Raw genomic sequence first — 60,948 nt, 5'->3', positions numbered from 1 at the left:
TATGGCTGTTTTTAGTGATGATGTCAGAGAAGTAGGACCTCCTTGCATTCCTCAGTTGTAAATTATAATTGTGAAGTTTCTCTTTATAAATGTCATAATGAACCTGGAGGTTTGTTTTTCTCCATCTGCGCTCAGCTTTCCTACACTCTCTTTTTTCTTTTTTCACCAGTGTGGAGTTTCTCCATGGAGACTTTTTCCTTCCAGAGATAACCTTCACCTTAATGGGAGCAATAGTGTCCATTACATTTAACATGTTAGCATTGAAGCTATTGACGAGCTCATTGACTGACCCTCTGGGCAGGTCAGGTGTTAATGGGAAGACCTGGTTAAAAATTGCACTACTGTGTTCAGTTATACACCGTTTTGTGATCACTGTTGTTGATATATTTGTGTGGGCTGAGATTTTACAGAACAGGGGGAAGAAATGGTAAAAACGTCATTTTATAAAGAAAACGTTATAAAGCACTCTCCGCCTGTGAGCAAAGACAAAACCAAAACACCCCACCCTTTCCCATTGGTCAAAAAATGTACCATGCCGACCAATCAAAACATGGCATTTGGTTGTTAAGAAACGGAAGTTGTTAAGAAGAGGAAAATTTAGGAGTGACGGCAGTGTTTTGAGATGTGAGAGATTTGCAACGTTTAGCGCAAATCTTGTATAGTTAGTGTGTAGTGTAGTCAATAGTTTTGTTGTGTGTGTCAGAACAATGAGGCGGCTGCTAAATGTTACAGGAGTGATACATCTCCTGTTGTCAGGCCTGCAGGTATCAGGCTTTTGATGTTCTCCTTTATCTCATAGTGGACAGAAATTATTTTTTGGAGAGGCACAAATAATTTGTGTGGCATCAGATTTGATGCAGAACACCTGATTGTTCTGTAAATAGTTTGAAATGTTTGTTTAAAAAAAATCCCTTAGCAGCATTTTTAGGTAAACAGCTGCAAAAATCTTTGTTGTTTGCAATACTCAGTAACTTTTTTGAAGAAGTAACTATATAATTAATTGCCCAGCATTGGTCTTTATATATTGTATTTTGCAGAGAGAGTTACAAAGTTTCAAAGTGGTGCTCCATGAGAGTCCTGTAGACGAGCAGCAGCACGATCCTGCATTGCAACTGCAAACCGCTGTTGCAATGCAGGAACATCTGCTTTATTGGAATGTGTGAGATGTTAACCACAATGACTCTTAAAAACACTGTCTCAAAGCTTCATGCCAACAGCATGTTTTTAAGAAAATTCAAACATATTTTCTTTCAAGATCATTTTAGAGTTTTTAATGAGCTGCAGGATCCTTCTTCAGTGTGAGTTGAGAACAGCCAAGTCGCCTCCTGTGATAAACCTCCACATGTACCACTGAAAACAGTTAAATTAGTTTGAATCGGAAATAATGGGTCAAACTACTTGTTCTGAGACCATTTCTTTATTTTTCACACCAAACTGTTTAATAAGATAAACTCTACACAGACTTCATCAAATATAACTAACACTTTAACATTAACAGGATTTCATAATACAAACTTAAAATCAACAAGAAAACAGCTGCAGAACATGTGGAAACCAGTTCAGCTTGAGTTTCTTTTTTTCTGGACATAAAGTCACAGCAGGTGTTGTTTCAAAGCTGGTGGACAGATTTAGTTCATTTTGGAGGTTTTAAGAGCAACTGCTGTGAAAATATTTGTAGTTTTGGGAGAAAATGATTTAAGAGAAGATTTTACAACAGCAAAAGGTTAAATATGAATGAAGAATTGAAATTTAACAGAGGTAACACATTAAATGAATACATTAAAAAAAAGTTAATTTTGGAAACACTAAGAAAGTTCAAATGAAAGAAATTGAAATATATATCCATATCTGCAATTCTGATACATTATTAGTTTGGTAAAAAAGACATTCCTATAACTTTAATAATACAGTAACAAGTACAACTACTAAACACTACTGTGTCCTAAGGGAACAAAGATTAAAATGTAACAGAGATAACATTTTAGAGAATTAAAATCCCTCAAAGGAAAAAAAAGGAACTTGATATGCATATCTAGATATGCAGCTTCCTAAATGTAACATTCAGGATTATTCACTGCAGCTCCAGAAATCAGAGCTACCTCATCAGATCCAAGTGTGGCATCAGCTGACACTCTTTACAGGAGATTCCATCTGAACTCTGTGGAGCCTGATCTCAAGGTTTTTAAGTCTGACCCTGAAACCAGAAGAGGATCTTTCTCTCTCTTCAGATTCATTGTGATCCAGTGATTTCAGTCCTGCATGATCAGGCTGATGTTGGTAACAGTGAAACAGTTTATTTACAGTGTGGGATCGTTTGTGTTCGGAGTATGAACTGAGATTCCTGAAGCTCTTGTCACACTGGTCACAGCTGAAGTTCACTTCCATGTGTGTACGTTCATGTTTGTTACGATGACCTGATTGTGAGAAGCTGTTGTCACAGTGTCTGCACTTGTATGGTGTCCCTCCTGCAGTGGTGAAGGATGACCCACACTGGTCACAGATGTGCTTTTTGACCACACTGTGGAAGAGGTCATGTATTTTTAATGTACTTGGTGTGTGGAAGCCTCTCCCACATTCTTTGCAGTAGTTCATTTTGTCTCCAGTGTGGCTACGTTGATGTGGTTTTAGGTCCCGTTCGTGATTGGAGGTTTTTCCACAAAGGTTAAAGAGAAACGCTTTCCCACCACCACAGTGACGACAGGGTTGAGAAATGGATCAGTGTGCTTCACTCCACTCCTGACATTGTATGTCAGGGAATTCCTTCAATGTTTTTATGCTGAACGTCGCCTGAAATAAAAAGCATCTCTGCCAACGTCCAATTACATTTTACTGTTTACACTATAAAACTCAGGTTAATTCTTCATTTTTCCAAACAGTTCATTCAGTATAACTCCATAAGTTTACTGATCAGACTTTTTCCAAACAATCAGGTTAAAATTACAAGATAAAAAATCAATACATCCTCACAGTAACTGCACTTCTAGAGTTACTTTCTGGAGTGGATCTGTTGGTGTTTTTTCAGCTGATTTGGAGCTTTAAAAGTCTTCTCACACAGGTAACATTTATAAGGTCTCTCCTCAGTGTGTTGTTGTAACTGTGCATCTGTTGCAAACAGTTTCCCACACTGATCACAGCAGGAAACATCAATTCCAGTGTGAATCCGTAGGTGAATATTTCGATACCGTTTGTCACTGAAACCTTTTCCAAAAAAAACGCAGCTCTACGCCTTAATTCCAGAGTGGGAAACTAGATGCCTGTGTAAGTCGCTATTTAGAGCAAAAGCCTTACCACACAACTCACAGTTGTGTGCTTTAAGTCCACTGTGGATGAGTTGGTGTTTTTTTAAGGTTCCAGCCTGGGTAAAAGACTTTCCACACAAGTCACAGCTGTAAGGTTTAACTCCACTGTGGATGAGTTGGTGTTTTTTTAAGGTTCCAGACTGGGTAAAAGACTTTCCACACAAGTCACAGCTGTAAGGTTTAACTCCACTGTGGATGAGTTGGTGTTTTTTCAAGTGTCCAGCCTGGGTAAAAGACTTTCCACACAAGTCACAGCTGTAAGGTTTAACTCCACTGTGGATGAGTTGGTGTTTTTTCAAGTGTCCAGCCAGGGTAAAAGACTTTCCACACAAGTCACAGCTGTAAGGTTTAAATCCACTGTGGATGAGTTGGTGTTTTTTCAAGTGTCCAGCCAGGGTAAAAGACTTTCCACACAAGTCACAGCTGTAAGGTTTAAATCCACTGTGGATGAGTTGGTGTCTTTTTAAGGTTCCAGCCTGGGTAAAAGACTTTCCACACAAGTTACAGCTGTAAGGTTTAACTCCACTGTGGATGAGTTGGTGTTTTTTCAAGTGTCCAGCCTGGGTAAAAGACTTTCCACACAAGTCACAGCTGTAAGGTTTAACTCCACTGTGGATGAGTTGGTGTTTTTTCAAGTCTCCAGCCTGGGTAAAAGACTTTCCACACAAGTCACAGCTGTAAGGTTTAACTCCACTGTGGATGACTTGGTGTTTTTTCAAGTCTCGAGCCTCGGTAAAAGACTTTCCACACAAGTCACAGCTGTAAGGTTTAACTCCACTGTGGATGAGTTGGTGTTTTTTCAAGCTTCCAGCCTCGGTAAAAGACTTTCCACACAAGTCACAGCTGTAAGGTTTAACTCCACTGTGGATGAGTTGGTGTGTTTTTAGGTTTCCAGCCAGGGTAAAAGACTTTCCACACAAGTCACAGCTGTAAGGTTTAAATCCACTGTGGATGAGTTGGTGTGTTTTTAGGCTTCCAGCCAGGGTAAAAGACTTTCCACACAAGTCACAGCTGTAAGGTTTAACTCCACTGTGGATGAGTTGGTGTGTTTTTAGGCTTCCAGCCAGGGTAAAAGACTTTCCACACAAGTCACAGCTGTAAGGTTTAACTCCACTGTGGATGACTTGGTGTGTTTTTAGGTGTCCAGCCTGGGTAAAAGACTTTCCACACAAGTCACAGCTGTAAGGTTTAACTCCACTGTGGATGACTTGGTGTCTTTTTAAGTATCCAGCCCAGGTAAAAGACTTTCCACACTCATCACAGCTGTAGGTTTTCTCTCCTTTTCTTCTGTGAGGTTTGTCGGCCTCCTGAGAGCGCTGACTTTTCGCTCCATGTTGGTCCTGCAGTGACAGAGATACAAACAGAGGCAATGAGTGAAATGCAGTCGTGGAACAAACTGAAACTCCCTCCATTGGTTGAATCAAACATGTCAACAAACACATTGTTGGTGTGTTTCCACCACCTTCTGGTGGCAGTATCACATTACAATGATGTGCTACAATGAGAGTTGTAATGAAAATGACATTATTGAAGAAATATTGATCAGCAGAGAAAATCTTTTACGCATAAGAAATTTCAAGTTCAACTGATGATATTGTTGTTTCAATGTGTGCTTATAAAATATGATCTTTGTATTTTCTTGTAACTTCTGTTACAAGAAATTAGAACTCTGAACAATATTTAAACTCCATTCTGAGTTACATACCATAAAATAATACTTTATGATTAACATAAATGTTTGATTGCTCTAATTACCTGTATTTACCTTGTGACATATTACAGGGCAAATTACATTCTGGGTACAGTTACATCACATAACATCAACTGTGAACACCTTATGTTACCGTGGCGTTTAAGTCCATGGGAATTATGAGTATCTACTCCCAAATTCCCATCCGGGCTACATTATTATCGGTTCATGGTATCGCTTAACTTTTACGAGTATGAGTACACACACATTTTACAGTATCGGCCCGATACCCGATACCAGTATCGGTATCGGTGCATCCCTAATTGTAACTGTGATATTTTTCTCACCTTTTGTGTTGAAGTCATTGATTGTTTCCTCTGTAGTGGCTGAGCTGAGTCCAAATGGATGAAATTGTTCCTCCGTTGCACCACCAGACTCTTCTCCTCCTGTTAATCACCTGGGGGACACACACACAGCAGGATTTGTAAAAAGAGATTTGATAAACACAATGCTGGACAGCAATGCTGTCATGTACACAAATACAGTGGGGCAAAAAAGTATTTAGTCAGCCACCGATTGTGCAAGTTCCCCCACTTAAAATGATGGCAGAGGTCAGTAATTTTCACCAGAGGTACACTTCAACTGTGAGAGACAGAATGTGAAAAATAAATCCATGAATTCACATGGTAGGATTTGTAAAGAATTTATTCGTAAATCAGGGTGGAAAATAAGTATTTGGTCACCTCAAACATGGAAAATCTCTGGCTCTCACAGACCTGTAACGTCTTCTGTAAGACGCTTTTCTGTCCCCCACTCGTTACCTGTATGAATGGCACCTGTTTGAACTCATCATCTGTATAAAAGACACCTGTCCACAGCCTCAAACAGTCAGACTCCAAACTCCGCCATGGCCAAGACCAAAGAGCTTTCGAAGGACACCAGGAAAAGTATTGTAGACCTGCACCAGACTGGGAAGAGTGAATCTACAATAGGCAAGCAGCTTGGTGTGAAAAAATCAACTGTGGGAGCAATCATCAGAAAATGGAAGACATACAAGACCACTGATAATCTCCCACGATCTGGGGCTCCACGCAAGATCTCATCCCGTGGGGTCAAAATGATCATGAGAACGGTGAGCAAAGATCCCAGAACCACACGGGGGGACCTGGTGAATGACCTGCAGAGAGCTGGGACCAAAGTAACAAAGGTCACCATCAGTAACACACTACAACGGCAGGGAATCAAATCCCGCAGTGCCAGACGTGTTCCGCTGCTGAAGCCAGTGCATGTCCAGGCCTGTCTGAAGTTTGCCAGAGAGCACATGGATGATACAGCAGAGGATTGGGAGAATGTCATGTGGTCAGATGGAACCAAAGTAGAACTTTTTGGTATAAACTCAACTCGTCGTGTTTGGAGGACAAAGAATACTGAGTTGCATCCCAAGAACACCATACCTACTGTGAAGCATGGGAGTGGAAACATCATGCTATGGGGCTGTTTTTCTGCCAAGGGGACAGGACGACTGATCCGTGTTAAGGACAGAATGAATGGGGCCATGTATAGTGAGATTTTGAGCCAAAACCTCCTTCCATCAGTGAGAACTTTGAAGATGAAACAAGGCTGGGTCTTCCAACATGACAATGATCCAAAACACACCGCCCGGGCAACAAAGGAGTGGCTCCGTAAGAAGCATTTGAAAGTCCTGGAGTGGCCTAGCCAGTCTCCAGACCTCAACCCCATAGAAAATCTGTGGCGGGAGTTGAAAGTCCGTGTTGCTCGGCGACAGCCCCAAAACATCACTGCTCTCGAGAAGATCTGCATGGAGGAATGGGCCAAAATACCAGCTACTGTGTGTGCAAACCTGGTAAAGACCTATAGTAAACGTTTGACCTCTGTTATTGCCAACAAAGGTTATGTTACAAAGTATTGAGTTGTAGTTTTGTTATTGACCAAATACTTTCCACCCTGATTTACGAATAAATTCTTTACAAATCCTACCATGTGAATTCATGGATTTTTTTTTTCACATTCTGTCTCTCACAGTTGAAGTTAGAGCTGGGCGATATGAGATTTTTTCACATCACGATATGTTTTTTTCATTTTAGGCAATAACGATATATATCACGATATAAGCCAAATAACTATATTTGTAAGATTTAATTGGAGTCCCAGGCTTCTACCTTTCTACCTTTAAAACCCGGAGAGCAGCTAAATGGCTTTTAGCTAGGCTTTAGCTTCAGCCAAGTGGAAGCTAAATTGGCTAGTCATCCATATGTATATTAGGTTGTTGCCAGTTGCCGTGTTTTATAACATGATTGACATGGCAGCACTGAATGCACATGTGCTGTATCAAGCATGCACCGGGATGAAGGAAAGACGGGTGGACTTCCTGGTGGAGCTTGCAAGAGAGTTGGCTCACTCTCATGTAGCTGCGAAGAAGGCAAGAAAAGAACAGTTGCTTTGGACACAACCCTCCACACCTAGCCCTGGAAAAAGAGTCATATGTCAGGTCAAACACAAATGCAAGAACAATCATGCCACTGTGCGATGTGTTCACTGCAACAGATACACATGTGGTAAATGCAGACTACAGATACCATGGCAGTGCCAAGATTGTGAGTGATTGCTGAAAATGTTGAAATGTACTCACTCACTTTTTATTATTATTTGTAAATATGTGTACAAATGGTTGGTTTTTTGTACTGTTTTTATCAATAAATCTCAGCAACAAAGGACGATGAAACACAAAAGGAAGTTCACAGCTTTTAGCAGCTCCCCCACCCCCTCATTCACACACACCCACTCCCCTCCCTCCAGAATTCCCAGGTAACAACCTAATATACATATGGATGACTAGCCAATTTAGCTTCCACTTGGCTGAAGCTAAAGCCTAGCTAAAAGCCATTTGGCTGCTCTCCGGGTTTTAAAGGTAGAAAAGCCAAATGGCTGCTCTCCGGGGGTTTAAGTGTTTTAAATGTGCCTTTGCTCACAAGTAAAATGTGAAATAATCAGCAGCTTGTTTTGATTTAAATATTTATTTCCCACAATAAGTTCAACAGGGTAGATGTACTTAAGGAACATGAGACTTTCTCAGATAAATAAAGGCAAATATTGCAAACTACACAAAAGGCAGCCGCTAAAGCATTTAAGTTTCAAAATAGAACAAACGAAACAGACTACTAAACTGTCAATTCCACTTAGAAACAAAATATTAATTCTAAAAATAAATCTTAGTTTGTTTTACAGAAGAACAGACAAAATTGACTAACTTTTGTCAATATCAAATAAACTGAGAGCTAAAAGGAAATTCTCAATCTCTCCTTGTTGTATAGCTTAGCTTTTCAAACAGTTTTAACAGTTACTTTAGTCTGACAAAAGCCGAATGACGAATTAGCGCTTCCAGTCAGAGACTGAGGCTACGTCAACACGTACACGGGTGTTTTTGAAAACGGAGATTTTCAAAAAAAACGAGGGAGAGGAGGTAAGTGACGGAAGTGACGAGTAAGGTAAGCGACCCATGTTGTAGGTGACGTCAGACGCCGGAGAGTTGGCGGAATTTAAAAAAAAGCAAAAGCAAATGGTAGCTTAGACTTTAACAAAGGTTTTTCAAGCTTCAATATTACCAAATATACTAATCGATTGTCATATAACTAACAACATCTGTTCTGTCATCTCTAACACCCTGGAGGACAACGGGGAGAGTTTAGACGCTCTCCAAGATTACATCGACCGCTGTTTTCAAGATTTAGTAATGAGGAAGGCCCAGAGTACATCCTCCCCGACCAAAATTGAGACGCCGTCATCGAAGAGATGTCGCCCGGCAGAATCCCCCGGTACAACATCGCCTGCCGGCAAAGACATCGCAGACATCCTGGAGTCAATCGACAAGCGATTGTCCAGTTTCGATGCGAGGCTGGCCCTGGTGGAGATTTTACACCGGGAATTTAAATCTCTGAGAGAATCCCTGGAATTCAGCCAGCAGCAGGTGGAAACGCTTGCCGCTGAAAATGCCACGCTACGGGAGTCGGTCAAATCTCTCACCGATAACGTGACCCAGCTAAACATTGAAAATAAAAAAATAAAAGAGTCCGTTATCGATCTACAAGCCCGTAGCATGAGAGATAATCTTGTGTTTTCTGGTATTCCAGAATCTACCGGAGAGGACGCGGAGGCAACGGTGAAAAGCTTCATCAAAATCCACCTGAAGCTGCCGGAGGACACCGTAAAGAACATCGACTTCGATAGAGTACATCGCTTGGGGGGCGTTCGGTCGCGGACTGGGAGACCACGGCCTATCGTGGCCAAATTCGGGCAATTCAAGCAAAAGGAACAGGTGAAGAGTCGCGGCAGAGAGCTGAAAGGAACGGACTTCAGCGTGAACGACCAGTTCCCCAAAGAGATCCTGGAACGACGCAAGGTCCTGTTCCCAGTTCGACGTAGCTTTATCCAGAAAGGCTCCCGTGCTGTCATCGCTGTGGACGGACAGCTGTACTGCGACCCCGGCACCACACCGTGGTTATACTGACTGCACTCCAGATAAGAAACCGCTACACTCTTTTCTTATTCACTCACACTTTTTCCTTTAACATTTGTTTAACCTAGTAATATCAATATGATATCATAGCAGATATAACACCGTCACCCTCCGTCATTACTTTAATTGGAATGTTTCCGTTTCGTTTCTTTTTTTTTGTTGTTGCTCACAGTTCATGTGGTTTCTTTCTTTTTCTTGTCTTTCACTGCTGTGATCACCTACTTCCCCACTCACCTACAAACAAACACCCTCTATTTCTCCATATTTTCACACCACGATCACGCAAACACATCCGCTCAACGCCAGCACATTCACAACAGCCTCACAGCACGCACAGACTTGCAGGACACATAAGCAAGCCACGCTTGTTCATATTAGTGAATATTCACACATAGTCAGACTTATGGAGCCTCTCACCACACTTTTTTTCCCTCTCCCTCTCTTTCTATTTGCAAACAAGGGATGTTTCCACACTCTCTCCACCTATCTAAACGAAACACCCAGCGTACATCATTAGACATACACACACAATTATGGGCATTCTGAGGCATTCCCGGACGAGCCCCCAATTATGTTATGGCCCGTCTAGGCGCAGCCAGACCACAACATAAAGGGTGATCCATCCCCGTCCAACCCCAAGCAGCACGTCACACACTTAATTTTTAGTGACAGTGATTTATTTACAATAAGTGCAGTTAAACAAAGGAAGGGAGCATATCATAACTTCAGGGTGAACCCAAGGCCAAAACAACAAACAAAAGTAGCCTATCTCAGGAATAAACGAAACTTACCTACTCAAAGGAACTAAACAAAACGACAATCACTTTCCTCCCTACCTAACAAAAACAGGAGAAAACTGATCAACCAAAAAGGCGGTCCACCCTTACATGCTCTTACATTACATAAGACTTTGACACAGTGACCGGTCTGCCGGCTGGGTTGGGCCGAGGATGAATGACTGGGCAGTCCCTGGCGGTCTCTTCTTATCCGCTGCCTCCCAGTCCTCAGCCAATCGGTGTGAGCCATCCACCCTGGATGCACCAATCCTGGAGGAGCACCTGGACACTCAAATCCACACACAATTACGGTCACAGTCATAACACATGGAATGTAAATGGAGCTGGCACCAGAGGAAAGAGGTTAAAGATATTTAACCAGCTTAAAAAACTACAGGCAGATGTTGTTTTATTACAAGAAACTCACAGACCTGTCACAGGTTTAAACGAGCTTAAAACACCTGAGTTTCCTAACGTGTTTGCAGCCTGTTATAATTCTAGACAACGGGGAGTAGCAATTTTAATACATAAAAATGTTAATTTTACAGTACTCGATACAGTTATAGATCCAGAGGGTAGATTTCTAATTATTAAACTATCAATATTGAACAAAAAACTATGTATTGTAAGTATATATGGTCCAAATGTTGATGAACCCTCATTCTTCCACGGATTTTTTAGTGCACTCTATGAACACCTCGATTGCGCACTCATTCTTGGCGGTGACCTCAACCTTGGACTAAATGAAGAAATGGATAGGCTCAACACAACAGGAACTCAGCGCAATTGGCAATCCACAAATATAATCAAACAGTATATGAGCGACTTTGGCCTTCGCGATGCATGGCGCTCCCTTCACCCCAACAGTAAGGAATATACTTTTTTCTCGCATGTTCATCACTCTTACTCTCGTCTGGATTATTTTTTGGTCAGCAGCTCACTGCTGAGTGACATTTCAGACACTGAGATTCATCCTATAGCTATCAGTGATCATGCTCCTGTATCTTTAAAACTAATGCACAAGAATAATACTACGCCAAGTAAAAACTGGAGATTTAATACATCACTGCTTAAAGATGAAGACTTTATTAAATATTTTAAAAAGGAATGGACTTCATACTTAGACTTTAATGACACCCCCGGAATATCTGCGTCTGTTCTATGGGAAGCAGGAAAAGCTGTGATGAGAGGTAAAATAATTTCTAAACTGGAGATTTAATACATCACTGCTTAAAGATGAAGACTTTATTAAATATTTTAAAAAGGAATGGACTTCATACTTAGACTTTAATGACACCCCCGGAATATCTGCGTCTGTTCTATGGGAAGCAGGAAAAGCTGTGATGAGAGGTAAAATAATTTCTTTCTCATCACACAAAAAGAAAGAAGAAAACAAAAACATTCAGGAATTAGAAAAAACCATCAAATCACTAGAAGAAGCCTACGCGTGCAACCAAGATCAGGAAACATTGAACAAAATATGCAAGACAAAACTAGAATTAAATGAAACTATTAATAAAAAAACACAATTCCTTATACAAAGACTTCGCTTGCAGAATTTTGAACACAGTAACAAATCAGGTCGATTTCTAGCTAACCAGTTAAAAATAAATAAAGAAAAAACAACTATATGTGCTGCTAAAGATTTATCGGGGAACACAATATATGACCCTGGAAGAATAAACAACATTTTTAGGGATTTCTATGAAACTTTATACTTACCACAAATAAACCCATCTAAAAATGAAATTGATCGGTTTCTTGACAATGTAAATCTCCCAAAATTACTAGACAGTCAAGCAATGGAACTGGATTCGCCACTGACGCCAAGTGAATTCCAGGAAGCCCTGATAAGAATGCCCAATAATAAGGCTCCAGGTCCAGACGGCTTCCCTGCAGAATTCTACAAAGAATTCTGGACAATTCTGGCACCAGTATTCCACGGAATGTTGCAGGAAATCGAGGAAAATGGCAGACTACCACCAAATATGAACTCTGCCAACATTAGTCTCCTGCTAAAACCAGGCAAAGACCCTTTATTTCCCTCAAGCTATCGTCCAATTTCTCTTTTAAATGTAGACCTTAAAATAATCTGCAAAGCTCTCTCAAAGATATTAGAGAAAATAACCCCCCTCTTAATTCACCCTGACCAAACTGGTTTCATAAAAGGTCGGCACTCCTCAACAAACACTCATAGATTACTTAATTTAATAGACTACTCATACAATAAAAACATTGAAACCATAATATTATCTCTAGATGCAGAAAAAGCATTTGACAGAGTTAACTGGAAATTTTTATTCGCAACTTTACACAAATTTGGTTTCGGAAACTCTTTTATAAACTGGATAAGAATATTATACAATTCCCCAACAGCTCGTATCAGAACAAATGACCAGACATCCTCCAGCTTCTGTCTCCTGAGGGGCACCAGGCAGGGATGCCCACTCTCCCCTTCACTTTTTGCAATTTTTATCGAACCTCTAGCAGCAGCATTTAGACAGGCTACAACAATTAAGGGCATAAAATGTAAGAACATAGAACATAAAATCAGTCTCTATGCGGATGATGTGTTGCTTTTTCTGCAAAACACACAAACCAACCTCTCTGAGGTAATTACTCTAATAAACTGGTTTTCAAGAGTTTCAGATTATTCAATTAACTGGCCAAAATCTACAGTTCTCCCCATTAACTGCTTCTTCCATAATTCTTCCTCTGCCCCACTGCAATCAGGAAATATTAAATATTTAGGTATTAATGTTTCTCCTAAGCTTTCAGACTTAACTAAATTAAATCACATCCCACTTCTAAAGAAAGTAGAAGGCGATCTGACTAGATGGAAATCTTTACCCATATCACTCATGGGAAGGGTCGCCACTATAAAAATGATGATCTTGCCAAAAATAAATTACTTATTTTTGATGATCCCTAACAAACCATCACAAGATTGGTTCAGATCTCTGGATTCATATATTTCCAAATTCCTTTGGAAAGATAAACCCTCGCGTATCAGCTTAAAAACGCTACAAAGAACCAAGGATAGAGGAGGATTAGATCTGCCTAATTTTCACCAATACTTCTTAGCCAACAGGCTTCAGTTCATCTCAGAATGGTCAAAACATACCTTCCTAGATGAGCCCTGGCTAGATGTTGAACAGGCACTATGCAAGGATCTAGAGATTTCAGACCTACCATTTATTAGCTCAAACATCAAAAGACATGAATGCTTTAAAAGTATCAACATCAGCTCCTCTCTGACAGCATGGTGGGAGTTTCTAAAAATATCGGAGTCTTCACTAATCCCATGCAAACGTACTCCTATCTGGTATAACCCTGACATATTACAAAACAATAATATGATTAACTTCCCAGAATGGAGTTGTAAAGGAATTAAATACTTAGAACATATATTGGAGGGAACAGAATTGATCCCATTTGACAGACTAGTTGCACAATATGGGATCAACAAGAAATTTTTTTTAGAATATCAACAAATTAAATCCATTATAAAAAAGAAATTTAAACTCAGTGAAGTTGAATTACAAACACCACCAAGTGTGGCACATTTCCTTACTCTTAAATCCCCCAAATTATTATCTAAAATATATAGAACACTTTCTAAATTAGATGAATCAATATCCCTTCCTATTGCAAAGTGGGAAGCAGCTTTATTAGTCAGTTTAGACCAAAACTTCTGGTCTCAGGTATGCTTAAAAACTTTTAAATTGATTAAAAATCCCAGTCTGCAATTAATACAATACAAAATACTACATAGAGTACACTATACAGGTCATCGGATGTTCAAGATGGGCTTTACATCTTCCAACAACTGCTCACACTGTCAAAACAATACACCAGACAATGACATTCACGCTCTTTGGTTCTGTCCACCAGTGCAGAAGTTTTGGCACGAGATATGTGAAGACTTATCAAAGTGTCTGAAATGTAACATTCCAACTTCCCCCTTAGTGTGTTTGTTGGGCAGCTTAGATAATGTCACTTCAGAAAACAATATAGCCCATATGGTTTTCACTGCCCTATGCATAGCCAAGAAAACTGTCCTCATGAACTGGAAAAATAAAAACAATCTTAATTCTAACCAATATAGAAATTATCTATTAGATTACATTAGTTTTGATACAGCCTCGGCCACCACATCAGATCAATTGCTCTGGGCTCCTTTGATCGGCTCCATCACCTAGTGGGGGTGGGGGGGTCATAGTTTGGTCCCGCCTTCAATGTTGTGATTGGTGTGGGGGCAGGGACAGACTTAGGGCGTCGGGGGGTTCCCCGGAGGCATCTTCCTTGGGGGGCTCAACCTGGGGTAGCGGTCATGTCCGGTTGGGGGCTCTTTTCTGACCATTTCCTCGTGGCTGCGTGCAGCGGGGCTAGGGGAGGGTCTGTGATGATGGACGTGGGTTACTGACCTGGTAGCCTGTCTGCCCCTGGGTGGGTCCGGGATGGGCGTGAGGGTCTGGGGGCGCTCCATCTCTGGGCCGGGGCCCTGGCTGGGCCTCGGGGCCTTGGGTCCTGGTTTGTGTGTTGCCGGGGTTGTGGGCGGGTGGGTGCATGGGAGCCCATCCCTGGCGCAGGGTGCCGCCGGTGTGTCGAGTCGCCTGTGGGGCTCTTCAACCGGTGGGGGAGATTGTTACACCTTGCAGGAGCTTTCCTCCCCTCAGGAACTCTCTGCAGGAGGGGGAGATACAGGAGAGGTGGAGGAAGATCTCAGCCTGGGCGTCTATTGTCTCATGTAGTCTGGATGATGAGTGGATGGTGGGGTGGGTGCAGTTTTCTCTGTGGTGGGGTTGGGTGGACTGTCCCGGGCTCTGTGGGGCCGGGGGGCGCTGCTGCACTGGGCCCCGGTCTGGATGGGCCTGGGCCCCCTTTTCCCTGGCGGGTCGCGGAGTGTGGGAGTGCCTACTGGGGTCAGCGGGGGAGCTGGCCCCAGGGAGGGGTCACTGCCCCTCCCTTCCTTCCCTCCCCATCTCCAGCTGCCTCCCTCCTCCCGCTCCACCACAACCACCCACACATGCAGGGCCTTGGAGTAGGGGTATGTCACCAGGATGCAGAGGAGGCTACCCCCCCCCCGTCCCCTTCTGGCTGCCTCTGCCTCAATTTTATCCCACAACTTAGACATTCACATTACTCACACCCTCATTACACATACATATAGGATCTTGGGGGTGGGCACAATACACGGAGTCAAAGTTACCATCAGGGTGTACACCTCACCCCTGGCATCGTTGCCCACCTCTCAATTTTAAATACATGTAGACATTGAGGGCTAACAGGAGGGACTATGCGCTTACCTGCTGCTCTCTGGCAGGTAGCTCTATGCCCTCCTGGGTTTTAATTGCACCTTAGAACACACATGCGTCAACACTACTATGAGCGGGTGGAGGGAGGTTTGGAGTCTTCTCTCACCCCCGTTCTCTGCGGCCTGCTGGAGCGGGGGGGCTAGGAGGAGTTGGCCGTCCGGCTGCGGTCTGGGGTGTGGGGCCTCCTTGCTGCTGCGGAGTCGGGGCGGTCTGCCCCTTTCACATCGCAGGGAAAAGGGTAACACCACCTGGGTCTGGGTGCAGTTCCCCCCTCCAGGGGCAGGGGTACCTAGACCCGGTTTGTAGAGTACGCTTGGGGAGTGTGATCGCGTATACAGTGTCTCTTTATATTTGTCTCCACGTCGGTTGAGTGTGAAGTGCACATGAGAGCATGAGGGTGGGAATGGATGTTTGTGTCTGTGTGTGCCTGTATGTTTGTATTTATATGTCAGGTTGGGTATCAGACGCCACCTCTCTGGGGACATCTCGGGCCTTCCAAGGTTTGGAGGCCTATCTCCACCCACCACCACTTCCCCTGCCGGTGGCGGACTCCCTCAGGTGTCGGTGCGTTGGTGGTTCTTTGTATCTGGGGGTGGGCGTCCGGGTACACACCAGCTCACTCCTTGGCGGCCGCTTATTGGGGCTCGCTCGGGCCATTTCGGAGGTGGCGTGCCCCCGGCCTCTCGGCCTGGGGCTCGGTCACTCAGGCACAGCTGGCTGCCGGCGGAGCCCACGGGCGCATCACTGCAACTCCCCCTGGCTTCTGCTCCGCGGCTGCTGAATGAGCCCTCATCTGGGACTCTCCTTAGCTCTTACTGGGACAGTGGCGCAGCGGCCCCTCTGTGGGTCTTCCTTGGTCTCTTGTGTTCTGGGGGCCTCTGGATGTCTGGAGTTTTGATCTCCTCCATACCCGCTTGATACCATAAAGGACAGGGCTGTGGCTCCCCACACTCCCTAGCAGATCATTACATGGAGAAACCTTTGGAATGCAAGCATGCTGATCCACACAGATATGCACACAGGTGTACACATGGGTATTCACAGACGCGGACTAAAGCTTTCTTGGCTGCTGCCTCAAAGCACACTGTGCGCTGTCTATCTTGCGTGCTGAACAATATCGTCTATTATTTAGTAACTATTGATATCTATGACTAGCTAGTTTATTGTGATGGTGCTTTTTTTTTCTATTATTATGTTGCTCTTTGTTGTTTGCTGTCTCCTCTGTTTGTTTGTTTTTCTCCATACAGGTGACCCAGGAGTTTTTTTTGTTGTTTGTTTTTTTTTCTCTCTTCCCCCCCCTCTCACCATCTCTTCTCCCCTTTGGTTTTCTTTCTTTCTCTCCCCCTCTTTCTTTCATTCTTTCCCCCTGTCCTATAAAAAAATAAATAAAAAATAAAAAAAAGATGACAAAGGATGAACTGAAGCTCCGCCATCACGTGATGTCACATGCTGCTGTTTCTGATGTCACTTAAGAAAAAAAAAAAAAAAAAAAAAAAAAAGAAAACTGAGATTTTCCGTTTTCGTTTTAAAAAATAATCCCGTCCACACATAAAGGCAGAAATGAAGGAAAACGCTGCTATGAACATGCCAAAGCAGCAGGTGGAGCTAGATTCCTAACCGTGCAGAAATGTTGGCCAATCAGAAGTCTAGAAGCCTCGGTGGGAAAAAGTAAACAAAGCTGGGGCATAGAAGCAGAACCGAGTCGTATGTGTGGAGGGACGGTAACTGTGTGTATATGTAAGCATTTAAACACTGCAGAGAGTACAATTAACAGTATTGTAGAAATTCATTTCACCAGAACAATAACGTGGCGCACAGTGTGACGTCAAAAAATGCGCACACCTTTGACGCTGCGTTTTCTCCGTTTTTCTAGTCCACACGTAAATGCAAAAATGGAGTTTTCAAAAATCTTTGTTTTCAGTGACCAAAAACGCCGTTTACGTGTGGACGAAAGGTGCAAACGCATAGAAAAATCTGCGTTTTCAAAAATACCCGGGTACGTGTGGACGTAGCCTGAGCATGCACCAGTTTATTGTATTTCCAGACTTGCTTTCGGCACAATTTACAGTGCACGCTACTCTGTTTTTGTCAGACTTGAAATAGCCGAAATACCTTCACACTACAGAACTTCTATGGCTCTTCCATTCGACAATCTCTCCGGCATTGGAACCATCATCTGTTTTCTCTTCGGTCACGCTCGGTTGATTTTTCTAGTCGGCACACTCATTTTCTCCATTACCCGAGCGAGCGGTACGGTGGCTGGCTGCTTCCCAAACAAATACACATGTTGGCTTGGCACTTGTGCTGTACGTAACAAGTCACGGGACGTGACGCTGCGGCTGTGATTGGCTGTGATCTATATCTATAAATAATATATATATCAAAACTCTTTTTACAAATCCTGCTGGAATACGTCAGGTTACAGCTGCAGTCAAAGCGAGATGGAAATAATTGAACAAGCAAGCGAGCGCTCAGCTTCTCTCAGCATGCTGAGCCAATGATTAGTTGGTGTTTTTCTGCAAACAGTCTCTCACTCTGTAAACTGTGAACACACTTCGCCGATTTCACAGATTTTTATGGTAGCGACCTTTTGGAGACTTTTACTTCCAGGTGAAGAATCGGACGTCTGTATTTGCGCTGGAAGAAAATAAAATACAGGTGCATCTGGAGATCATCCTATAGGGCTTTGGAGCGTGATGTCATGTGGGTGGGCGTGGAAAGGATTTTGGCCCGATCCGCCATTTTGGAGTCTAGCGCAAGTGAAAAGGGAGCGAAGTCACACACAACAGCCATGGTTCGTATTTGCTGTGTGGTCGGCTGCAATGTTCGATCACACAACCGGCAAGAGAATAAGCTTGAAAATGGTTTATCTTTTCATTCTTTCCCAACCTGGAAGCAACACGAGGCAGCTCGTGTATCGATGTTACCAAATGAAGGTGTCTAGCCTGGAGAGCAGCTGTGAGACGAGCTGACGTGCAGTTCTCTTCCATCTCCAAATATCTGTTGGTGCTCCAGACATTTTCATTCCGGTAAGTTCTAAATATGTTCATATAATCTTTATAGCCTATTAGTTTTATTTTCTATGCCAGGGGTGCTCACACTTTTTCCGCATGTGAGCTACTTACAAAATGACCAAGTCAACATGATCTACCCACTACAAAAATCCAAAACATATACTTATTTATAAATATATTGAGGATTCTTTATATCTACAATGTATATACATGCATAACCGCAATATCCAATATTTCACAACACAATTAACAATGTAAATTTTTTGTCATTACCTGAGTTTACTCTGATGACTTGCACTGAATTGAATCAGCCAGGGATGCATAGTCCGGACAGTAGCTGCTGACGGCCAGCCTCAAACACACTTCCAAATGTTCATCAGTCATGGTGGAACGGTACTTGGACTTAATGATGTTCATGTGGGAAAATGATGACTCACATAAATAAGTGGAGCCGAATAATGCAGTCAAAGAGGCAGCACATTTCCTCATGTTGGGGTACTTTACTTCTGTGAGTAAGTTCCAGAACTGTCCATGATCTCTGGACTTCAGCTCAATGTCGGCTTGTAGTGTCAAAATCTCATCTTCCACTCCAGAAGAGTTCAGGTGAAATAGTTTTGCAATTTTTGATGCGAGTGAATCGACATCAGCATCTTCCCGAAAAGGATAGCACATGAAGGTAGCGACTGGCTTGAAAGAAAAGTCTTGAAAGCGTTTGTCAAACTCTGACAGACAATTGTCAATCTGCTCTGTGTAGCGTGCACTGTCAAGTTGCAAACAGGCCATCCCCTGCATCTCCAGCTCTGACGCCAGGTTTTGAAAGTTTATCAAATCATGGCGCTGCAGCTTTAAAGAGAGATGTTGCATCTTTCGTTTGAAAGCATTAACTGAGCTGATCATGTTGATCACTGTTTTGTCTTTTCCTTGCAGCTGTAGATTAAGGTCATTCAACATGTTTGTCAGATCGGTTAAAAATGCCAAGTCTAACAGCCACTGACCGTCATTAAGTTGCATGTATTCTGCTTGTCCAGCTACACGGAAAAACTCCTTAATCTCCGGACAGAGCTCTCGAAATCTTTGCAGGAATTTCCCTCGACTAAGCCACCTCACGTCAGTGTGTAGCAACAACTCAGAGTGGTCGCAGTCAGCCTTCTCCAGATGTGCACGAAATAACCGTCTTTGAAGAGATCTGGCGCGAATAGAACAGGCGATCTTCGTTGCAACTGTGTCACTCACGTCCGTAGATTCGTCCAACTGCAGTGAGAAACACTGGCAATCTCCGATGTCCTTCCAAAGTTGCTGGGTTAAATCCTCCGCCATGGCTTCACAGCGCCGTGTAACTGTACTTCTTCACAGCTGGAGAGCTTTGATCGAAGATGTTATTTCTGCCTTATTTTTAAAGTCTCGGAACAATGAGTCAGCTGCTTCAACGAATGCCTCTTTTACCATCTCTCCATCTTGAAAAGACTTCTTGTTTTTAATGATGATGTGACTCACCCAGAACGATGCTTCGGTGGCGGCTTTCGCTTTTGAAGTTTGTTGTGTGAAAAATGACTGCTGTCCGGACAACTGGGATTTTAGTTCCTTCACCTTTTTCTTTCTTAGCTCGCTTTTCGGCGGGAATGTAGTGTCGTATTTTCCGTGAACAGTTCGAAAATGCCGCTCCACATTTCCCTTCTTTGGCATTGCGATGGCAGCCTGGCAGATGAGGCAAACGCACTTCGAAAATGACATCGTGAAAAAAAAGTCTTCCTCCCATTCCGTATGAAAGTGATACGTTTTTGTCTTCTTACTTGGTCCAGCTCCCTCACTCATTTTTAACCCTTTCTTAGGTTTAGAAAAAACCGAGAGCTAAAAATTGGAGTTAACTCGCTGACTAGCTTGTCAGTTTTACTACACTTCGCGCCGCTGTTTGCACATGCGCAGCGACCTAAGCGTCAGAAAAAAATCCGATGTCATCTGACTGGCTTCCCTGTATCAATCAAGTGACGGGATGGATGATAGGCTGGCATCTATTTTTTTAATGCCATGCGATCTACCAATACTACCTTTGCGATCGGCTGGTCGATCGCGATCGACGTATTGAGCACCCCTGTTCTATGCGCTCTGAGCTCATAGCAAATTACAACAAACATTCTACTGAGTGATTTTGCAGAACTACCTTCTATTTATAGAGTTGCTAATTATTTGGCATTATTGCAGCAAACCAGCCTATTAAATGGATGAATCACATCGTGACTGGGTTCCAGTGCTACACAAGGGACCTGCTTCAAACATACCACCATGCCAATCAGATTACTTCTTCCATGTGAGGGTGAAGAGGTGACCCTTCTGAATAAGATGGTGAAGGTTTGCTGCGTTTTGGTGAACAGTGTGATAATAAAACCAGGGAAAAATGAAACCTGCTCCTGTTAAATACTCTTAAGTCTTGTGCTGTTAAAATTGCTGTATTTTTTCAAAAGATACAGTAAATAAAGTAATGTTAGTAGTGAGTGATATCATGTAAACACGTGATTTTGTGTAAACATTTTGTCATTTGTAAACTATAAAATCATTTTTCTTCTTTGGCTCTCAGCGAAGGCGGTCGCACTTTTCTCCTCTCCTCCTCACCCTTATCTTCCCTGCTTAGCCTCTATGTCCTTGTCTGTTTCGTGTGCATTACTTTCCCTGGAATAGACTCACACGGTCGTTCTCTAAAACCTAAAAGAGAATTATGGATTTGATTAACTGGTCTCTGAATGCTATTGACACCCTTTTCTCAACGAGAAGTCTGGGCTCGGGAGAGCCCGAGTGCCCTGGAGGGACTTTCCCTGCCGGATATACGATGGACGGGTGGCAGAACTGGAGAGTCATGTGTCTGGCGGGACTGTCGATCGAGGACGCTGAAGATATCTATCTATTCGGAACCATGATAACAGGGTTCGTGCTGATCGGAGTTGGCTTGGCCCTGGTTTATCGGAGAAATAACAGAGCGAAACCGGCTGTTCAAACCCCCCTAAGGCTGCCCGCTGGAATTGAAGAGATGAGATGAGGCGCGACCTCTCACAACGAACATAATATGGTCAACACCTTGGAGATGCTTACAGCTGCTGTGAAGGCTCAAAGCAACAACATTGAGCGTATGGGGGGGAAACATCAGAGAGAGGCCTGCTCAAAATGAGACCCTTGAGCGACAGTTGGACGACATCATGGAACGGATCACTGCAGCTTTGAGGTCTCAGAATCAAAAGAATGGCAACACCATGGAACAGAAGTTTGATACCATCATGGGGAGGATCGTGGTTCTCCAACGGGAGATCGAGAGGCCAGTGTCGGAGTGTTAGGGCAGCCAAAAATTCTCCTGGGCTGCTCGCATGGAAATTTACAAAATCAACATTGAGATTGCGGACCCCCATAACGGCGCCACCTGCAGGCCCAAGGCTGGAGCCGAACAATCACTCCCTGATAACGACTGTGTTACGGCTATTCTTCCCATCCCATGCAAGGACACCTGGATTGGCTGGAAGACTATTTACTTAGCCTGATAGGCCGAAGGACACTGTCTCAGCTAAACTATGGACACGCACACACACACACTTACACTGATAAGCACTCACTCATCCCCCCTCCCTTTCCAACGCCTTCGATGCTTGTGCCCTACCGGGGAAGATAGCAGTCAACTGGACCAGCACAGATGCTGCAGGACCGGATGCGCTGTCTACACCGGCTCTCTCTTACCCTTTACCCGCCCCTGTTGCTTGTCTCGTGTTTCTATGGTGTATTGATAGTCATGTGCTTTTGTGCTGAGGTGTTTTTTCTGTTATCAAACTGTTCTCCCACTAGGAGCTCAGTCTGAGTGGAGTTTTTTTTCTCCTCCTCTTACCTCATGTAGTGTATTTTCGTTGTTTTTTCCTATCAGCCTACCTTTCTGACATGTCTGCCCAATGTGATGTTTGTGTAAAGTTGGTCAGAAGGTTCCTTTGTGAGTGTGCATGCGCCATTAGCGTGCTGCCTGCTGTAACCCCTAATTTCCCTCGGGATGAATAAAGTATTCTGATTCTGATAAATGCCATGGATTCTACACTGTAACTGATGTGATGTTCTATAAGGTGGTTTCAATAAAATAAAAAAAAGAGGCAAAAATTAGTTTGTTTCTTTATTCAACTTTTGAACAGTGGGACTCAGTCAGTATATATTCAGTAAATGCAAATTATTTACACGGCAGTGCACTACAGGCATAAATCTAGACCCCTAGATAAAACATTATGGGTCATTCCCACAACCCACAGCTTTACTGTGTACCAGCACAGTATCCAATAGCGGTGACAACTCCTCCAAAGTAGCAGGTGGGATTTTTCTTTTTTGAGGACAGCTCCTTTTACCTTTCAATACAGATGTTCTGTTTATGTTTTGAACAAGAGCCTTTTTTTGGGCAGCTGAAGATGCAGGTTCATCTGTAACAGTCCTTATGCCACAGATCAACATTGTTGCTTCTACATTAAACAAAAGAGCAGCGACATGGCTGCAGGTCTCTGCGACTCCGGCCATACAGCTGCAGTGGGCGACTTCAACCTTCCCTGTGATGCTCACAGTGACCCATGGCTGCGATGCTGGTTCATTCAGTCTTTGAGAGTGCAGGACCTGAAACACACACAGACAAAGTTCATTTAAAGACAAGAACTATGAGCCAAGGCCGACACAAATGTGTTTTATCTACTTTATCATAAATGTAACAAAGTGTTTAGAAAGTTAGCACATACATGTAATTTTTCATTTCTTTATGTGTCCATCTATAGAACGCTGCATGTTATAGTGTAAATCTGCCTGTTCTCTGTCAGAAACCTGCCTGCAGAAAATGAACCTAAAGTATGTAATGCAAGGATGTCATCACTTTAGAGATGGAGAAAGCATAAAGTGACAATTATGAATCACTTAATATAATAAGGAGATTCTGCAGGTCATTGATCAAAGTATAAAACTAAAATAAAATGTATTTTTAGTGACACAGGATACAAACATGGAAGCAAGATGTGTAATTAGGATTATTTATAATAAATATGAATAGTGCAATTTCTTTAACCATAAAGAATAACAATCCTTCAGGACAATGTCACATCAATGCACTGAACTCACTATGTTATCCATCTAACAGCCTCCACATGTTCTCACTGTAATTTCCCCTCATGAATGAATTTATGCTGCACTAATGTGAATGTTTGCAGGGAAATCAAACGCGTTTCACTCGCAGTACTCGAGCTGACTTACCTTTGTTTGAATGACGACTTGTACGCGCTGATTCCACAGACAAGGTCCGAAAATATGTCAGGCTACGTCAGTAGCGGTTGGTCTTCAGGGTTTCTACTCCACGGCCGTATTTCATACGGGTCCACATTTCCAATGCACGCTATTTTCTGCAAGTACCGCTGCTTCGCCTCTGGACGCAATCGGTCTCTATACAGTTCATTCTCTTTTGAGCTGCTTTTAAGCATCTTTCTTGTAGTCGTCATTCCAACACAGTGTGTTTGTTTTGATTCGTAGACCCCAAAAACGACGCTGCGCTCCCACAATGCTTTGTGGCGTGACGTCAACTCCAAAGCCCTATGAAGTCCTATTCTACAGGCTGATTGCCCTTGTCACTACCAGATCCGTACCGGAAACCCGATCGGTACCCCGCATGCGCAAATCTTACGTCACTTCCTCTCTTTGCCAACATTGCGACATTCAATATGTTTGAATGATATGGTTAGCGCCCAGTTAGCTCCTAGCATTTCTCAGCAGCTCTGCCTCCTTTTCGACTACCAGGACATTTAAACAATGAATAATCCGTATCCGCAACAAATTTTTGCTTTTCTCCTCAACAGAAAGCGTTCCCCGATTGAACAACAGCGCCGTAAAATAAGAAGAATGGTGCCTAATGACAGAGTTAATAATACAGACTTTATAATATGTCACGTGAAGATTCAGCAGCCAGATGAAGTGTTTACTGGCAATTGACAGTGATAGCGGACATTATCATCACTTTTCCAACAATCCTCTCCACACCGACAAGCATAAACACACTCGATTATCACTAAATCAAATTTAACACACGTTTGTAATGACGCTAATTCAGTTTACAATAGGGTTCATTCGCTCAGTCAGCAGGGGGCGGTGTCCTCGTACACTGGGGAGTACACTGCCATTAAACGAACAGAAGAAGAAGAAAACCCCTGCACATGCGCGGTACGGATCGGGTAGACCCGATTTGTACGGTCTGACTTTGCACATGCGCAGTAAGGATCGGGAGTCCCGATCTGTCACTATCTTTTAATTTTTTTATTTTTGTCTACATTATATTAAATGTTTCATTATCGGAATCATGTTAAGAGATACTTGTTATTTTTAACATCTTAACAGATACTCTGACCTGTAACTATCGTAAAATGCTTCGACCGGAAGTAGACACCTTTCGCACATGCGGGGTACCGATCGGGTTTCCGGTACGGATCGGGTAGTGACAAGAGCACCTGGCTGCAGCCACTGTGGAGCTCCACAGTAACCGGATACACGTGACCTCCACACTAACCGGAAACACGTGACCTCCACACTAGCCGTAAACACGCATGGATACCGTGGAAGTCATGCAAGTTGATCGCAAAGGTTGGTTAAGTCTTTCTTTTACTTTTTTTGCGTTACAAAAACATTCCTCCTTATTTTAATGTTTTTTCATCGTGCTCCATGGCAGAGAAACACACAGATATGCTTTATCCTGGGCCTGGTTTAAGTAAGAGAGCTGGATTAACGGCTTCTGTGGGCGAGAAGAAGCAAAAAACACATTTTGCATTAGAGTATGATTTATTGTTGGCGTCAGAGATGCAAAATAACGAATACTTCAATACTGTACTTAAGTAGAATTTTCTGGTATCTTTACTTTACTGCTGTACTTTTTTGTGCCTACTGTATACTTCTTTATACTTCTACTTCTCACATTTTAGCACGCGTATCTGTACTTTGTAATGCGTACATTTGTAAATCAGCCCCCCGCACGCGTGCTTTGGACGCAAGATTACTTCAATATTTTGTACATAAATTATATTTTAGACCCTGTACTTCTTACTTCGACTTGACTAAAAAGTCGAGTCAGTGCTTTTTAAACAGAGGTATCTAAACTGTTAGCGTCAACACTGTAAATTTCATCACAAACAGATTTATATATTTATCAATACTTCTATTCGTCATTCTTTTCTGTACAGCTTTTTTATTGCCCAGATTTTAGTTAGCCCCTGTTCAATTGACTGTTATATGTCAATAGAAACATGTCTCACAAATTAAAGTGTCTTGTAAAATATTTGTGGGTTTTTTTCAAGAATTTTCTTCCCAAATCTATTACATGCCAACTGTAAATTCTTATTTCTGCTAAAACCTTAACTTAAATGTATATATGGTGTTTATCTGTTTCTCTCTCTGTTTTAGATGCACATATCAATCCGGAATTCGGGCTTAAAGCCAGAATTGCAGGAATGCAACACGTGTTGCAGAGGACTCTTTCACTGCCCTCTGTGCCCCACTTTCAGCCCTACTGTCAGGGCAAAGATTGAGGAGCATCTAAGTGTGCATATAAAAAAATGCTTTGCCTTTCAAAGGTATGTTTGTATTAAATATACTTTATAGTTATAAATATGCACTTTTTTTAAGCACTTCTGCAGTATCTTTGTTGACATAAAAGTTGCTGTTGATATTGTACAGTTCAGTGCATTCATCTGCAACAAAAATAGTGTTTTTATAAAATATATTTTTATTTACTTTTCACCACTTTTCTTGACATAACTTTTGTGATCCATACCATTTTGCTTTCATTATTGAGGTTGGCTTGGATGTTTTTGTTAACATGTACAATCTGATTGTTAGACAAATTGATTGCATTCTATACAACTACATTTAAATTACATCTGTTTGTTTGTTTGTTCTCTTACAGATAAAATGATATGCCGGTGCAGGCTGGCTTGCAGGACAACAGGACACTTTCACCGCCCTGTCTGTAAGATTACAATCATACGGCGTGGGGATATGGCAAGGCATATATTGTCTTGTCAGCATTCTTCAATGCCAAGTCAGCCACCATTATCAGGACTGCTCCCCGCTGAACTCTCCGAGGAGACCCATATTCCTCCGGCAGTACTCTTCGAGGAGCCCCATCTCCCCCCCCAAGGTTTTGTCTTCGGTATCTGAACCATTTTCTGAGTCTTTGTTAGAACATTCATATGCTCCACCCTCTGTGTTCAATAAAACTGCAGCTGATGGAAAGTCCATGAAAATGACATGCCCTCACTGTGGCCTTACTCTTCGTAGCTCTGGCAAGCTATTTGCACACTGGAGAGAGGAAGCCAAAGCTGTGCTTGAAGGACAACACGTGCCAATTTTCAGACTGAAAAAGCGCAAGTTCCAGGAAGTCAGTCAGGTCAGTATTCACTTTAAACAGTAGTGTAATTACATGGTTAGTGACATTTGAATAACTGTTGTAGCGACTTCCACAGTCGCTACAGGCCGGGGCTGGAGCCTGCCTATTTGCCTGACGCGCTGTCAACTTTACGCAATAATGCGAGAGATGGAATTGTTTGTGTAACCCATATCAACTACTCCCTGTCACATGACCCACGTCAGCTGATTTGAGGTCCCTCTTCTGATTGGCTCCTTCCATGTCGCGGCAACTCTGAAAACCGGCTGTGGAGGGATACTTCCGGGTTCGACTCCTGCTGTGGCTGTGAGCTTATGGCATTTAGAACGGTATTGGAAAACAAAGCGTTTTCTCCCCTCAATTCATCTTTAAACTTTAAACTCAGCGGTAAGTGTCCTTAATATCTTTCAACCTTTGGTTGTAAGTAACCAGCCGATCGTTTTCGCGATTAAAAAATGACTTTGCGGCAGCGCTCCCACCGCAAGCAGAACTCCGGTTCAAAAACCGCTGTTTTTGAACACTTTTATTTACTTAAGCATGTTAATGGGCTTACTTTGAAACAAAGTGCGATTGAAAGATTATTGTTATGTGTTGCCTTGAATTCGGCTATGCTGTCTGTTAGACAGTTGTTTTTCTTTATTGTTGTTTTTGTATTGTTTGTAGCGAACGCTACTGGAATGTATAGATTAAGCTACGTAGCCAAGATGATTAATGATTTAACTGTTGTACATGGATTGATGATGATTTATGGTTTGCATTGTTACCTAGACTTGCAGAAGAGCACATTTTTTTACCGGTAAACTGAATCGAACTTGATGTGCTAATGGACATTTTTCTGACCTACAGGTCAGGTTTTTTTTCCCCTTTGAATTGATCTTCTTCATATTGAAGTGGCGAGCCGGTAGGACCATTCTTTGTTTTCCCCTCTTTTCCCCCACTTAGCCGTCTTTGGATTACGGACATATTTCCCCCTTGTATGAAGCTGGACCCTAAGGAGGAATACCTTAAAAGTGAACTTTAAAAAGAAAAGGACCAAAAAAAAAAAGGACTCTTAGCAAAAGGACTCTTGCACAGAAAAATCACAGCACTGATTTATTATTTAATTGTGGACATTTACGTTGTGTGTTGTATTAATTATTTTGTTCCATTTCCCCTTTCCCCTATTTTTTCAATATATTTTTGGTACAAGACATTGCAGTTTTTGGTCTCATCATTCACACCATCTGGGCTCCATAAAGAACTATTTCTTCTGCGCGTCAGTCAGTAAATTCATCCATTGACATAAACTAGTCCTTAAGTAACTTAGCGTTACACGTGGCGAGCCAACCAGGAGCCTGATGGGTGAATGAGTGGGCTTTTTTTGTGTTATTTGATGTAATTTGATATTCAGTATTTTCTGTGGTTTTGATAAGGTCCGCGACAAGAAAAAATGAAGTTTATTCAGGAAAGTGGGGTCAATGTTGCACATTCTGTCATTGTTTCTGGTGCCACGAACACTGAGAAAGATGAGGAAATTCTTGATTATTTGAAACAATACGGTCGTATAAAAACGGTTATTTTCGTGGATGACGCAAATAGTGTTTTTTACAAAAACCTGATCGTTGAATATTGTGATAGTTCTGCGTTAACTGCTCTTAATACGGTTTTCCCATATACTCATCAGTCAAAGAATCACTCGGCTTTGACTTTTTGTGTAAGATCGCTTGCCGCAGAATGCACAGCCACAGGAGGAGTCAGGACCCCTGCAGATTACCTCGGCGAGCTCAAGCAACTTGCACGCCGCAGCGGCAGGGATTTTCCAGATATTCTGCGGGAAATGATGGGACAAATTAGTGAGCATCTGGAAGGAATCGAACAAGACAGTGACTTAGAGGGAGCCTCAGTCCAAATTGTGGAGCCTGCATCATCTCTGCCTGGCCAGCAGGGGTCGTTGTCTGGACACTCCACAATCCCTGAGACAGCTACCAGCAATCCCTCACCTGACCAACAAGGGTCACTGCCACATCCACAAAGATTTTCACTGTCACAGACTGAAATGAACCCCCCAGAAATACAAAAAGTAGTGGTGGAGCATGTTGTAAAAACAGACACCGTACCTGCATTCAGACTTCGTCCTTTCTCTGGGAAGATCCCCAAACCAGCCAACGAAACAGATTATGAGACCTGGAGATCTCACATTGAACTGCTGTTAGCAGATCCAAATTTGGCACCTCTACAGATCACTCGTCGCATCCTTGAAAGTTTGCTACCTCCAGCAGCAGATGTTGTGAAAGGGCTGGGCTCAAACACAATTCCATCCATCTATTTAAAAGTGTTGGATTCTGCTTTTGCTTTAGTACAAGATGGTGAAGAGTTGTTTGCTCAATTCCTGAATACGTTACAGGACCCGGGTGAGAAACCCTCTGCTTTTTTGCAACGCTTACAACTCACATTGAACACTGTGATGAAAAGAGGTGGTATCTTGTCTTCAGACTTCAACAAACATTTATTCAAGCAGTTTTGTCGAGGATGCTGGGATAGCGATATCCTAAACAAACTACAGTTGGAGAACTTGAGGAGCGATCCCCCATATTTTGCAGAGCTCCTCCTACTGCTTCGAACTGAGGAGGGTAGACAGCTGGCCAAGGAGAATCTCATGAAGAAGCACCTAACTGCATCCAAGTCTCGTGCCGCTGTTCATTCACAGAGCACATGTGCTTGTAGCCATTCAGACACCAAGGCTATTAATGAGCTGAAGCAACAGATGCAGAAACTGCAGAGTCAAATGGCTGCTCTTCTCTCACAGAAATCTCAATTCTCCAAGCCAGCACCACCTCAACTCAGATCAGCACAATCAAGACCCTGCAGCAGTGCAACCAGTTCCCGGCCTAGAGCAGGCTACTGCTTTAAATGTGGAGAGGATGGGCACATGTCAGCAGGATGCGCCAACCCTCCGAACCCGACACTGGTTCTGAAAAAGAAGAAACAACTTGAAAAAAGACAGCAGGCTTGGGACAGCAATCACAAATCGTCAAACTAGAGGCAGTCTCTGTGGAGGGACAGACGGAGGCTGCAGTCGACCCATGTCCCAGTTACAAGCAGGATGGACATTCCATCACATTGCCTAAAGGACTCATTGGAACCAGAAGCACAGCACAGGTCACGATTGGAGGAACTGTATTCAACTGCCTGTTAGACACTGGGTCTCAGGTAACCACCATCTCTCACTCCTTCCACCATGATTATCTTTCTGACCATGAAATACAACCTCTGAAAAATCTCCTGGAGATAGAAGGAGCAAATGGCCAAGCTGTTCCATACCTTGGTTATGTGGAGCTGAACGTCACTTTCCCTCCCGACTTCTTGGGTTCCACCACAGCTGTTGACACACTTGCCCTGGTAGTTCCTGATGTCCAATCAGCTCAACAGCCGTCAATACTGATTGGTACGAACACTCTGGACTTGGCATATGAGAAAGCATTCTCAGACCAACAACCCTCCATTCCAGCGCCACATGGATACAGAGCGGTGCTGAAAATCCTTGAGCAACGATACAGACTGGCAAACAGTAACCATCACGGAATCATCAAGCTGCACACTGACGGACCACAGACCATCCCAGCTGGAAAAACTGTTGCCTTGGAGGGGTTAATTTGCGGACGCTGCCTCCAGGCCGAGAAGGCTGTGTTGGTGGAACATCCGACTTCGTCACCTCTGCCAGGTGGCTTAATGGTCCCGTCTTGTGTCATGGATTTCCCTTCTCACCAGCCATACCACTTACCTGTGGTAATCTGCAACCAGTCTGATCATGATGTAACCCTCCCAGCCAAAGCCATCATTGCGGAGATCAGTGCCATTCAGTCTATTCAGTGTCAGGAAAGGAGTCATGACAGTATGCCTCCTAACCCTGTGACCTCTGGGTTCAACTTCAACTTTGGTAACTCCCCCTTAACACCGGAATGGAAGAGTCGTATTACTGAGATGTTAAACGCCCTCCATGATGTCTTTGCAAAACACGACCTTGACTTTGGGAAAACCAACAAAGTGAAACATCAGATCAAGCTCTCTGACCCTACTCCCTTCAAACAGCGCCCAAGACCAATCCATCCTCAAGATCTGGATGCGGTGCGCCAACACCTGAAGGAGCTGGTTGACTCTGGGGTCATCAGAGAGTCAGAGTCACCTTTTGCATCACCCATTGTCGTGGTGCGAAAGAAGAATGGGAGTGTGCGGCTCTGCATTGATTACCGGAAACTAAATCTGCAGACCATCAAAGATGCATATGCATTGCCAAAGTTGGAGGATACTTTTACAGCTCTCTCTGGATCAGAATGGTTTTCAGTCCTTGACCTTAAATCTGGTTATTATCAGATTGAAATGGAGGAGGAAGACAAGAGCAAAACAGCATTTGTATGTCCACTTGGATTCTATGAGTTCAACAGAATGCCCCAGGGAGTCACAAATGCACCCAGTACCTTCCAACGACTAATGGAAAAGTGCATGGGAGAAATGAACTTGAAAGAAGTCTTGGTCTTCATTGACGACTTGATTATTTTTGCACCAACGCTTGAAGAGCATGAGAGGAGACTACTGAAAGTCCTTCACCGTCTGAAGGAATTTGGACTCAAGCTCTCAGTTGAAAAGTGCATGTTTTTCCAGAAATCCGTTAAATACCTGGGGCATGTTGTGTCAAAGGATGGTGTGCAGACAGATCCAGATAAAATCGAGACACTTAAGTCCTGGCCGATTCCAAAGAATCTTAAAGAACTTCGCTCTTTCCTGGGTTTCGCAGGATATTACCGTAGGTTCATCCAAGGCTACTCTAACATTGTTAAACCTTTGCATGACCTTACTGCTGGATATCCTCCATCACAGCGGAAACTCAGAGCCACCTTCAAGCGAGAGCAATATTTGGATCCTAAGGAACCACTTGCCAGTCGCTGGACTCCTGCATGTCAACAAGCCTTTGACACAATTATCAAAAAACTCACGACAGCACCAGTACTTGCTTTCGCCGATCCCCAGAAGCCTTACCTTCTCCATACAGATGCTAGTTCTACTGGGCTAGGAGCTATTCTGTACCAGGAGCAACAAGGACAAAACCAGGTGATTGCTTATGCGAGTCGGGGTCTGTCGAGGTGTGAGTCCAAATATCCAGCTCACAAACTGGAATTTCTGGCTCTCAAGTGGGCTGTTACGGAGAAGTTTCATGACTATCTCTACGGCACCAACTTCACTGTCATTACTGACAGCAACCCACTCACCTATCTACTTACCTCTGCTAAATTAGATGCCACCAGTTACCGTTGGCTCTCTGCTCTTTCTACATTTTCATTCAAAATCATGTACAGATCTGGTAGGCAAAATCCAGATGCTGATGCTCTCTCTCGCAGGCCACATGGAGAACTCTCCAATGACCAGATGTCCCAAAAGGAGAGGGAGAGAATTCTCCGATTTGCCCAACATCATCTGGATCAGTCTTCCTCAATTTCCATCGATCAACACACAGTCAAGGCCCTTTGTGACCGGCAGCTCGTTTATAGTACGGCTGAAAAGATGTCCACCACCGCACTCATCCAGTCACTAACTGCCCATGCCAACAGTTTGCCTGACAGCTTCGTCAACGACACTCAGTTTGCACCTCCTGTTGTTCCTCAGCTGACGAATGCTGAAATCGCTGAGAGACAGAGGGAAGACCAGACCCTGAGGCATGTCATATTGCTGCTAGAGACTGGGGAAAGCCCACCTCCCGTCTTGCGGGATGAACTCCCAGAACTGCCCCTTCTACTCCGAGACCAACATCGCCTGGAGCTCCAAAACGCCATTCTCGTGAGGAGGAGGCAAGTTGGGGACCAGCTCTATCACCAGTTAGTGTTACCTCAGAAATTTCGGGCTGAAGTACTGTCAGAACTGCATGACCAGATGGGTCATTTGGGCATCGAACGTACTCTTGACCTCGTACGTCGAAGATTCTACTGGCCAAAAATGGCCAATGATGTGTGGAATAAAGTGAAGACATGTGAGAGATGCACCAAACGAAAAGCCTTACCTGAAAGAGCGGCACCCCTGGTGAACATTCGAAGTTATCGACCTCTGGAACTGGTTTGCATGGACTTTTTATCACTGGAACCCGACAGGAGCAGAACCAAAGACATCCTGGTAATAACAGATCACTTTACCAAGTACGCTGTTGCTGTCCCCACTCCAAACCAAAAAGCAAAGACTGTCGCCAAATGTCTCTGGGACAGTTTTCTGGTTCATTATGGTATCCCAGAAAAGCTCCATAGTGATCAAGGACCAGACTTTGAGTCACGCACAATAAAAGAACTCTGCAAAATGGCTGGAATTCACAAAATAAGAACTACACCATACCATCCACGAGGAAATCCAGTCGAGCGCTTTAACAGAACACTCCTGAATATGCTCGGAACACTCACCACAGAAGAGAAAACTCACTGGAAAGATTTTGTTAAGCCCTTGGTCCACGCATACAACTGCACCCGGAGTGATGTTACTGGCTACTCACCCTATGAGCTCATGTTTGGTCGACAACCTCGCCTCCCGATTGACCTGGTCTTTGGACTGCCTGTGGACGGCAATCAACTGACTCATTCGCAATATGTCCAGAACCTGAAGTCAAATCTAGAAAAGAGCTACAAAATTGCCATTGGCAATGCGGAGAAGCTCATGGAAAGAAACAAGAGCCGTTTCGACCAACATATCACCCCCTCTGAACTGGACGTTGGTGACAGGGTGCTGGTACGTAATGTGAAACTCCGAGGCAAACACAAAATCGCAGACAAATGGGAACCAGACATCTATGTGGTGGTAAAAAGAGCAGAAAATCTTCCAGTGTACACTGTCCGACCGGAGAACAAATCCAAACCGATTCGTACTCTACACAGAGATCTCCTATTACCATGTGGATTTTTGCCGCATTCCACTCGAACCAACCGAACAACTGTAAAACCAACCAGGAAGCAGTCATTCAACCCTTCTGATGAGGACTGTGCACAACCTCAGTCAGACGATGAGGATGAAATGATACCGCATCAATGGTATGATCCTGTATCAGAGCCTCTGCAATTCACCACTGTCCACAATCTGCCAGAACCGTCATCCGCCGTTCCAGCCACTGAACCTTTACCATCTGATACACCAGTCTGTGAACCTGCTACGCTCCCTTTGCCTCCTCTTGAGCCAGCAGAGAGCGAAACCCCTGACTCAAAAACCCCCGTCAAGGAGGAAGCTCCTGATACTGTGGAATCAGAGGACAGTCTGTCCTCTGCTGAACCTACCAATGTTGAATTGCGGACTGAGTCCAGTATGTCCTCTGCTGCTGATCTACCATCTAACTCTGACACCTCCAGCTCTGAACTAGAACCTCTGAGAACATCAACTCGGACCAGGAAACCTCCGGACCGGTTACAATACTCTACGCTTGGTCAGCCCATCTTGAAGAGTATTCAGGCACTAGTCCATGGCTTAACCTCTGCCTTTACTCATGCACTGGAGGATGAAGAGGACCATCTGCTTACTGCCACTGAACAACCTGTCATCCGGACCCAACCACCATGTACAGGGACGTACATGAGATCGAGGGGGGAACCTGTAACCCATATCAACTACTCCCTGTCACATGACCCACGTCAGCTGATTTGAGGTCCCTCTTCTGATTGGCTCCTTCCATGTCGCGGCAACTCTGAAAACCGGCTGTGGAGGGATACTTCCGGGTTCGACTCCTGCTGTGGCTGTGAGCTTATGGCATTTAGAACGGTATTGGAAAACAAAGCGTTTTCTCCCCTCAATTCATCTTTAAACTTTAAACTCAGCGGTAAGTGTCCTTAATATCTTTCAACCTTTGGTTGTAAGTAACCAGCCGATCGTTTTCGCGATTAAAAAATGACTTTGCGGCAGCGCTCCCACCGCAAGCAGAACTCCGGTTCAAAAACCGCTGTTTTTGAACACTTTTATTTACTTAAGCATGTTAATGGGCTTACTTTGAAACAAAGTGCGATTGAAAGATTATTGTTATGTGTTGCCTTGAATTCGGCTATGCTGTCTGTTAGACAGTTGTTTTTCTTTATTGTTGTTTTTGTATTGTTTGTAGCGAACGCTACTGGAATGTATAGATTAAGCTACGTAGCCAAGATGATTAATGATTTAACTGTTGTACATGGATTGATGATGATTTATGGTTTGCATTGTTACCTAGACTTGCAGAAGAGCATATTTTTTTACCGGTAAACTGAATCGAACTTGATGTGCTAATGGACATTTTTCTGACCTACAGGTCAGGTTTTTTTTCCCCTTTGAATTGATCTTCTTCATATTGAAGTGGCGAGCCGGTAGGACCATTCTTTGTTTTCCCCTCTTTTCCCCCACTTAGCCGTCTTTGGATTACGGACATATTTCCCCCTTGTATGAAGCTGGACCCTAAGGAGGAATACCTTAAAAGTGAACTTTAAAAAGAAAAGGACCAAAAAAAAAAAGGACTCTTAGCAAAAGGACTCTTGCACAGAAAAATCACAGCACTGATTTATTATTTAATTGTGGACATTTACGTTGTGTGTTGTATTAATTATTTTGTTCCATTTCCCCTTTCCCCTATTTTTTCAATATATTTTTGGTACAAGACATTGCAGTTTTTGGTCTCATCATTCACACCATCTGGGCTCCATAAAGAACTATTTCTTCTGCGCGTCAGTCAGTAAATTCATCCATTGACATAAACTAGTCCTTAAGTAACTTAGCGTTACATTTGCTTGTTTATTAAAGTGCTTTGAGAGTTTACAGAGTAATATCATCAGCTCCTGATTCAGACTCTTACAACGTCACAGGCTCTAATAAACGAAGCGAAACATGTAGTGCAGCGGTCAACAAAAACTACGGCTACCGAGCCCTCCTCTCTGTCAAAATCAAAACCCATGAATGACAGACTGACAACGCCCATTTATGTCACCGCTAGCACCCACGTGACTCCCATAACAACCAAACAAATAAAAACCCAGTGATCATCAAAATTCAATACATTCAATTATGGCTCCTACAACTGTTAAAAAACTGTTCTGCAACAGAGAAATAACTGTTTTCATCCCCATTTGCCTGACACAGGAGCCAGCAGTTGTTGAAGATCTGTGTCCTGCTGTGCAGTGGGTTGTCCAAAATAAGGCACTTTTCCGTGGACATGTAACAATGCCAAAATATCTGTCCTTAAATCAAGGGGACCAGCAGAGGGTCTTAAGAGACATGTCAGAGGAAGAAGACACTGGAGCAAGGGACTTGTTCCTCGTTGTTTTTCAGTTTGCAGAGGACATGGAGCTCTTTTTGAAAGCATGTGCTGATGAGCAGGGGCTAAGGGTCAGTGCTATGACATGTAATGGACAAATGAAGGCACTGGCTGTGTTTGTTTGTTTGTTTAATATGTTGTTGTTTTTTTGTTTTGTTTTTTACGTAGTACAAAATTCAAATTAAACTTATTTCAAAATGTTGTTCACTTTATTCTGTGTCCATACTTATAATAAAGGATTACAGTGTAACAGCATTAAATGTAACAGCATTTTTTTTTGAAGTTGTAATTTCAAAATAAAAAGCTTATTGTTGATATTAACAGTAAAGAATTGTAATCAATAATATTTTTATACATTTTAAACATTAACACTGGGCTCTATCCTGGCCAATTGTGGACACTTCACTTATTCTTTTTTTTGACTACTGGGCCCTATTTCAGGAAGCCGGTTTAGAAAACTCAGAGTGAAAAACGATACGCAGGGTTGAGTAACCCCGAACTGTCCAACTCGGAATATTCGGTTTCAGAAAGGCTGATAACAAGTAGTTCAATCAACGCGGAGTTGCTTTAACCCCAAGTGAAGCGCGCGGACGAGGATACATAAAGCCCTGATAAGCGGAGCACAGATTAAGCGAGTCACCATGGAGACGGAGGGAAAGAAGGCGCGGTCAATGTATTTCACAGCGCTTGAGGCCAAAATTCTGATGGCAGCATATGCCGATAACATGCAAATTCCGCGGAAAAAAGTAACACAGCCACAGCTGCAAAAGAAAGGGAGCATGCATTGCAAAACATAGCCGACAGAGTCAATGCGTGAGTGTTAATATAAACATTGATCTAGGGATTTCCACCCATTTAACACGTTATTTTATCATATGTTATTTTATTTGTTATTTTATACATTTTATGTTGTGATGTGATGTGAGCGCAGGTGCAACCCAACAGGCCCCAAACGTGCCTGGCAGCAAGTAAAAATGAAATATAAAAATATAGTCCAAACAGGTAAGGTGTAATTGTATTATGAGCCATAGTGCTTGGTCTGTTTGTCCCACGTAAATCAATTGCAGTTAGAGGCTACATTAATTTTCTTTCTGTAAGCACTTTTTGAAATTATCTGAGCACATTACAAGTACACATTTGCTTACTCTGTATGCTCAAATGTGGCCCGTTATAGCCAACAGAAAAAAAGCGGAGGCCCGAAAAACAGGTGGGGGTCCTCCACCACCACCACTCACAGAGGCTGAGCAGTTGGCCCTCAGCCAAAACAGTGGGCGCCCTGTGGCCGAAGGCATCTCTGCGGGGACATCCTCTGAGTCAATAACCCCGCAAGACACAAGTGCCTACATAAGAGGTAAATTCAAAATAATACATGATGTGCATACATCCTTTCTTCACAGTCACCTTCGCAGTGCTGCTCATTCATTTGATAAACTCTTTACCATAATGAATTATTTTGTAGTGAAGTTATTTTCCTACTGATTTTGCCTTCCCTCAGTCTTGGTTGTCTTTGAGAGCATAATGACAATGAAGTGTAAGGTGATTGGTATGTTTGTTAATTGCCATTTGGTCCCTTGTAAGTTATAAGTGACCTGTATAAACCTCATATTCTATCAGTTGATGGTGGTGGTGTACTGCATCTGGTGCAGCCTCCTGTTGAGCCAGACCAACATGCAGTTGTGAGTAATACTCCACAGATTATATGAGTTTACAGTAGAACAGCAATGTTGTTAATTTCCTTACTACAGGAAAATAATGAAGAAACATTGACAGCTGTTACAGAGGAGGAAGCAACAGAGACACTTTATGAGGTTTACATCTTTTAATACTTTGTGTACAGGAAACACAGGCGACCAATAAAGCCAGTTGAACAAAAAATCTGTTTTTCCGTCTTTCAACATGTTGAGGTGATGGGTCAAAAGAAATGATTGTGACATATGGTGTCTCTGACTGTGCTTCCATCTTGTATGTCCGTGGGAGGGTCAGGATGTTCATGGTTTGGATCACTGCTGATGTTTGGTTCAGAAGGACAGTGTTCTCCTCTAATTGTGGCAATGTTGTGAAGAATCACACATGCAACAATAATGTCACATGCCCTTTCTGGGGTGACCCTGAGTCTTTGCAGGCACTGGAACCGGGCCTTAAGCATTCCGATAGTCATTTCAATTCTGGCTCTTGTCCTGCAATTAGCCAGATTATATCGCTGCTGTGGGCCCGGTTCAGGGTCAGGGTAAGGGGTAAGCTAATAGGGTAAACATGGATACCCCCTATCACCAAGCAAGTAGCCAGTGAACTCTCCTAAGACAGAAGGATACACTTCAGTTCAACTGTCCCTGAAGCAATTGGTCTTTATATATTTTAAAGTATTCTCAACTCACCATGTCCAAATTTTGTGCTCAGTGTACATTCACGGAATATTTGTGAGTCATGGACAGAGCCTGGCCACTTGGCTTCCACATTTGTGATAATGTTGGCAGCATCACATATGATCTTCACAGTGCAGAGAACACAAATTAGCATCCATCACCATGATGAAATAATTTGTTAGTTTGAAATGCTACAGGGAACTATGTACCTGTACATTAATGCTGTGGAAAGACTTCCTGTTCACATAGTCTCCTTCATTTACTAAAGGAGCAATGATTGGAATGTGAGTGCCATCTGTACAGCCAATCACGCCTGGGAACCGTGAAAATAAATGTAAAATTTAAGTAGTAGTTCAAATATCACCACATCATAAATTAAGTTTTGGTCATCCTGATACCTGCAATTTTGTGGAATCCCTCTTTGATGAATCTTGTGGGTCTGTGACCGGGGAACACCACAGATGAGTGCAGGAGACGTTTCAGTGCAACTGTAACATTCCTGACTGCCCGACAGACGGTAGCCTTGGAAACGTGCTCAGCGTCACCAATATTATACAGAAAGCTCCCGTTTGCAAAAAACCGAAGTGCAATACAAATAATATGTACAGAACTGAGAGAATGTCCGCGATGTGTCACATGCGTAATATATGGCCTGAGGATGTTATTCAAATAACTTATAGATTGTGCTGAGAAACGGTAACGTTTGCACAGAAAATCATCAGAAAATGATAAAATGTCCAAACGCGCTCTAATCACTCTCTCCCGGCGGAGAGCTCTGCGGAGGATTTGGGCTTCACGATCTACTGGCTCTTCAAGGAAGGGACACGCCATGTCTGACACTTCCTACTGTCAGGTTTCCGACAAAGGGGCGGAGACAGTCAGGGTTAGTTGAAGTAAACCTGCTAGGGGGCAGGTTAGCTTCACGGCGTGTGTCGTCATAGTGACTCACTCAGGCTTCAGCTGAACTCGCTTTGTGAAACCGAAAACCCAGAGTTTTCGTTAACTCAGGGTATACTTACTCAGTTTTTCCACTAAACCGGCTTCCTGAAACAGGGCCCTGCACTGCAGTGGACCAAAACAATGACACGGGTTTGATCTTAAGGATCTAATAGTTGTGTGTGTTGTGCATGACATTGCCACACAAATATGTATTTGCAAGATAGAGTAGAATAAATTATGACGCATGAAATATTACATAGGCTGCAGTGAATTTCTGTTGATGCAGCCTATTGAGCTTTAAGTTTCCCAGTCAAACTTAGCTTTGACGCACCTGCTAACAACACTTTTACTCTTTTACATTTCATAACAAGACACCATAGCCAAAATATTAACAAAATATATATTATTAAAAAATTCAAAGCTGCAGCACATACAGCAACAAACATCGTTAGTAAATGTGTCCTGGAGTTTATGCAGGTGCAGAAAGTGCTGCTGCTGTAAGTAAGCCTAACAGCTTACAGATCACTTATTTTTCTGGAAAGATGGTAGGAAAGGCATCACTGCTCATTTCTACAGTCTCCCAGATCTTGGAATACAATCCCTTTGTACCATGAAACCACTTCGCAGTACTATGAGTCCACTAAAACCTATAAAGAGAGTGATCCTGGAAGAACTGGGGCACACACTAGTGACCTCAACAATTGCAAGACAGCCTTTTCCCCGATGCTCAGATGGGGAATAAAAGGAAGTTTCATGAAAACATTAGGACTTTATCACCGTTTTATCTGAAAAGTTAATGGTAATATATAACCTAATTGGCTATAAAGAGTAAAAAATTTAGATACAATTTTGATTTTGATGAAAAGGACTGGTGCTATTTTAAAGAGTCACGTCGGTAAAAGTGGATAAATGTTTTAAGAAACATTTTATAGCATTTTGTGAACATACACAAAAAGTGGCCATTTTTGGCAACAAACAAGCTGAGAGAGTTTTATATTTTTGGCTCTCCTTGAACAAAAATAATAGTGCATAATAATCAATGTTGATGTTAATCAATTAGATGTCCCAGACTCTACTATTAATAATACAGCAGCCCCTCGTTTATCGCTGGTGTTACGTTCTAAAAATAACCCGCGTTAGGTGAAATCCATGAAGTAGCCAACTTTATTTTTTACAATTATTACAGATGTTAAGACTGTAAAACCCCTCACTACATGCTTTATACACTTTTCTCAGACAGGCATGAACATTTTCACACTTTTCTCTTTTGTTTAAACACTCTTAGAGTTCAAACCTTCGTAGAAACATAAGTCCAGTATTATGGAATGAAACCTAAAGGTGCATTTGAGGGTGCAAAACGTTTCGTCGGCATTGTTGTGTTTGTTTGGGAGAAAACTTCCAAACATACAGTACAGCACTTCAGAGTTACACTGCTAGCGATCGAAGATTTATGTAAATTCGACAAGCTAAACGCATTCTGTACTGTACAGCAGGAGTCCCCAACCTTTTTGCGCCACAGACCACTTTAATGTCAGACAATATTTTCAGGGAACGACCTTTAAGGTGTCGCGGATAAATACAACAAAAGAATAAAAAAAAGAAACTGTGGTATTTTGTAAATGTAATAATAAACGTGACTTGAGCTGTGTGCCAATAACAATGACAGTGACATCCTCCTCTCTGCTTCTTAACGCTATCTGGTCGCTATGGTAACGCGTAAATAGTTCTTTCAAAATAAGACACACAACTACAACCATACATTTCACACCGGAGGATCAACTCTCGCGGAACGGTACCAAAAGACTCACGGACCGGGACCGGTCCGTGGGCCTATTAGGGACCGCTCCTGTACAGGAGACACTGGACTAGATTGATTGACAATGGTCTACAGCAATCAGAACGCACAACGCGATGTACTGTAAAAAAATAAAGAAATCAGCGAAACAGCAAGTGTCACTTTTGGCCACGAACAATTTAGGGGATGGTGAATTTTTTTGAACAAACCCAGAGTGTTAAAACCCCCCACTTAAAACCATTTTTATTTCTCAGCAGCATCAATAGGGACAAAAACGCAATTTAGTTTTCGATGTCAAAGTCGATTTAACCGAAGTTACGTGTTTCCGGTTACTGTGGAGGTCACGTGTTTCCGGTTACTGTGGAGCTCCACAGTGCCTGCAGCCAGACCCTTCTCGGTAGTGACAGCCCTCCCCCACGCTTGTACCCGTGGCTTCATGTCCTGGGGGTTGGCTCTTCTCCTGCCCTGCACCCTTTGTTCATATTCAAAGACTATTTTTCTGTATGTATTCTTACCCCATAGCAACCGCCAGATTATAATGTTGCAGACAATCACAAACTCTACAGTCTGTCTAACTCCAGTGTATACCAAGCAATCTATTATTCTTAACAGCAACAACATAAACTGAACCCACATTAAAGTTGGCTCGGTGCTTACCTTTATATGAGCCCACAAACCGAGAGAAACTCCGTGATGAAGCTGAAAGTCTTAAGAAACAGATCAGGGAGCAGAGACCCACGTGGTTCACGCTGATCTCGGCTACGATCCAGGACACAAGGGTGTGCAGATCGATGCAGAAATTAATCCCAACGTTGGCAGTGGTATATGTTCCTGTAAGTTTACTACTTTACTCCCGTTTCATGAAAAAGCAGCTCTCTGCTCGACTCCTCTCCTGCACACACACTTTGCTCCGCCTCCTTTTCCGGCTCTGCTGTGATTTGTTGCTGTGCGGTCACGTGACTAAGCAGACCAACGTAACCATGTGGGGTGTTATTTCAAAAGTAGCGCCTATCTCCTTTTCCTAAACTCTTTTTCTTGCCCTCGTTGGAAACGTCATCGTGGGAAGGAGATTTGCTAAGGACTCAGGGAAAGAGAGGACCGGTGCTGAGAATTGGAACAGCCTTAGGCTGTATCCCAATTCAGGTTCTGCAGCCCTAAAGTACGCAGCCTTAACGGTCCACAAGGGCCGCGTACTCAAAGACCGCTAAGGCCGGAAGTGCGAGGCTTGTGAAATGCCGGTCGATCTCCGTCGCGCTGCCCAGGTTGCCTAGCAACCATGATACTAACCGCTGGAAACGTTTCATACAGCTTTGTTTGAGAGAAATGAAGGAGAACATATTTTGTTCATTTGTTCGTTTGTTTCTACTTTGTGTGATTTAATAAGTATCTGAGGCTGAGACCACATGACTGTAAAACATGATTGTTGGGCTTCATTTCTGTACTGAACAGTCATTTTAAGATTAGCTAGTAAATAACAATTATGTTGTTCATGAGACTAAAGTCAGTGTAAATATAATATGGCCAATATTATAGTTATTATATTAATCATTATTAGTTATTACAGCAGTGAACTTGAACAATTCACGTAAACAATTCACTTTTATTGTCACATCACATGTGCAGGTACACTGGTACAGTATGGAAGAAATATAGTATCATCAGAATTCAAGTATTTTTAGACATTGAATTTATGACACTGATTTTTTATCCTCCAAATTTCCCTGCAAAAATATTCACCTGCAAAAATTCACCTGCAAAAATTCACCTGAAAAAAATTCACCTGCAAAAAATTCATCTGCAAAAATTCACCTGAAAAAATTCACCTGAAAAAATTCGCCTGCAAAAATTCAACTGCAAAAGTGATGAACTTTAATGACCCAAGCCAGAGCAATCAGCACCAGATCGAGTCGAGTGGCTCTCAGCCAATTAAATTACGCTGTTTGATCACATGACACCGTTAGCCAGCAGTGTGTCTCCTAAAAGAGAGCTGTTTAAAGGTGAGTGATTAAGTTTTTCTCCTAAATAGAGATCATTACAGAACGCCTAGTCCTACTTAAAATCCCATTTATTTTTATTATTTTTTTTATCATCTACTCGAACTAAGGAAAACGTTTGACTAACTCAAAGACAATTTCCACGCCTCCCCTGCCTGTCTGCAGAGGCAGTTTTGAATTTAGGAGCAGCAAGATGGAAGCGGCAAACCCTGGCGATTCTCCGGTAAGTATATTGTTATTTATCTTCAAGTTTGTCTTTTGAAACGTTAATGTTATTTAAATCCGTTGCTCACGTATAAAGTACACAGACGGGGTCTTTGCTCAACTCGTCTGAGGCGTGTCTCACTAAGCGCTACATGCTAGCATCCTGCTAACCGAGCTACCATTTACATGCTGTGCTTTAGAAAATAGGATACTCGTTAAAAAAATACTCCGCAGATATTGATAGATAGACGAACACTGCAAATATAATGTTGGAAACGAGAACGGCCTTTGGTGAAGGGGTAAAATACACCATGAATAAAGCCATATAGTGAATTGGCTGCCATGGTTGCAGAACAGCCTGATTTAATGACAAGAATGGGGAAGAGTGAGGTGAAGTGAACCAAAGCCACAAAACACAGTCAGAAGAGGCGGCAAAAGGGCAGTGATCTGTCCGTCAGTATGAAGTTGGTGTGTGCTTTGGTAAACAAAAACTCCAGACCGGTAGCAGGAAGATGGGAGACTCGTGTTTCACTGGAATAGTGGTGAATTAAAACATCCTTTGTTGGGGACATTTCGGTGTAAATGCATCCATACAGGTGAGACAGAGGCAGACCAGACAGTGAAGAAAACAAGGCAAACATTAGAAATATTAAAACTGAAATATAGGATTAATATAACATACAATTTGGGAAAATGTAAGGAACGCAATGTAAATGATATTGTAAAGTCATTAAAACAGCATACTCTGATTAAAAGAAACATGTAATTGGGTAGGATAATAATGTTAAAAAAACATGTACAAGATGGGTATGTATACTTGTAGCCAGAATTTAACAACTATAAAGTTGTAGCATGTCAGTACCTTACCCCATCCATTATATCCACACTTTCAGAAAAGGATATGGTCAATATCTTTACAAATACTATCTAAACTTAAACGGGATATTCCCTCTGCTTCTCGTATACACCCTCAGGGTTTGTGATCAGCCAGCGGCTGATATGATCATTAATCCTGTAAAATAATATTCTTTCGGTTTATGAATCTGTTTGCATGGATTTCTTAATCCGTTTCCACTGTTAGCAGAAGTTGTGCATGCAGTTTTGGTGTGCTGCTCTCCAAGACTACAAGCTGCGTTAAAGTTGGAAGTAACTGGCCGATGTTCCACTGTTAAAAGACCATCTGTTCATCAAGAAATGACCAGGTGAAAAAGTCATAAACTAAACACTCTGCATGAGCATGGAATTTAGGATGCAACTTTATATCTTACCTGCTCTACACTCAGGGCTTGAATTACAACAACAGTCAATCACATAAAAAATTATACTTTTGGTAGTTCTGTGTCTCTGTCTCTCTCCTCCAAACCCAGATGGCTGCTGGTACTGAACCGGGTTCTGGTTCTGCTGGAGTTTTTCCTCTGCACTGTCACTTCATGCTGCTCAGTGTGAGGGATTGTTGCGGTTGAGTCCATATGTCCTGCGAACAACTGCTGGGCAATGACACCATGCAATCTTCTGGGATTCCTTGGATAGAAAACCTGTGAACTGCACTTGTCCTTGGTCTTCACAGCTCACCTTTTTACTGTTTATTGAATCAAAATGCTCCAGTGACATGGATTCTACATTGTAACTGATGTGATGTTCTATAAAGTGGTTTTAATAAAAAAAAGGCAAAAATTAGTTTGTTTCTTTATTCAATTTTTGAACAGCGATACTCATTCAGTAAATGCAAATTATTTACACGGCAGTACACTATAGGCATAAATCTAGACCCCTAGATAAAACATGATGGCATTATAGCAGTGACAACTCCTCCACAGTAGCAGGTGGGATTTTTCTGTTTTGAGGACGGCTCCTTTTACCTGTCACTACAGATGGTCTGTTTATGTTTTGATTGAGAGCCTTTTTTTGGGCAGCTGAAGAGGAGAAGTCCATCTTATGGCCAACCTCTGGCTGTATCTTGGTCATATTACCCAGCAAAACCCAGTATGCAGGTTCATCTGTAACAGTCCTTGTGCCACGGATCAACACTGTTGCTTCTACATTAAACAGAAGAGCAGTGACGTGGGTGCAGGTCTCCGTGACTCCGGCCTTACAGCTGCAGCGGGCGGCTTCAACCTTCCCTGTGATGCTCACAGTGACCCATGGCTGCAATGCAGGTTCATTCAGTCTTTGAGAGTGCAGGACCTGAAACACACACAAAGTTCTTGTCTTTAAATGAACTATGAGCCAAGGCTGACATAAATGTTTTATCTACTTAATCATAAATGTAACAGTGTTTAGAAAGTTAGCACATACATGTAATTTTTCATTTCTTTATGTGTCCATTGCTGCAGGTTATAGTGTAAATCTGCCTGTTCTGTCAGAAACCTGCCTGCAGAAAATGAACCTAAAGTATGTAATGCAAGGATGTAATCACTTTCAAAATGGAGAAAGCATAAAGTGACAATTATGAATCACCTTATATGATAAGGAGATTCTGCAGGTCATTAATCAATGTATAAAACTAAAATAAAATGTATTTTTAGTGACACAAGATACAAATATGGAAGCAAGATGTATAATCGCTCAGTTTGGGGAAATTGTGGGTAGCCTGCAAGGGCCTCAACTTCTCCATACCCACAATGTGCAACAAATGGGCACAGCTGATCTTCAACAGTGGAACATCGGCCAGTTACTTCCAACTTTAACACAGCTTGTAGTCTTGGAGAGCAGCACACCAAAACTGCATGCACAACTTCTGCTAACAGTGGAAACGGATTAAGAAATCCATGCAAACAGATTCATAAACCGAAAGAATATTATTTTACAGGATTAATGATCATATCAGCCGCTGGCTGATCACAAACCCTGAGGGTGTATACGAGAAGCAGAAGAAGCAGAGGGAATATCCCGTTTAAGTTTAGATAGTATTTGTAAAGATATTGACCATATCCTTTTCTGAAAGTGTGGATATAATGGATGGGGTAAGGTACTGACATGCTACAACTTTATAGTTGTTAAATTCTGGCTACAAGTATACATACCCATCTTGTACATGTTTTTTTAACATTATTATCCTACCCAATTACATGTTTCTTTTAATCAGAGTATGCTGTTTTAATGACTTTACAATATCATTTACATTGCGTTCCTTACATTTTCCCAAATTGTATGTTATATTAATCCTATATTTCCGTTTTAATATTTCTAATGTTTGCCTTGTTTTCTTCACTGTCTGGTCTGCCTCTGTCTCACCTGTATGGATGCATTTACACCGAAATGTCCCCAACAAAGGATGTTTTAATTCACCACTATTCCAGTGAAACACGAGTCTCCCATCTTCCTGCTACCGGTCTGGAGTTTTTGTTTACCAAAGCACACACCAACTTCATACTGACGGACAGATCACTGCCCTTTTGCCGCCTCTTCTGACTGTGTTTTGTGGCTTTGGTTCACTTCACCTCACTCTTCCCCATTCTTGTCATTAAATCAGGCTGTTCTGCAACCATGGCAGCCAATTCACTATATGGCTTTATTCATGGTGTATTTTACCCCTTCACCAAAGGCCGTTCTCGTTTCCAACATTATATTTGCAGTGTTCGTCTATCTATCAATATCTGCGGAGTATTTTTTTTAACGAGTATCCTATTTTCTAAAGCACAGCATGTAAATGGTAGCTCGGTTAGCAGGATGCTAGCATGTAGCGCTTAGTGAGACACGCCTCAGACGAGTTGAGCAAAGACCCCGTCTGTGTACTTTATACGTGAGCAACGGATTTAAATAACATTAACGTTTCAAAAGACAAACTTGAAGATAAATAACAATATACTTACCGGAGAATCGCCAGGGTTTGCCGCTTCCATCTTGCTGCTCCTAAATTCAAAACTGCCTCTGCAGACAGGCAGGGGAGGCGTGGAAATTGTCTTTGAGTTAGTCAAACGTTTTCCTTAGTTCGAGTAGATGATAAAAAAATAAAAAAAATAAATAAATGGGATTTTAAGTAGGACTAGGCATTCTGTAATGATCTCTATTTAGGAGAAAAACTTAATCACTCACCTTTAAACAGCTCTCTTTTAGGAGACACACTGCTGGCTAACGGTGTCATGTGATCAAACAGCGTAATTTAATTGGCTGAGAGCCACTCGACTCGATCTGGTGCTGATTGCTCTGGCTTGGGTCATTAAAGTTCATCACTTTTGCAGTTGAATTTTTGCAGGCGAATTTTTGCAGGTGAATTTTTTTCAGGTGAATTTTTGCAGGTGAATTTTTTGCAGGTGAATTTTTGCAGGTGAATATTTTTGCAGGGAAATTTGGAGGATAAAAATTCAGTGTCATAAATTCAATGTCTAAAAATACTTGAATTCTGATGATACTATATTTCTTCCATAGTACAGCACATGTGAGTGAACTCTGTGTCAAACACTGAGCTTCAGTAAAGATTCAAGTTTCAGTTATTTATATTTCCCATCACCATAAATCTTCACTCAAAGACAAGAATCTTTTACAGTGTATAAATATGTATAGATGTATTATATGTAAGAGACAAATAATGTTCATTTAATTTGTTGGCATTACTAAATTTGGCTCAATGCTTACATATATGTGCAAAATGAAAATGTACGAGCTGTGATAACTGTTTCTGATAGAATGAAGAGTAGACTGATATATTAAATATTCCTTTATTGGATGAGGAAATCAGACCATGTCATAACTGCTTTAAGTCATACAGAATAGATATCAGAGCCTTAAACATGCTGACTTCTGCTAAATGGGTCAAACTGGGCAGAAAGTCTACAAACACATAACATCCTTATAGAATATGATGTAACATTATAGAAAACCCACAAAACGCTACGTCCAGATGAACAGATTCAACTTTTGGAGATTTACTTTGCTGGATGATTGAGAATGCATCAAGACGAAATATTGTTTGGTCTGGGTCTAAACAGAGTGCATTGAGTGCATAGCTGGATTGGCCATCGGGCATACCGGGCATTTGCTGGCCGCTGGCGATATTTTGTTTTTATGGGCCGATGGATTTTTATTTTTTTTTAGGAAGGGTATAGATAATGAAAGGTGTTGGATTGGTCAATTGGTCATGATCGACTCTTGGCTCGACCAATTACAGCCGAGGAGGCCGGATGCACCCTCCCCCTTGTTTAGCAATCACGTGATTTTCGCGCATTGCATGCCAGGAACTCGTGGCAAAACAATCCAAGTACCGCATCAAATGCAAGCGTTTGCAGCGCCGCAAAATGTTCATTCTCCGGTTCCAATACCTTCTTGTTTTTTCTTTGCCGCACAAAAAAGGAATGTACAAAACAAAAGGAGAACAATGCCGGTCCGTACAAAGACAGACTCGACGAAAAGACAAAGAAAAGATACGAGGAAAAAATCAAAGGAGTGAAAGTGTCAGACCCTTACGAGCACACAGAGGGACAAAAGACATTAGCGTGCTGCCCAACTTTCACCACGCTCAGATTTATAATTACACGGTTCTTGGAGTGAGTGCATACACTCATGAAGTTTAGTAACTTCAGGTCACTGCAACAAGCCCAGGTACAGTTTACCGACGGATGGGTGCAGGACCTTGAAATGCACCGTGTAGAACGAAAGACCATCGTACGAACAAAGGTAAGTTTACCAGTCTCACAAATCGTCGTCATAAATACACATTCGTTAACCGTTTATTAATATAACCTTTGAGCTCAACGGTAATTAATTAGTAGTGGAAATAATTTCTGGTAGCATTACAGAAATGTAGCAGTGACAATAATATTGTATGTTGTAATCGCACTGGACAATTAGTGATACAAAACAACTGTTTTCTCCTGTGAATAAAAGTATATGTTTTTGTCAATGTACCATGGTAATAACAGAAGCGAAACGCAATATTGTGTCAGGAAAATTCACTATTTATGCACAATAAACAAAGGAGCATAGCGCCACAATTTCTGTTCAGCGCCAGACTTGCTTGTAACCTATATCACCAATTATGTTAAGAAAAATGACGCATTAACTACAACAAAACTCTGACCTTTGTGGGAATGCTTGGAGCAGACTAACATGTGAGCTGGAGTGTTCTGGGACGTTATATTTGGTATATCCAGACCATCCGTCGGCTCTTACTTCGGAAACATGGCTTAAAAATGTCTCTTCAACGATGTAATCCGATAAAAAAAACGATCTCTCTACCCGTCGGCTTCCCGTGGCTGTCATGCGACCGACTATTGAAGTTAATAATACAACAGCTTCTTGCCATTTTTTGTGTTTCTTTTTATTGCTGTGTAACTGAGTTCAATTGAAAGCCTGCGTGCGCTAGTACCTCTTGCCACAAGTTCCCAGAATCCTTTGCGGTTTAACACTGAATGACGTCAAATTTTCAATCTTTATCCTGGTGGGCCGGTCTCTAGTCAAAATGCCCGGGCCAATTTTTTGTCCCAGTCCAGCCTTGATTTATGTGTGACGTCTTCTTTTGCGCAGGCAACATGAGCCTGCACACATTAATTTTGTGATAAGTGATATTATTGAAAATTCTCTGTGTGTAAGTACAGTTTAGTGCTGTCTGATCATCACTCTGATTGACTGCTGTAGAAGTGAACAGTGTTACTTTGACCTTTAACCTCGCTGCGCTGTGTTGTTTCCTCTTTTTCAGATCACAAAATCATCACAGCTGAGTCTGGACAGGACGTCACTCTGACATGTCAAGCTCAAGCTCACATCGTCATAGTTGTAGAGTGGAGCAGAACTGAAGAACAGAACTGGAAGATGAAGAACTTGTCCTTTTATATCAGCATGGATGACTTGTTCCAGATTACCAGCATCCATCTTTTGAGAACCAGGTGGATCTGAAGGACAGACAGATAGCTGATGGAGACGTGTCTTTGATTCTGAAGAATGTGAGACAAGATGATGCTGGAACATACGAGTGTCATGTCATCAAGAGAGCTGGAAAACCTTTGAAGCTCATCAGCGTCATCAGTCTGAAAGTTGGTTCTCTAAGTGAGTGAGGAGTGTTCAGTGTGTTTGAGATCTTCGGCTCTTTTAGCTGCGCTGCCTTATTGCTCCTAAATAGCTCTGTTTTCACAATCACTGAGATCCTTCTATTTTAGCCTAGCTGTGAATGATCTGTATTGGTAGTGTCCCGATTCGAAATATTGAGGCAAGGAACAAACCAACACTGGCCCAGAAGAGTTCAGTCAAATGATGATTTATTGAATACACGTGTGGGAAGATGTACACTGCAACTCATCAGCATAGATCTTCTCCAAACAACTCAATTCAGAATAGTTTTATTCATCTCAGGGTTCAGCCCCTTCTGCATCTGCAATGTACATAATTATGCTTACCGTATTTTCACAACCATAAGGCGCACTTAAAAGTCTTAGATTTTCTTCAAAAAGTACGGCGCGCCCTATAGCGCAGTGCGCCCTGTGTCTTGTAAGGAGGACGTAGTAGAGAACACCATGAGAACGCTAAAGGGTGAAGTGTGTGCGTTGACTTTATTGCACATACCTGTATAAAAGAACAGGTATGTGCGTTATGCAGGACATCGTTGTTTTAACAACCCTGAAAATGGCAAAGAGACACGCTTACGAAGCACAGTTTAAACTGAAGGCCATCAGCTACGCGGAGGAACATGGAAATCGAGCAGCGGCGAGAGAATTTAAGAATAATGAATCGATGGTTCGCAAGTGGAGGAAGCTGGAAAACAAGCTCCGACAGGTCAAGAAGACGCAGCTGACATAAGGCGATCATCGAGCAAAGAACGAGCGGGAGAAGCGTTTCGACGGTCACCATTTGGCTAAAAGCAGTTTCACTTTCACTTTTTATGAAACGGTGCCATTTTTCCATCCGGACCAGGACTACGGTAGCGCAGCAACTTCCACCGGATTATAAGGAAAAGCTGGCCATCTTCCGCTCCTACTGCAGCAAACACATCGGCGACAAACACATCCAGCGATGGATGACCGATGGAGACCACAGTTTCACCAAGAGTGGAAGGCAGCGCCGGGCGAGTTGCGCCACAATTTGCCAATGGATTGTAGATGCTTGTGCTAACATGGCTGCTGGCACTGTTGTTCGAGCTTTCGCAAAAGCCGGCATCATTTCCGAGGAGCCGCACGGCACGGAAAGTGACTCTGACAGTGAAGAAAGTGAACCTGGCATGTTTGATGGAGATTTAGCGCAGCTGTTCAATTCAGACACAGAGGATGAGGACTTCGATGGGTTTGATTGATGATAAAAATGTGAGTACCAAACTTTGTTTTGCTCCTGCTTTATTTTTAAATACGCACACTTGTATGCTTGTGTGTTGTTGATGATGACGATTACTGGTAATAAAAATGTGAGTGAGGTACCGAACTCAGGTTTGCTCCCGCTTTATTTTTTAAATACGCATACGGTACTTGTATGCGCCCTATGATCCAGTGCGCCTTATGTGTGTGTTAAATACAGTAATGGCACACATAACTGAGACTGCGCCTTTTAGCACAGTGCGTCTTATGGTCGTGAAAATACGGTAAGTTACAGTAAATCATCATGTGGCGGAGGTGTGGTCCGGCGCGCGGCTGCAGGGGAGGAGTGGTGCAGTGGGCTCAACGGGGCGGTGCTGGTAAGAACAGCTGATGGCGGTTTGGACTGATGGTGGTTTTCCTTCCCTTTATATAGTGAGGCGGAGAGGAGCGGAGGGAAAGGAAGCTGGGGAAACCGACCGCTGTCAAACGGTGTTCTGCTGTAATTCTGTGGACACTCACAATAAACGTGCATCTGATGATAACGACCTGTGTGTGGGTGTATCTGTGCCTAGCGTGTGTCACACATCACTTAAAAATAGCTAAAATAGACAGAGATGTTACTCTTTCCAGTACTTTCTTCCATACATGGTAATTAAATTCATTCTCCGAATAGCCCCTGGGGACTTTACACTTTCTTCACTCTTCTTCTGTCACTTTTTACTAGGCAAGCTCAACTGCAGGTAGAAGCTAAATGAATTCAAGGCCTTTGCTTACAAAGGTCTACATTTAAATCATATTTGTCTGTAAGCGTGAATGCTGTTTTAACCTTCCATTGCTCCAAATCACCTTACACAATAGATTGTGAAGACATCGCGCTTCACAAAGCTTGAAACCTTCAATAGACTGAGAATCAACTCTTATGAGCACAACTACTGATGTGACGTTCTGTATCGAGGCTTCGAAGCTTGTGTCGAGTAATGGAGGGGGCGTTTCCGTGATGCGCGTATCGAGTAGGGCTGGGCGATATGACCCAAAATTCATATCTCGATATTTTTTAGCTGGATGGCGATATAAGATATATATCTCGATTTTTTTTTTTAAAAGCCATAAGTTAAGAACAAAAAGAGAGTTCCTAGTCACACTGTGTCCCAGATGTCACACGGGCACTTTTATTTACATACAGCGTAGATGTACATGAAGAAATTACTCAAAAATAAATTATCAGCATTTATTAAATAATCATGGTCCATAAATAAAAGAAAACAATGTTGTTTTTGTGCATAACAAAAAGCTCACAATTGTGCAGTCAAAATGTAAACTAATAGACGCTGAGCATAATAACAAAGAGACAGATTTCACAGCTGCACCACGTCTCTGAACAGGTCCTTATACACACACAGTACGTATCACTCCGCGAGGCTCCTCCTCGGTAGCCGTAATCCTCCGACAATCCATCAAGTGGTGCAGCTCCGTAGCTTAGCAAAGTCATATTAAAACATTTTTTGACAGATTGCTGAGCGCTGTGTACCACATAAAATCGGTTCGCGGTCAGTAAGCACAACCAGAATTCATACATAAGGCGCACTGTCGATTTTTGAGAAAATGAAAGGATTTTAGGCCGTGCAGCCCCTCCGGGCTGCATGTCGTTAGCGCTTTTAGCTCGCTAGCGCGGTTAGCTCGCTAACACGTTGACGCCGTCCAGCCCCACGCACGGTAACTCGCTAACGGAGATATTCCGCTTTCATCTTGTCATTGCCTGCAGGTGAAGCTAAGGGGGAGGGGGGAGTTGTGTTCAGTGAAGGAGAGGTGAGGCCGAGTAACGTTGCGTAGAGACAAAAGTGGACGAAAGAGAGGTATACCTGCGGCTCCACAAGTATAATTATAACGTAACATAGACTATATCGATATAAACGATATTGTCACATCTTATATCTCGTATGAAAATATATCGATATTTTTAAAAAACTCGATATATCGCCCAGCCCTAGTATCGAGGCTTGCTTCATTTATGGGAGGGGCTGAAAATGATGACGTCCAAAGCCTCGCTGCCCGGCTGTACCACGTGACTGGTTCATGAAGTGGTTCGAACTTTGCCGTGAGATATGACAGCGATATAAACCCCTCAGACTTCATTCAAAATGTAGGTGTTTGATGGAGAGTTGCAGTTAGTGAGAGTTTGGAGACCGTTTGGAGGTTTATGAGAGTGAGGAGAGAAAGTCAGGAGAGAATGGAGCCAGCTAAGAAGAGGAGGATGTCCTCCCCTGTGTGGGAACATTTTGATCTTATTCCTCCCAACAAGGTATGTAAATTTCTACAGAAGATGTATTTTCATAATACTGATGGTGCAATACAATTTATGTTAAGCTGTCTGTACTTTTGTACAAGGTGAAGTGTTTGCTATGTGCCAGGGAGCTGGGATATAACAACAACACCTCATCCATGCTTAGGCACTACAGAGCTTTGCATGACAATAAGGGGAACACCGATTGTGGAGCAAGACCAGGTGAGCCATCAAATGCCATGATAATATAGCATGCAGCAATGTTACTAAATGATATAACAATATTATACAGCTGTTATAATTTACGTGTTTGATATTTATATTTGTGCTTTATCTTTATTGTCTTTCCTCAGGAGAACAATCTCAAATAGATGAAGACCTGGTTAGCATGGTGATTGAGGACTCCCAGCCATTTAGCATTGTGGAGGACAAAGGATTCAAAAGATTTGTTAAATCATTAAATCCTAGCTACGTTCTCCCCACTAAAGGTTATAAAAGCAGTGAAAATTTAGTTTTTACAGAATAAAATGTGAACAGGCAGGACTGAGGCTCAAAGCCTCAGTGTGTAGCTGTCCATACCTCAACGTTACAAAAGCACAACTACTGTCCACACCCCAACCACACCTCACCTCACAGTAAATGATCATTTCCATTTTAAGCATTTCCAAATAATCATTTTCCATACTGCCAGTATAAATATACACAGTATACTGCCATCACTACAATATAGATGTTTTACACACTCCTTTTGTTGTTGACATTTACAGGCTGTGTGCAAAAGGCCACACTCTTCAAATTCATGCCAACTAATATTTTTACGTCCAGTAGATGTCCTACTAGAGCAAATGAAGCTTCATCTGCCCATCACTAGGCACAACATGCAAATGTGTGTATACAATGATTATGGCTGCACATGCAATAAAAATGTTAATCTGATGCCAGTAGCTGTGATAAACAGTTTAATGCAATTTAATGACAAAGTTATATTATTAATGTACTAAAATAATTCCTTTATTCCCACTGTTAGCAGTGTTTGATTTAGTGTTTTCATAAAAGTCTATTTCTTGTGTGTATATTAGTGCTCAGAAGAACAGACATGTGGTTTAAAGCCTAGACAAAAAAAAAATCCCCCTCATCAACACTTTTTTGTTTGTCAGGGGACATTTGTTTTGTAATAATTGCTGTTCTATCCCCACAACCACAATTGCTAACCTATCCCCACATTGTGGGGATAGGTTAATTCGATAATTCAAATTACCACTAGGTGTGAATGTGCCAGTGAGCGTGAATGGTTGTCTGTCCCTGTGTGTTAGCCCTGCGACAGGCTGGCGACCTGTCCAGGTTGTACCCCGCCTTTCGCCCTATGACAGCTGGGATAGGCTCCAGCGCCCCCCGCGACCCTGAAAAGGATAAGCGGAAGCGAATGGATGGATGGATGGATGGATGGATAATTGCTGTTCTTTTGATATGATTTGCAGCAGGCCATAGTTTATTTAACACAGTGGATGGTGCAGCAGAGATACCTGACTCAAAACAGGACACTCTTTCAGGGCCAGTGAATGTCACCTCTCCTCCAGCTACAGGTAGATATGAGCAGCACTTAGATGAATTTTTTGATTTTGCTCTGACAAATATTAACATTTTAGAAATTCAATTTCCTGATCCATTTGTGATCTTTTCTATCACTTTTCCCAATGTACCTGCAATTAATTCCAGATCCTTGTCTCTGTGTCGCTCCGTGTACCTGGCCTGTACCACCACAGTCGCTGTCTTCACAGTTTCCGCCCTCCGTCTTTCTTTCACACAATGTTGTGATCATAGTCCTAGACCCTATCTTTGCATGTGATTAGTTACATTAAAATGAAGGCCTACAGAAGATGACATCAAGTCATTGTGAGCTGAGATTCTAGGTTTATCCAATTGTCACAAGAAGTCACCAGCAGGGACAATACTTGTTGAGAGTCCGAATCAGAAGAAGATGTTTCGGACTCTGGAGGTGTGGAAAGTGACTGACCTTAGGTACCGACCAGAGGGCACGGGTCACACAGGTGGTGGGTGGGGTGCAAGGGGTCACCCATGATGACAGTGGTTTTCCTGAGAATGGAGGACATGGCAATGGCCTCCATGGGTGGCAGAGGGCAGCCAATGTTTTTCTTTTGTGGGGTTAATTACCCTCTGTGCAGCCTTTCTGTTCTCAGTTGTGGCCCCTGCGTACCTAATACCCAGGCAGTAGGAGAGTACGCTCTCCACTGAAGCACAGTAAAAGACTCGCAGCAGCTTCCGGTCTGGGTTATTCTTTCTCAGGACAAGGAGGAAATGCAGTTGCTGCTGGGCCTTCTTTACCAGCCTGTTGGTGTTGTGGGCCCAGGTGAGATTGACAGAGATGTGGCTGCTGGACTCATGGACTGTTTGGGGCCAGTTGATGAGGAAATATTTAAATCAGGATCAGGTTTAAGGTGGTCCAGTTTGGTGGTAAAAATGTCTGGGATTATGGTGTTGAACGCTGAGATGTAGTCCACGAAGACCATCCTCACGTATCTTTTCCTGTGACGGCTATAGGTCTGTAGCCATGACCAGGGTGCTTGGAGGGGCTTTTTTTTTCCTGAGGGAGATGTAGGCAGGGAAGGAGCAGAGAGATTCTGTCAGATTGTCCTAGGTCATGGAGGGGTGTCAGTCTGTAGGCCTGCTTGATATCTTCACATGGTTCAGTGTCCTTACCCCTCTGGTAGGACATGTAACATATTGGTGGAATTTGGGGAGTACAATTTTCACACATGCCTTATTAAAGTCCCCAACAATGATATGGACACCCTGGTTGCTTTCTGCTCTGGTCGCACCTTTCCTTACAGGAGTATTTGGTGTGATCCTGATGGTATAATGTCCAGCTTGGTAAATCCACCTAGGCATTGGGGATGTTTGGATGGAGCCAAGATTCAGTTACAATTCAGTTTCAGTAGATAACACTCCCAGACAAAACAGTTACAGTAAATTTCTGATCAACTATAAAAATATTTTTGATGATGTTATTGTGTATTATGTTGTTTCTATGTGCTATATTTTTAATAATAAGTTAAGCACTTTGTAATAGATTCTTGTCTAAAAAAGTGCTATATTAATAAGTTTTAGTTACTTATTTACTTCACTCATCACCTACTTGACAGCTGACACCCTACATATGTTTCTTACCTTCAGGTCAGCCAGGAGGAACCAAATGGATGGATCTGTTGGAGGGATATGTCTGACTGATTGTCGTAGTAGTTTGTTTTGTTATTATTGTTGTTAATACAAGTATTACAGTTGTTGGTTGTGCTATTTCACTTCCTGTTTGTAGAAAGCAGCAACTTCCCAAGTCTGATGATACCTTTAACCCCTATTCCAGCTGCAAATTCACACATATAAGTGAATATAACAACTTCTCTTGGCTCTCTGTGAAGGTGGTCGCACTTTTTCTCCTCTCCTCCTTCCCCTTATCTTCCCTGCTTAGCCTCTTGTGTCCTTGTCTTGTCTCGTGTGAATTACTTTTCCCTCGAACAGTCTCTCACTGTCGTTCTCTAAAACCTAAAAGAGAATTATGGATTTGATCAACTGGTGTCTGAATGCTATTGACACCCTTTTCTCAACGAGAAGTCTGGGCTCGGGAGAGCCCGAGTGCCCTGGAGGGACTTTCCCTGCCGAATACACGATGGATGGGTGGCAGACCTGGAGGATCTTGTGCCTGGCGGGACTGTCGAACGAGGACGCTGAAGATATCTACCTATTCGGAACCATGATAACAGCTGGCTTGGCCCTGACTTATCGGAGAAATAAGAGAGCGGAACCAGCTGTTCAAACCCCCCCAAGGCTGACCACTGGAATTGAAGCGATGGGACAAGGCGCGACCTCTCACACCGAACGCAGCATGGTCAACACCTTGGAGATGCTTACAGCTGCTGTGAAGACTCAAACTAACACCATTGAGCATATGATGGGATACATCAGAGAGGGGCCTGCTCACAATGACACCCTTGAGTGAAAGTTGGATCACATCGCAGAACGGATCGCTGCAGTCGTGGGGTCTCAGAATCAAAAGAATGACAACACCACGGAACAGAAGTTTGATACCATCATGGGGAGGCTCGCGGCTCTCCAACGGGAGATCGAGAGACCAGTGTCAGAGTGCTAAATTCGGAGCTGCTCGCATAAAGGAGAAATCAACAATATTCAACATATGGACACCACGGCGCCAGCTGCTCAGGCCCAAGGCTGGAGCCCACCAAAACAGCTCCCTGATAACGACTGTGTGATGACTATTCTTCCCATCCCATGCAAGGCCACCTGGGTTGGCTGGCAGACTGTTTACTTAGCCTGATAGAGCGAAGGACACTGTCTCAGCTGGACTCTGGACACGCACACACATACACTTACACTGATAAGCACGCACTCATCCCCCTCCCTTTCCAAACGCCTTCGATGCTTGTTTCCTGTGGGGGAAGACGGCGGGTCTGCGTGCCACGCTGAAATGGTAGCGCTGTGTAGGACGACTGCTGTGTTCCTTCGGATTACCCCCCACCCCTCTATCCAACCCCTGTGGCTTGTCACGTGCTCTAATGTTGTGATGTGGACATTAATGTGCTCTCTGTGCAGAGGAGTTTTCTATTCCTGTTCTCATGCTGTCCTCCCATAGGTGCCCAGCGTGAGAAGAGGTCTCTTTTTTTACTCTTGTACTTTTCCCATTGTTGTGTAATTTTTTCAGTGTTTTCTCTGTAACGCTGCCGATCTCCGACTGTATTCCCATGTGATGTCTTTGTTGTGTGTGTAAGTCGGGGGGGTGGGGGGGGGGGGTCCTATTCCTCTGCGGGGCAACCTGCATATGGCCAATAAAGCATTCATTCAATTCAATAAGTGCACAGGGAACCAGGTTTGCTCGAGCCCAGGTCCCTGACAGTGCCCTGCATGCTGGACGCTGTGCCGTACATCGACATGCAGGACCCTCCGTTGTGCTGACTTCCTGCTCGGGCAGAGCAGGTCCCTCCGGCGTCATTGCAGCTGCAGACAATTGAACAGATGGTAATGGTGGTGTAGACAACGGGACCGGCGTACCAGCCTGTGAATTTACCGGCTGTCTGGGCCGGTGAGCAGCCTTGATTGGAGGGAGGAGGTGGAATTAATTAAGAAATGTGTAATACCCAAGGGGAAACCACCAAGCCACTTTCCCACAACGTGATGAACCTCTTCCCCGGGCATCTCCAGATAAATAAAATAGCTGCGGCTAAATAAATATTTACATGTAAACCAAATGAATGGCCTTTTTTATGTCTGTTTTTGTGATGTACCAAGATCTGAAAGTTTTATTTATTTATTTAAACAGTATTTATTTATTAAACAGTACATTTGCATAATGACTGAAACCAGCCCACTGAAGTAACAATGATCTGGGAGGTCAGTTCCTTGATCATTAATATACAAATTCTCATGACCATTTAGAACAACCACTGACCAAAGCACACTGATCAATGGCCATGAGTACCATTCACAGAGAGTTGAAAGCCATTCCCCAACTCTCTGTGAATCGATGACACAAGGATCCAGGCCCACACAGACGGTGCGTAAATCATGGGAGGCCACATCACGGACAGGAACAGAGACACAGATGGACCGTTTAGACAGGAATAGAATAGGAATCTGTGGGAGGAAGTAGTATCCCCATCTACAAGACCACGCAAAGGAGGTATATGCTCTCTGCACTGGTATGTCATCCTTTAGGAGACACAGATGGGCCGTTTAGACAGGAATACGATAGGAATCCATGGGAGGAAGTTGTATCCACATCTACAAGACCGCACAAAGGAGGTATATGCTCTCTGCACTGGTATGTCATCCTTTAGGTTTATCACCATTTTCAGATCAGGATTACAACCAATATTGGTCCCATCCCACTCAAAGACCCTGCACTCATCAAACAACATTCTCTGGACAATCTCTTTTTGTTCCTCTTCCAAATGATCAAGATTCACTGGCGGATACCACGACATTGGGAGAGGTCCGGCTGACTCCACCATTATCTTGCGAACTGTTATTGCAGGTGGGCACTCGTTTGAGGCCTCAACCTCCACAATACGTTCAACTGGCTGTAAGGTGCCCAGGGCCATCTTGCTTGTCAAGGTCATATCATGTTTGGTGTCATTACTTAGAGCAGGGGTGCCCAATCCCGGTCCTCGAGAGCTACCGTCCTGCAGCTTTTAGATGCATCCTTGTTCCCACACACCTGAATCAAATGGTTTGATCTCTTCAGCATGCCATCATGTTTGGCAAAGGCCTGATAACAAGCCATTCATTTGATTCAGGTGTGTGGGAACAAGGATGCATCTAAAAGCTGCAGGGCGGTAGCTCTCGAGGACCGGGATTGGGCACCCTGACTTAGAGCAATGGTGATGTATGGGTTAGCTGGATTCTGTATTTCAACTAACCCCGTCAAGACATAGAACCGCTTTAGGGCCTGGTTGCCCAAATCATCCTCAAACAGCACTAAACAATCAAGCGGATTCATGGTTGATGGAACGGGGCACTTTAACCAGGTGACCTGTTCAGGAGGGATAATCACATCCCTTTCAACTGTTCTCAAGTACCCTTGTGTAATGTTTGGCTCTACTGTCTGAATGAAGCTTCAGACCACCTCACCATTCTCAGGGGGAAGACAGATGGCATTACACAGCAAGGTAACAAGAGTAGGTATCAACTGCTCTAGTTGCTCCTCAATGATCTGTTCCAAGACATTGAAACCGATCAATGGTTTGTCCACAGGCAAGGTACTGACGAGGACCGGAATACTGACGGAGAGGCTGGGGTCTTCACTCCCCGGTAAGTTGAT

The 60,948-nt window shown here is 42.9% G+C and overlaps 1 protein-coding gene and 2 long non-coding RNA genes across 7 annotated transcripts; 1 reads left to right on the top strand and 2 right to left on the bottom strand.

Annotated features, from left to right (window-relative positions):
- Positions 1-1,404: 1,404 nt before the first annotated feature.
- Positions 1,405-42,693, bottom strand: LOC112432467 (uncharacterized). Of its 2 annotated transcripts, XM_076878531.1 has the most exons (4): positions 42,064-42,693; positions 10,421-11,618; positions 5,337-5,446; positions 1,405-4,639 (listed from the first exon to the last, which is right to left on the bottom strand). In XM_076878531.1, exons 3-4 carry the CDS (start codon positions 5,352-5,354, stop codon positions 3,221-3,223), a joined length of 1,437 nt encoding a protein of 478 aa, XP_076734646.1. In that variant the 5' UTR covers positions 5,355-5,446; positions 10,421-11,618; positions 42,064-42,693; the 3' UTR covers positions 1,405-3,220. The 2 variants fall into 2 exon arrangements, with proteins under 2 accessions (XP_076734646.1, XP_076734652.1); XM_076878537.1 differs by lacking the exon at positions 10,421-11,618.
- Positions 42,694-43,293: 600 nt separating this feature from the next.
- On the top strand, positions 43,294-45,281 carry LOC143414352 (uncharacterized). Of its 3 annotated transcripts, XR_013094919.1 has the most exons (4): positions 43,294-43,403; positions 43,566-43,623; positions 44,686-44,806; positions 44,972-45,281. It is a non-coding gene; the product is annotated as an uncharacterized LOC143414352 (long non-coding RNA). The 3 variants fall into 3 exon arrangements; XR_013094916.1 differs by having other exon boundaries at positions 44,686-45,281; XR_013094918.1 differs by having other exon boundaries at positions 43,511-43,623; positions 44,686-45,281.
- Positions 45,282-45,284: 3 nt separating this feature from the next.
- On the bottom strand, positions 45,285-47,821 carry LOC112432558 (uncharacterized). 2 transcript variants are annotated; one of them, XR_013094922.1, is made up of 3 exons: positions 47,640-47,821; positions 47,417-47,529; positions 45,285-45,788 (listed from the first exon to the last, which is right to left on the bottom strand). It is a non-coding gene; the product is annotated as an uncharacterized LOC112432558 (long non-coding RNA). The 2 variants fall into 2 exon arrangements; XR_013094923.1 differs by having other exon boundaries at positions 47,417-47,474.
- Between the last annotated feature and the right edge of the window lie 13,127 nt (positions 47,822-60,948).

Source organism: Maylandia zebra, linkage group LG3, assembly GCF_041146795.1.
Source record: "Maylandia zebra isolate NMK-2024a linkage group LG3, Mzebra_GT3a, whole genome shotgun sequence".
Taxonomy (NCBI): domain Eukaryota; kingdom Metazoa; phylum Chordata; class Actinopteri; order Cichliformes; family Cichlidae; genus Maylandia; species Maylandia zebra.
This window is presented reverse-complemented; position numbering and strand designations above follow the sequence as displayed.